This window comes from Pogonomyrmex barbatus, unplaced genomic scaffold, assembly GCF_055798465.1.
Source record: "Pogonomyrmex barbatus isolate J1 unplaced genomic scaffold, ASM5579846v1 scaffold19, whole genome shotgun sequence".
Lineage (NCBI taxonomy): Eukaryota > Metazoa > Arthropoda > Insecta > Hymenoptera > Formicidae > Pogonomyrmex > Pogonomyrmex barbatus.
This window is the reverse complement of record NW_028297115.1, coordinates 4,799,538-4,868,040: the sequence shown is the minus strand read 5'-3', so window position 1 is coordinate 4,868,040 and position 68,503 is coordinate 4,799,538. Positions and strand designations below refer to the sequence as shown.

Sequence of the window (68,503 nt, the reverse complement as noted above, 5' to 3'; positions counted from 1 at the left end):
TCGTCGCCCACCCCCCCTTCCACCGACAGAGGCCGGAGACGCCCCGCCTTCCTCACGGGGCGCCACGACGGACGCTAGTGCGCGTCGCCGAGCCATTACACCGCGGACATTCACGGGAGCACACGGATGTACGGCACTCACCTCATCTCCAGCACCGTCCCGGGTATCTCCCTCGCGCTCCGCCAGCGATGTCCCGCGATGAACTGCCGCCTCTCTTGTCGGTGTTGGAGACTTATGGGCCGTCCTCGCGTTGTTGTCTCCATCTACCGCCGGCGCTGGTGGCGGTGTGACTCTCGACTCACGCGGCCCCGATGTCGCCGGCGACACGGAGCCGACGGAACTGCCGCTCGAGCGGCGCCTCAACGCTCTTCTCCCCAGTTGCACCCTCCACTCGCCACCCAGCTGGTCCCCCTCGCTGGTCGCTGGTGGTGGCGTTGCGATGGCCGCACCCCGCTGCCGCCTCGCTGCTGCTGCCCCCTCGGCCGATGGTGGTTTTGGCGCAGATGGGGGCGTCCTTCTCAGGACCGCCGTGCACGGTGACGTTCCCCTCGCTGGCTGGGGAGGGGAGTGGCGTACGGCTGGTGTGTGCCACTCCCCGGCGGCGGAACCGGCGGACATCACCGGTCCGCCGCACACCGACGTCGTCACCGTGCATGTCGTCAGCGTTGCCGGTATGGACGTCGCGGGGTAGGCCGATGGCGTGGCCCACGGTGGGGTCCCCGTTGGACTGCCGCGGGTGTTCTGCGGCAGGCTGGGGACCCGCGCGGGGGGTCTCTCCGGGGGTGTTCGCTGTACAGGTCCCCCCGCGCTCCGCGACGTCACGCCGCCCATCTCCCGCCGCGCTATCTCCGCGATCTTCTCGGCTGAGACCGCGATCACCCGGCTGATCGCTGCTGCTGTTGTTGCCGCTACCTCTGCCACCGCCGCGGATGTAGTCGGCGGTGGCGTCCTCGTAACCACCGGTGGGGAAGTCCTGGCCACCGGTGGTGTTATGCCGGGTGATCGCTGCAGGCTCATGTTGCGTGGCCCCCCCTCACCGCCGAACGTGGGTGTTCCTCCGCTCAAGGGTGGCGAGTGAACCACCCTCTTGCGGAGGACAGGGGGGGATGGTCTCAGCCTAGGCGCGGAGCCGCTCTTCTCGGTCGACACGCCTGCCGCCCGTGCCTGTTGAGGTGGGCTGCGGGCCACGGGCGGCCTCTTCCTCGCTGCTCCCCTCCCAAACGCGAATAATTCGCCGCTGGAGTTGGCGTCGCTGGATGCTCCGGATGGTGATGGAGTTTGGGAGGGGACGCGCGTCGACCTTGCCGCGGGCGGCGGTTTGGCCACCACGCGCGTGCTCGCTCGCGGTGCCCCTCGCACCGCGGGCCGCGCTGTGGTTGGCTGGCCGCGCGCGGTCGACCGCGATGCACTGGGCACCGCGGGCGCCGCGCCGGTAGTGGTGGCCATACGGATGGGCGCGTCTACTTTATCTACCGACAACACTCGACACTTACTTGTTGAAGCGGCGGTCGTCGTCCTCGTCGTTCTCCTCGCAGCGGCTCCTCCTCCTCCGGACGTTGGTGATAGGCGGGGCGCGGCTTTCCTGATGGCGGCCGCTCCGCGGGCACCGCTGGTGACCGGCGACGACCTCTTCGTCACCGTTGTGCCCGCTGTTACGGCCGCGTATGAGGGGGACGTCTCATTGGCCGGTGGTGTTGGCACTGCTGTTGGCGATGGGGTGGCGGTGGAGCGCAATCTGGGTGGCCGCGGATCAGCGGCCCTGCGCCGCGTCAGTCCGTCGGCCGCCGCCGTCGATCGCGCAGTCGCGCTCGCCGCACTGGTTTCACGCGTCACACCGCTTTCACCGTCACTGCCACTATTCACATCGGTTCCGCGAGTGCTCGGACCCGGGGCGTCCACCCGCGGAGACTGGGCGTGCTCGGCCTCATAGTGCGCTTTCACCGTCCTCAGCGGGTAATGTCCCGTGCCCCTGAGGCCGCACACGCCACACGCGTACCACACCGTGTCTCCGGGGTGGCATTTCCGCAAATGTTTTAATAAGTGCCCCGAGTCGCAATACTCCCCCTTTACCCGCGACGGTGCCGACTCGCTTAGCCAGCACCGTGGGCATCTGTAGGTCGCGGGGAGCGGATAATTGATAAGGACTTCCCGCGGACTCGACATATTCGCTCGCAGGCGGCCCCGACAAAATTAAACTAAATAAAGGTAAGTATAAAAATTATTTGGGGCCGCCAACACCGTCCGCGAGAAGTCCAAAAACTATTGGTGGCACTCGCGGATACCGTCACTACCACTGCGCACGCGCGAACTAACTCGAAGTTGCGACGCGGTAAACAAAAACGCGAAATCGCTTCTCGGCCAATCGCGCACACGCACACTCGACTTATAAACTAAACCTAACTAATACCCCGAGCTAAGACTGTCCGGCTGGGGAGTAAAATTTCAGTGAAAATCCGCCCGCGAGCTCGAGATTTATCAATAAATTTAGATTCCGCGTGATTTGCTCACGCGGAATATGCGAAAACCTTAAGCCCCTCGCGCCTTTCAAAAAAGTTACTAAAAAGTAACTAGGTATTTAATATGGCGCGAGGGCGTTCAAAAATATGATATTATTGCTCGCGGGCCTCTAAATAACAGTAATATATAGTCCCCACGCCGGACTTTCACCGCCCGCCTTTATCACTATGTGACACGAGAACGCGGCTTAAGGCAGGCGGCGCCACGTGCGGCTTAAACTCGCACTGCGTGCTGCCACTCTAGCGAACCGCGCAGTACGCGTCGCAAGAAGTAAATACGCGCGAGTGACAGCGGTGCAGTGCGAGTGCAGTGAAAGATTGTTAATTAGTTAACAACGGCCGGCCACGGGTATCGTGGATAGTCGGCCGGCCGTATCAACCCGAGGAAGCGATAATTAAATGCCGCACGTGGAGTGTAGGCCCAACACTGACCGTCTCCGTGCGCTGCAGGTTGCACCCTCCGCACGCTGCGTGCACTACCTATTGTAATAAATAATTAATTAACAGGCAGCCGCTCCGTCCAGCTAAGTATTCTAATTGTTAAAATATTAATAATCAGTCTTATAAATGTGATCTCACCGTGACACTGCTTGCAGGTTATGCGAACGGATTAATATGTATACATGTGTCATGCCACTGCACCGTCAGATGTATAGAAATAATAAATAATAAATAATAATAAATAAATAAAGAGCTGTCAGATGAATAAGAGATGGTAAGTATAATATAATTATGTGTCCGTGCTATAATTGTCCGCTGTGTTGCGTCATACTAATAAAATTTTCCCATTACAGATGTCAGGCAGATAAAATAGTAGATAAATAAATAAAATAAATATAATAAATAAATAAATAGATAAATAGACCGACAACACAGTGATGGAACGACCAATGGATGAACAATGGGGCAAATAGCGAGAATCATTGCCAATAAGTCACATAGGCTACTGCATCGATGACAGCTGCGCTGTGTGTATATATGTATATAAAGTTTGTAATATTTATTGTAGTATCATGATATATTGTATATAGTTAGATTAAGGATTTTATATACCCGTGAATAGATTTAAAATAAATAACTCTTAGCAGAGACTCTCGCACATCCAAATCCACACTTGACACCTAACCTCTCACTTACTTTGACAGTACATATCTTTGAGTTCTATATATGCATAAAATTAATAGTAATTTAAGTTCTTATTGTGCAGTGGCCGTTCAAACAGAGACAACAGATATGGTGATGCCTGCCAATTATGTTTTTTATATGTATATTTTAGTTTATATAGTTAGAGTTATGCTATATAATATTCTTTCTCGACAGCTGCCACAGTGAGATGCTGGACAGTAATATGCAATCAGTCTGAAGTATAGTGCAATACGGAGCGACTGCAGCAGCCTATTCTACGCGCAGAGAGGAATGCAAACGCCTGCAGCACTTATTATATGGGCCCATGCATATGTGGCAGTACTGGTCATCGACTCACTCTACGCAGCCAAAGTGAGGTGCTCACTAGATGTGATATTTATTATAAAAACAGTGTATGGTTAGACAGTTGACTTAATAACAGTGGATTGAAGCTAGTGACGTGAATATTGTACTATAAATTTATTAAATTAAAATTAAAATGGATACGTATAACTGTCACTGCTGCTGTCTAACCTATATGTGTCACAGACTGTATCACACCGCAATCTAGTAATAAATAATTAAATAAATGAATAAATACATAGATAAATAAATAACGGATATAACAGAGAACACTGGACATGAATTCATTTAACGATCTCAATAAATTAAATTAAATTAAATTAGATTAACGGCACATTCTATATAACAATATCTAGCATGACTCATCAAGGTGGCAAGTACATTTGTGTTTTAATTTCAAAATTAACGAGTCTCACGTGCAATAGTTAAAATTAGTCCAATAGTCAATTATATAAAATAAGAATAAATAAATAAATTAAACGGGAGACAAGTCAAAGTGATAAAAATTATAAAATATGAGTCATGCGCGGCACTCAACGTATAACTCCCAGCACTTGCAACTATATAAAATTATGTCAAATATTATAAAATGAAATAAATAAATAAGTTAACAGTTAAAATATGGTCAATACGGTAAAATATAGACAAGAAACATATAAAACAGTTGCGTCAATACGTGCTAAGAGCGGCCGGAGAGTGATATACGCGAAATTGACTTTTGCCGTTTTTTCAGATAAGATTCTGCGATGCGACCAGTCATGCGATACTCTGAGTGAGCCGATGGACCAAGTACTTACCCGATGACGTGGAATAATCCGGCTTACCCACTGGATGACGCACCGAGGGCCCGGGAGACTCAGAACACGCGCACTTCACAGAAAACACCGATTTCGCGGATTTACCGATTATTGAGACCTGGCCCGTGCTCTGGGGTAATCGGATGCGATAGAAAAGAATAAAATGCTCTTTTCCCCGTGCACTGGGCCGAACTCCACGGTACTGCAATGCGGAGCCGACCCGCGGCAGGGTCGGAGCAAGCTCCGTGCACCCGCCAGGTCTCAAAAATCAGTTTAATATTCTGAGTCTCCTATGGAGACTGTATCAGATATTAAGCTGATAAGAACAGATTAGCACACTTTTATTTTAAAGAATGTTCCCCGGAGGGCATCTCACCCCCCGGGGTAGATACAGAGGAAAAGCGGCTAGGCCGCGCGCAAAACTAAAATACTATATTGGCGGGGGACAATAGCCCCCCCCGCCTTGTGGGCACTAAAACTAGTGGGGCTGACGGGGTCGCTCCCCGCCAGCATGCGCATATTAAAATTAAACTATCCCCCCAGCTCGCGTGCTGGGGGGATGACACAGGTGTCGGCGGCCCTCGGGGTGTATCACAGATAGGAAGGTTAAAAGATAAAAGACCCCGAGGGCGCGCGCGCGGCAATACTTAATAGATAAATAAAATAAATAAAGTCAACGCGACACATTCACACTCGCCTAAGATACAATATGATTCACGCGGCACGCACACTCGAACATTCATGGCCCCACAGAAAAGAAAATAAATAAATAAATGTAAATAAATAAAATAAAAATAAAGATAAAAATAAAAATAAAAAATAAAAAAATAAAATAATAAATAAGAATAAATAACAAAGAATAAATAAGATTACACAGGGAGATAAAAACATGCGGTCCGGGCAATAAAATATATACATAGAAAAATAAAAAGTGTCCGGATACTAACAAGAGGCGGGCAGGAGGCCCGTCCACATATCTCATGAATAAAAAGAAAATAAATAACAAGATAATTAAAATAATAAAAATAAAAAAGTAATAAAAATAGGAAAAATAAATACAAATAATAATAAGTTAAGCTTAACAAATTAGAAGATAAATTATAATATGGATATGTGGACATCGGCCGCTCCTGCCCGCTTGGATAAAAAGGGGGGCCAAGACGAGGACAAGAATAAGTTACGCGACATTCACACTCACAGCGATACGCGACGCGTCGCAACTTCTTCAGTGGCGGCCCAGCGCCGGCGGACGGCCCGAGGCGGCGTCGCGAGCACCCCATCACCAGCGGGGCGAGAGGGAGCTTGGTACTGGCGGACGCCGGACACGTGCTCCACATAAATGTCCCTCGACCAGCGGATGGTATCCGAGACGATCAACCGCCGCATCATAGAGGCATACGGACCGCCAATCCGCAGCACCCTCAGGACAGCCTCGTTTCTCGGATCCCACGACCCGAGAGCACCGACGACGAAGGCCGTCACGAGGACACGGTACCCCCGCCGCTGGAGCTCCTCAGCCAGGGGGGAGTACTTGGCGATTTTCCTCCCCCTGGCTTCCTCGAAAGACATCCAGCGGTTTTCGAAAGGCACCGTGACGTCGCATATGACGACACTCTTGGAGAGCTCGTGCCTGATCACGAGATCAGGCCGTAGCTCACCAAGTTCCCCGTCGATGCCCTCAATCCGCTGGTTGACCCGTTTGTCGCCCGGCAGACGGCAAGCCTTCCAGAGGCGGTGCAATACGGCATTGTGCCTCAGCTGTATTGCGGCAGCATGGACGCCGCAGTGACCGAGCACATGTGGTAAGGTCTCCGATACCTCCCCGCATCGCCGACAGCGCTTATCGCCGTCCCCCCAACGCCGCGCGCCGTTGAGGGGAAGGACATCGAGACGCGCTCGATGTATGAAGCGCCAGTCGGCGAAGCGGGTGAAGCTGCCGCCGCGAACGAAGTGATTGCTCACTGGCGCTCGCGACGACACCTCGAAGACCTTACCCTGGTCGGGTTTCCTGAGCAAACGCTCCGCGTAGTGCTCGGCTACAGCTGAGCGCAACCGATTCACCACCTGGTTACGCGCTCCAGGTGGGATCTTTACCGCGGCACCTCTGGGCCCTCGGCACTCCACGATCATCTCCTCGGTCTCCGGCACCCACCGCCACCGCAGAGACAACCGCTCGGACAGCCTTCGCGCGGCATTCCGCGCCCTCGACCAGAGGGATTTCTCCCCTCCGCCCCTCAGCCTTCCCTCCTGCGAGCCAGAAAGGAAGGCGGCGATCGTCTCGCAATCAGGGGCGTGGCCGGTCCTGCGCTGAACCACCCCCGTCAGTGATTCCCAGGCGAGACGCCTGACGGTGGCATCGCCAGCCGTAAGCATACGGAAGGCGTGTGCCACCGACAGGACGTCCGCCAGGTCAGCCAACGGAAGGAGTCCACACCCCCCCCATCGCGGGGGCATGTAGACCCCCTCCGCGCTGGCACGCTGGGGGAGATTCAGCCAGGACTTCGCGAATCTTCGAATCGCGAGATCCGCGGCCGTGAGGGGACGCTTCTCCACACTGGCTCCCCGCAGCAGAAAATCTAGGCGCGGTAGGATGAAGGTCCCGAGTATGTCACATTTCTGCCACGGGGCGAGGAGGGCGCGATCCACCGCGCGAACGTCCGAGAGGAGGTCCCCGATGGTGGCGTAGGGCGTCTGGTCGACCGAGAATCCCGTCGGAACACCGAGGTGGGTGTAAGGCTCACCCTCTGCCAGATGACGCACCGGTTGGCCCTGGATGCTGAACGACGTCGGCAGAACCCTGCCGCAACCACCCGTGCCGATGTGCAGGGTGGCGCATTTGGCAGGGTTGAACCGCAAACCCACCGACGCCGCTTCAGTCTCCACCGCGTTGAGCAGTCTCCTCATACTCTCCGGAGTCTCTGTCAGGAGTGCAATGTCGTCCGCGTAAGCCAACACACTAAACCTGTTATTAAACATATTGTACCCCGCGTCGACATCGGTGGCTGCACGCAGCACCGAGTCGATCGCGAGGTCAAAAATAATAGGGCTTAGCGGACAACCCTGGCGTACTCCGGAGCGTATGGGGATGGGCGCGGTGAATCCCTCGGCGGTGCGCACACGCGTAGTGCAGCCGTCGTACATCGAGCCCCATATGTTTATGAGGCCCTTAGGCACCGCCGCTCCAGCCAGAGCACGGCGGATCGTCGCGTGCGGGATCGATCCAAACGCGTTGGATAGGTCCAGCCACGCGACGACCGCCTGCCTCCGGCTCCTCCTCGCGTCAGTCAGGGCCTCCTGAAGGACGAAATTGTGCTCGAAGCATCCCTCGTCCCTCAGGAAGCCCTTCTGGGCGGGACTAAGTCGGCGGTTGGCGACCGCCCAGTCGGTCAGACGATCGGCGAGAATCGCGGCGAAGAGCTTGGGGACGGTGTCTCCCAAAGCGAGAGGGCGCCAGTTCTCCAGCATGCCCCGGTCTCCTTTCTTGTGCACAAGTATCGTGCTGGAGGTCTTCCAGGACGCGGGGACTGCCTCGAGCCGCAAGCAGCAATTACAAATTGCTGTGAGGAGCCGCGCACCCGGATCCGCCCCACGGAGGTCACGGTAGGTGACGCCGTCGGGACCCGGCGCAGAGTTGTTCATACGCCGGAGCCGACGGTCCACCTCTCGCTCCGTGAAGGGATCCAGGAGATACGCGAACTCCTCGCGCGAACCCGAGGGGTCAGTGCGCTCGGCTTCCACGCCGGAGCCCGCCAGGAACTCCTCGCCGCGGTACAGGCGCTCGAAGTACTCCCGGACCCGACGTCTCGGCACCTGGCACGAGTCGGCAGGCCCCTGGAGCACCTCTCGCACCGCCTTGCGGCGATTCGCCCTGTAGAGCGCCTGCAAGCGCTTGGCCTCACGCACCCAGTCCCCGCGTGCTTCTCCCGACGCAGAGGGGCCGGCCGGTACCGACCCCTCGCCACTGGCGCCCTCTCCCTCCGGACCGACACCCCCCCTCGCCCCCCGCCGCGACCCCGCCTCACGCGACCGAGCTGGACGTCCTTGAGAATCGGCGGCGGCGCCGCGAGCCCTGTCCGCGACGACCTCCCCGAAGAACGCCGCGACTTCCGTCGCGAACGCCTCCAGTTCGGCGCGCGTAGCGACCGCCGGCGCCCGGGCGGCCAGCTCGTCGCGCGCAGCCAACCGCTCACGCCTGACCCGCATCGCTGCGGGAACAGGCGCCGGTTGGCGGCGCGACGGCTGACCGCCCGCGACGCCGGCGAGTCGCGGCTCGCGACCTCGTCGCCCACCCCCCCTTCCACCGACAGAGGCCGGAGACGCCCCGCCTTCCTCACGGGGCGCCACGACGGACGCTAGTGCGCGTCGCCGAGCCATTACACCGCGGACATTCACGGGAGCACACGGATGTACGGCACTCACCTCATCTCCAGCACCGTCCCGGGTATCTCCCTCGCGCTCCGCCAGCGATGTCCCGCGATGAACTGCCGCCTCTCTTGTCGGTGTTGGAGACTTATGGGCCGTCCTCGCGTTGTTGTCTCCATCTACCGCCGGCGCTGGTGGCGGTGTGACTCTCGACTCACGCGGCCCCGATGTCGCCGGCGACACGGAGCCGACGGAACTGCCGCTCGAGCGGCGCCTCAACGCTCTTCTCCCCAGTTGCACCCTCCACTCGCCACCCAGCTGGTCCCCCTCGCTGGTCGCTGGTGGTGGCGTTGCGATGGCCGCACCCCGCTGCCGCCTCGCTGCTGCTGCCCCCTCGGCCGATGGTGGTTTTGGCGCAGATGGGGGCGTCCTTCTCAGGACCGCCGTGCACGGTGACGTTCCCCTCGCTGGCTGGGGAGGGGAGTGGCGTACGGCTGGTGTGTGCCACTCCCCGGCGGCGGAACCGGCGGACATCACCGGTCCGCCGCACACCGACGTCGTCACCGTGCATGTCGTCAGCGTTGCCGGTATGGACGTCGCGGGGTAGGCCGATGGCGTGGCCCACGGTGGGGTCCCCGTTGGACTGCCGCGGGTGTTCTGCGGCAGGCTGGGGACCCGCGCGGGGGGTCTCTCCGGGGGTGTTCGCTGTACAGGTCCCCCCGCGCTCCGCGACGTCACGCCGCCCATCTCCCGCCGCGCTATCTCCGCGATCTTCTCGGCTGAGACCGCGATCACCCGGCTGATCGCTGCTGCTGTTGTTGCCGCTACCTCTGCCACCGCCGCGGATGTAGTCGGCGGTGGCGTCCTCGTAACCACCGGTGGGGAAGTCCTGGCCACCGGTGGTGTTATGCCGGGTGATCGCTGCAGGCTCATGTTGCGTGGCCCCCCCTCACCGCCGAACGTGGGTGTTCCTCCGCTCAAGGGTGGCGAGTGAACCACCCTCTTGCGGAGGACAGGGGGGGATGGTCTCAGCCTAGGCGCGGAGCCGCTCTTCTCGGTCGACACGCCTGCCGCCCGTGCCTGTTGAGGTGGGCTGCGGGCCACGGGCGGCCTCTTCCTCGCTGCTCCCCTCCCAAACGCGAATAATTCGCCGCTGGAGTTGGCGTCGCTGGATGCTCCGGATGGTGATGGAGTTTGGGAGGGGACGCGCGTCGACCTTGCCGCGGGCGGCGGTTTGGCCACCACGCGCGTGCTCGCTCGCGGTGCCCCTCGCACCGCGGGCCGCGCTGTGGTTGGCTGGCCGCGCGCGGTCGACCGCGATGCACTGGGCACCGCGGGCGCCGCGCCGGTAGTGGTGGCCATACGGATGGGCGCGTCTACTTTATCTACCGACAACACTCGACACTTACTTGTTGAAGCGGCGGTCGTCGTCCTCGTCGTTCTCCTCGCAGCGGCTCCTCCTCCTCCGGACGTTGGTGATAGGCGGGGCGCGGCTTTCCTGATGGCGGCCGCTCCGCGGGCACCGCTGGTGACCGGCGACGACCTCTTCGTCACCGTTGTGCCCGCTGTTACGGCCGCGTATGAGGGGGACGTCTCATTGGCCGGTGGTGTTGGCACTGCTGTTGGCGATGGGGTGGCGGTGGAGCGCAATCTGGGTGGCCGCGGATCAGCGGCCCTGCGCCGCGTCAGTCCGTCGGCCGCCGCCGTCGATCGCGCAGTCGCGCTCGCCGCACTGGTTTCACGCGTCACACCGCTTTCACCGTCACTGCCACTATTCACATCGGTTCCGCGAGTGCTCGGACCCGGGGCGTCCACCCGCGGAGACTGGGCGTGCTCGGCCTCATAGTGCGCTTTCACCGTCCTCAGCGGGTAATGTCCCGTGCCCCTGAGGCCGCACACGCCACACGCGTACCACACCGTGTCTCCGGGGTGGCATTTCCGCAAATGTTTTAATAAGTGCCCCGAGTCGCAATACTCCCCCTTTACCCGCGACGGTGCCGACTCGCTTAGCCAGCACCGTGGGCATCTGTAGGTCGCGGGGAGCGGATAATTGATAAGGACTTCCCGCGGACTCGACATATTCGCTCGCAGGCGGCCCCGACAAAATTAAACTAAATAAAGGTAAGTATAAAAATTATTTGGGGCCGCCAACACCGTCCGCGAGAAGTCCAAAAACTATTGGTGGCACTCGCGGATACCGTCACTACCACTGCGCACGCGCGAACTAACTCGAAGTTGCGACGCGGTAAACAAAAACGCGAAATCGCTTCTCGGCCAATCGCGCACACGCACACTCGACTTATAAACTAAACCTAACTAATACCCCGAGCTAAGACTGTCCGGCTGGGGAGTAAAATTTCAGTGAAAATCCGCCCGCGAGCTCGAGATTTATCAATAAATTTAGATTCCGCGTGATTTGCTCACGCGGAATATGCGAAAACCTTAAGCCCCTCGCGCCTTTCAAAAAAGTTACTAAAAAGTAACTAGGTATTTAATATGGCGCGAGGGCGTTCAAAAATATGATATTATTGCTCGCGGGCCTCTAAATAACAGTAATATATAGTCCCCACGCCGGACTTTCACCGCCCGCCTTTATCACTATGTGACACGAGAACGCGGCTTAAGGCAGGCGGCGCCACGTGCGGCTTAAACTCGCACTGCGTGCTGCCACTCTAGCGAACCGCGCAGTACGCGTCGCAAGAAGTAAATACGCGCGAGTGACAGCGGTGCAGTGCGAGTGCAGTGAAAGATTGTTAATTAGTTAACAACGGCCGGCCACGGGTATCGTGGATAGTCGGCCGGCCGTATCAACCCGAGGAAGCGATAATTAAATGCCGCACGTGGAGTGTAGGCCCAACACTGACCGTCTCCGTGCGCTGCAGGTTGCACCCTCCGCACGCTGCGTGCACTACCTATTGTAATAAATAATTAATTAACAGGCAGCCGCTCCGTCCAGCTAAGTATTCTAATTGTTAAAATATTAATAATCAGTCTTATAAATGTGATCTCACCGTGACACTGCTTGCAGGTTATGCGAACGGATTAATATGTATACATGTGTCATGCCACTGCACCGTCAGATGTATAGAAATAATAAATAATAAATAATAATAAATAAATAAAGAGCTGTCAGATGAATAAGAGATGGTAAGTATAATATAATTATGTGTCCGTGCTATAATTGTCCGCTGTGTTGCGTCATACTAATAAAATTTTCCCATTACAGATGTCAGGCAGATAAAATAGTAGATAAATAAATAAAATAAATATAATAAATAAATAAATAGATAAATAGACCGACAACACAGTGATGGAACGACCAATGGATGAACAATGGGGCAAATAGCGAGAATCATTGCCAATAAGTCACATAGGCTACTGCATCGATGACAGCTGCGCTGTGTGTATATATGTATATAAAGTTTGTAATATTTATTGTAGTATCATGATATATTGTATATAGTTAGATTAAGGATTTTATATACCCGTGAATAGATTTAAAATAAATAACTCTTAGCAGAGACTCTCGCACATCCAAATCCACACTTGACACCTAACCTCTCACTTACTTTGACAGTACATATCTTTGAGTTCTATATATGCATAAAATTAATAGTAATTTAAGTTCTTATTGTGCAGTGGCCGTTCAAACAGAGACAACAGATATGGTGATGCCTGCCAATTATGTTTTTTATATGTATATTTTAGTTTATATAGTTAGAGTTATGCTATATAATATTCTTTCTCGACAGCTGCCACAGTGAGATGCTGGACAGTAATATGCAATCAGTCTGAAGTATAGTGCAATACGGAGCGACTGCAGCAGCCTATTCTACGCGCAGAGAGGAATGCAAACGCCTGCAGCACTTATTATATGGGCCCATGCATATGTGGCAGTACTGGTCATCGACTCACTCTACGCAGCCAAAGTGAGGTGCTCACTAGATGTGATATTTATTATAAAAACAGTGTATGGTTAGACAGTTGACTTAATAACAGTGGATTGAAGCTAGTGACGTGAATATTGTACTATAAATTTATTAAATTAAAATTAAAATGGATACGTATAACTGTCACTGCTGCTGTCTAACCTATATGTGTCACAGACTGTATCACACCGCAATCTAGTAATAAATAATTAAATAAATGAATAAATACATAGATAAATAAATAACGGATATAACAGAGAACACTGGACATGAATTCATTTAACGATCTCAATAAATTAAATTAAATTAAATTAGATTAACGGCACATTCTATATAACAATATCTAGCATGACTCATCAAGGTGGCAAGTACATTTGTGTTTTAATTTCAAAATTAACGAGTCTCACGTGCAATAGTTAAAATTAGTCCAATAGTCAATTATATAAAATAAGAATAAATAAATAAATTAAACGGGAGACAAGTCAAAGTGATAAAAATTATAAAATATGAGTCATGCGCGGCACTCAACGTATAACTCCCAGCACTTGCAACTATATAAAATTATGTCAAATATTATAAAATGAAATAAATAAATAAGTTAACAGTTAAAATATGGTCAATACGGTAAAATATAGACAAGAAACATATAAAACAGTTGCGTCAATACGTGCTAAGAGCGGCCGGAGAGTGATATACGCGAAATTGACTTTTGCCGTTTTTTCAGATAAGATTCTGCGATGCGACCAGTCATGCGATACTCTGAGTGAGCCGATGGACCAAGTACTTACCCGATGACGTGGAATAATCCGGCTTACCCACTGGATGACGCACCGAGGGCCCGGGAGACTCAGAACACGCGCACTTCACAGAAAACACCGATTTCGCGGATTTACCGATTATTGAGACCTGGCCCGTGCTCTGGGGTAATCGGATGCGATAGAAAAGAATAAAATGCTCTTTTCCCCGTGCACTGGGCCGAACTCCACGGTACTGCAATGCGGAGCCGACCCGCGGCAGGGTCGGAGCAAGCTCCGTGCACCCGCCAGGTCTCAAAAATCAGTTTAATATTCTGAGTCTCCTATGGAGACTGTATCAGATATTAAGCTGATAAGAACAGATACTACACTTTGATCTTAGCTCAGAGAGCCGAGAAGCGATGCCTGTTTCTCTCCTTTCATGATTTATATAATGTACTTTGTTGCTTTTTGATTACGAGTTAGTGTTCATCATTATGCGCTGCGCAGCGGTGACTTGTGGTACTATTTTCATATTCTATATTATGCGTAACGTGAACTATATTACACTTACTATATAGATTGGCAGAATACATCTGGATTGTGTACATCTGCGTAGCGTTGGTATTGTTTGTATGCATCTATAATCCTTTAATGTTTGATAAATTATAAGTAATTCGAAATTATAAGGAATTCGACCTTTACTTCTATCTAATGTACATACTTCTATCTATTCGTATCTAATGTACATACGCACATTATATTTGATAATTTTAACCTTTTCATTACATTTCTATGTATAATTTATGATATCCTTTGGCAATATTTATTTTGCAAATATTTGTTTGACCTAATTTATTATAATATGATTAATTTACTACTATCTGGTACTATCAATTTTATTATGAATTCTAATTGTCAAATTTTTTTGCAACATAACCTTAACCGAGTGTAGTATTTTTTAGTTTTTTGAATTCTATCTTATGTAACATGAAACATATATCTTCAGATATGGATAGTAAATTATCAAATATGTAAATGTGTACATCCTAGTCGACGAATCACATGTTATATTTTTATATATTTCATTTATCCTCAGTGGCATGTACTCTTACATATACAATCTGTTTATTTAAATGAAGTCTTGTCGCAAGAAAATTATCATTATCTGAATATCATTCATATGAAGATGTTGTTACGGTATGAATATAAGTAAGAATTCTTTTATCTATACAGAAAGGGAGCTAATTTTATAAAAAAATCAGACTTCGGTCACCATCAATTCCTTTTGAAGGTGCCACAAACTGTGTACCTTCAAATTCAAAGTCCGAAATATCTTCGACTAGTGAACATGAAAATACTCAATGCAAGACTCCTTTGATGAATATAAATGAAAATGCAAAATACGAGACTATTATGAATGTCGATCTACAAATTACAACGAAATCATTCTTTAAACTTGTTGTACTTGCCAAACATCAACTAATAGTTACAATAAACGTGTACAATTTATAATCGATGACAAAATGCATAATAAAACTATAATTCTAAAAGAATATTTGAAAGATTGATTTATCACAAATTGCTGTAAAAAAAGAAAAACAAAAGATGTTATAACATACATCGTTACATAGCTAGCAAATTGTCTTACAAAAGCGTTTAAAAAATGAAAGACGACACGTCGTAACTTTAAAAGAATTATATGACACGGAAGGAATTTTAATTGATTAATAATTCCTTATTATTCATTATATATTATTATTTTATACAATCTCAAATTAGAAGTGCTAATAGAAAGCTTCCTGGAATACATATTATATTTATGTTTAATTATGTTTAACAAATAACATTTATCTTTAATAACAATTAATAATATTTAAATACTTACTTTACTTAATCTATCTCCCAGCGTGGAGCACGCCAAAATTTTAATGCCTATTGTGCATATAATGCAGCTGTTCGCATCCTTCCAAGCCCATTCGTACTCCGTTTGTATTTTTTTTTTACTCTTAATTTTCAATTTTTAATTTACTCTGGGCTGGACTTAACACTTCTTTAAAGAAGATTAATAATATACAGAACTCTCCATATTTAAAAAGCCATACAGCACTGCAAATTAAAACATGACTGCACAATCAAACAAAATCTCGAATACAAAAATAAGCGAAAATTCATTGAAATTTTCATGTACTTTCTTTACATTCCAGTGAAGAATACAAATTAAAACAGCTTAAACTAGACTTGCTGCCCATAGAATAAGTCATGTATTACGCAGGAAGTTGGTGACAATAGCTAATTTATGAATATTTTATTATTTATTTCAATAAATAATAAAAAATTCTACCATTTTAAAGTATGTTAAAAATAAATATTTGATTGAAGTATATATCAATATTATAAATATTTTTTAATTAATATATTATATTTTATAAATATAAATATAATATATTAATTAAAATATATGTTACATTATATTTTATATATTATATATTATATATTATATTATATATTATATATATTATATATTATATATTATATATTATATGAATGTATTTCAATATTAATATAAATTTCTTTAAGCAAAAAGAATAAGATAATGAAAGTTTGCATGAAATATAAACTAATAAACTGAAACCAAAATATAAAAGAAAACTACTTGTCATAAAAGTAATTTTTATTTATAAAATTGCTATTACGTTTTGTAACTTATCTCGAAAAATGTTTTAAAGATAATAAAACGGCCCGCCTTTTCGCTGGCTCGTGATTTTGAAATTTTAATACAGTACGGATATGCTCGTCGGTTTGTCCAGATTCGGGATGAAAAAGCGGCAAGATGAATAAATTATCCTTGATTATTAGCTATTTTATTCAGCAAGGAATTTTAGATGACAAGTTAATCCGTAATAGCAATGATCGCAGCGTATTTCACAATTGATTAAAGAAATGGCGCAGTTTATTATCCAATAGAGTAGACACGGTTTTATACAGCAGTAATTTACAAATAATTAACAGGCGGCGCGGTTATTTACGGCGTACAACAAAGTTGTTGTACAACAAATTTTTTGAATGTTAATTAGTTATACAATAATGAAGTTTTTAAATCGTAAAGTTCTCTATCTTGTAACCAATCAACAAACTTAAAAATTTTGTCGTATAACAAATATAATATTAATTTAAGGAGTAACATCACCTTGACGTGCTTAAAATTTGAGAATTTTTCGTATGAAAATAAATAGAGTAAACAAGAATTTGCCTTTTGCTTTTTATTACATACATTTTAAAGTCTATGAAAACTTTTTTATTTTCTAATGGTACTTAATGTCCAGAATACTTAGTGCCCAGAAATCTAGAAATATACCGCCGAAGTTGAAAGGTCGCGTTGTAGTAGCAGACAGATAGCAGCTGCAAATTTTGAGCTAGAAAGAAAAGAAAAAAATTTTTGAAAATTACATTAAATTTGTCAGGAAAGTACGTAGGGAATTTTCGAAATTTTGATTCTTGTGAAAATAATAGAAAAGATTTTTAAAAAAACGTTCGACTTTAATGGAAAAAAAATCGTGATTTTTTTGTTTATAAAAAGAAAAGTTTTTAATTAATCAAAAAATCTCTACATAGTTCCCTGAGATATGTATTTTTGAAGATGCATATCAAATTTCAAGTTAATTGGTTAATATTTATTTGAGTTATGTATCCGCTAGTCCAGAAAAAAATCGTTTTGAGAAAAACGCGTTTAAAGTTTCAAGTAATCTTTTTTCGTTTATAAAAACAGTAAATTTAAATTTAACTCTAATCTGCTATTTCTACCTCTCCTCATCTCATTTTGACGAATGGCTAATCCATAATAGGGAGACAATTTGTCAATAAACTTGCCCGTTAATTTCTTTTTTCCGCCAAGTCCTTTCTTTGTCTTTTGTTAAATTTCTTATAACTTGTTAATTTTTTTTTTAAATTTCTTACAATTTGCCAAGTAACTGAAAACTTTATTTAAAGAGCTCCAAAACGTATGCTCCTGCTGCTTCGCCACTGCGCGCTTATTCGAGACACCGAGGACACCGCACGAAAGTTCAAAAAAAGAAAGGAAAAGAATTCCTTTTACATATAGGATTAATTGTATCTTATTTTTAAGACTCTAAACTTTTTAGCGCAAAAAAATATCGATTTTTTCGAAACCGTCAAAGTGATGTTATCCCTTAATAGTCGACATATTGAGTTTCTGGGAAGCTGTCAACCGGTATGAACGTGCTCTGTAATGCTCTACGTATTTCTCGGAATAATAAAGAAAGTGTGTTCTTTGAAAGGAGGTTTTACTTATTTCTGCGCGCGCGCGAGTGTTGCGATCGATTCTGTTCCCCGGGCGTAATAATATATATCTTATTTTATATATATAAAATAATATTTATAATAAGATTAAAGTTAACGTGTCAATTGTTACTCATGTAGAGCATTTCCAGATGACATCACGTAGAGGCCAATTGAAACATAACGTGGAATTCTTTCATAAAAATGATCATAATATTGGATTTACTAGTGATCTTTACATAAACTTGTGTAAAAAAAGAAATAAAATATTTTAATAAAAAAGAATTCCAAGTTTGTCTCTGCATTATAGCGCTTTTCGTTTCGTTCAAAGAGCCGCGAGTAATGTTTAAAATTTTTGCAGATCGTTTTGTTCAAAGAGCCGCGATCTTCTTATTTGATCCGCTATTTTTTAGAAAATATTCACTTTAAATATAAATTTATTTTCTAAAATTAAAATTAAAATTTTTTTATCTTGAAATGTAAATATTCTTTTACAATGACTTGAATATTAAACAATTAAAGAAAATTCAATATATTATAAAAATCAATAATATCATAATAGACTAATACAAAACTTTACCTGAATTTTTTTCTAATTTCAAAAGGGAAGGAAAAGAAAATAAATTTACTTAAAAGCAATTGTTTTATACATTAAAACTTTAGTTAACGTGAAATATAAAATATCTACTTAATAATCACAACTGTAAGAAGTAGACGTCTCTGCATTATAGCGCTTTTCGTTTCGTTCAAAGAGCCGCGAGTAATGTTTAAAATTTTTGCAGATCGTTTTGTTCAAAGAGCCGCGATCTTCTTATTTGATCCGCTATTTTTTAGAAAATATTCACTTTAAATATAAATTTATTTTCTAAAATTAAAGTTAAAATTTTTTTATCTTGAAATGTAAATATTCTTTTACAATGACTTGAATATTAAACAATTAAAGAAAATTCATAGACGACTGTAAGCGGTCATGAAGAAATTCGGATTATAAACAGTTAACAAAGAGGAACTGTCGCAGTCATGCAGACTAAATGTTTTGGTAGTAAGTGAGAGATCTCAAGTTCAAATCCAGTCAGTTTTTGTTTATTTTTCCAAATTTAATAAATATCTTTCACAACATTTATTTATATTTTTTCAATAATTTTATCTGTATATATTTTTAATTATTATTATTGAAATAATTATTTTTTCATAATTTTCATAATCATTTATCATCATTTCCATCATTATTTTTCACAATTATTACTAATTACTTTTTCATATTAAAAAATTAATATTATTTTATAATTATTCAAAAATTAATGTTATTATATAATTAAAGAAAAGATCCCACATGCTTTTGACCCTCTGTGAAATCAGCTGAAATTTTAGCATACTATTTAGCCTCCTCCCTCCCCACACAAATACACACACACATGCACAGGCAAACACATATATACATATACACATAAATCGCATATTATTATCTAAAATCTCTCGATTTATTATAAAAAAACCGATTTGGAAATCGTTACAAAAATAATGATAAAATACGACATTTCAAACGGCTGTAGCAAAAAAACTAACCATTTTTAACCAACTAACCATTTTTTAAGCTTTGTGCCTAAAAAAACTTGGTCAGTAAGTCAAATACTATAACATACTAAAATTTCAGCCAATTCCATAGAGAGTCAAAATCATGTGATTTTGTGCGAGGTCCTTAATGTTGTAAAAATTTTAATATTCTGAAAACTATTTTAAGTTTTTTATATGTATGATTATTTTCATAGTCCAACAGAAATATTTACAAATCAATACGTAGTCAAATATTTTCAAAATATTTTTACAAAATTTTTTCATATATATTATATTTTCAAAAATATAAAATATTTCTGTACATGAAATATCCTTTCTAAAAAGAGGTATGTTGAATCGATATTCGCATCTCTCAAAATTTTCTCCAAGTTTATTATTAACGCTTTTCCGCGATGCTGATTTGTTTTCTTGCTGCGTTTTCATGAGTGGCTATTATAACGTGTTAGCAAATAAAAGAAGAAGGTTATTAATGCGTTTATTAATGCATATTAATGTGTTTTGACAATTGTGTATTGAAGGATTAGTATTGCATACTTTTAATTTTTTAATCTTATCATATTTAAAAATCCGCATATTTCTATTTGTTTAATGTTAAATTATTTTTAATAATATACAAATATGTATGTAAACTTTCCACTCTCAATAATTTATTCAAGCAAAATAAACGTTATCCTCCCTTTATTATTCTCGATATAGTAAAGTTGTAGTAAATTCGTAAAAGGATAATCTAATATCGTATCTCGACAAACACTTTTTAAAAATATGTATATCCCTCAAAAAATAGTCAACTCAGTCATAAATGCGAATATAAATATAATTGAATATGTGAATATACAAATTGAATTCTATCTCTTTGTAATTCTATTTCTTTATAGCTGATAAAGGCCAATAGCGTTTTCAATTTGTTGATTTGACTCGATTTGACTCTAGTTCTTCTAGTTTCTTTTTATTTCATGCTTTTTCTCTATCATTATTTTCCTTATATCCGATGTGATTTCGAGATTTCTGAGCACATAAATAAAGAGTCTTCCTTCTCTGATTATGCTTACGTACACGCTTCTATCCGTGTGACTGTCTCGTCAGACAGAAACCAAGTGCAAGTAGAGGAGGAAAAGCGTTTGTGTTCTCGGTCGCGAGCCTTTTGAGTATGACTCGCTAGTTAGAAACAATAAAAACAATCAACAGTCAAACCAATGATGCGAATTCGAGTCCGAGCACGGTAGCACGGTAGTTTTCTCTCCTCCACTTACACGCTACGCGCACCACATAGATAGACGGAGCGTCTCTGTGTGTGTAAATGGAGGAGAGAAAATTTTTTCTTCTTCAGTAATTTTATCTTTGCATCAACATCTGTATGATATATTAAATTAATATATATGTATAATCTTAATATATATTACAATAAGTTGAGATATATTATAAAATAAGAACCTATAAACACAAACAAATGTAATCTCAATTAATCCTCTAGCTATAAAATCGAATAATTAATAAATACATAATATAAATTAAATAATATAAATTTTATAAATATAAATATCAAGTTAAATCAATTATTTCGAGATAACTAAATATATAGAATATTAACGTCCCGTGAACCTAAGTCTTTAAAGATCATACGAATTTTCTTAAAAAATTTGATTGATATAAAATTAATGTTTTATTCATTTGTTTAATTCGGAATATGTAAGTCAACTATTAATTTATATATATGCGTAGACTTCTATGCACTAATTTTAAGTTGTTCAACTCGCTACTATGTTTAAAGTTTATGAAAAAGTTGTGGTTTAGTGGTATACATAAATCAAATAGAATATTTTCATAGAATATAATCTTTTAATAGAATATTTTCATGTAGTACGGGGATATATTCAAATTAATAGTAACTCAAAGACAGTACATATATAGAAAGAATTTGAACTTTAATAATACATGCATCAAATAAATTATAATAATAAAAATATTTTATAAAAACATTCAGAAAAGTAAATATTAATTGTAAATTTTCTGCCAAATACATACTGAATATAATATGATCCATATAGAATATATATATATATATATATATATATATATAGAATATATATAGAATATATATATATATATATATATAGAAATATATAGAATATATATATATATATATATATATATAGATTACGCATTTGTAATATCTATAGACTACGTACAATGTCATTCAATAGATCTGTTCTTTTTAGCAGTCTGTCAGTGTAGGAAAGAAAGATAAACTGTGAATTAGTACAACCAGTTCAGTCAAAAAGAACAGGCCTAATGTCTAAATTAAGACATAATATATACGAATGTATGTATACATAATATACTTGCAATAAAATTGCGATTTTTACTACATTCTCAATAAAACAAGAAAATACTATTTATATTAGTATTTATATTAGTCAATAAAGGCAACGAAATAATTACCGATATTTTTCCAAAATGGGATATAATTATAATTTTTTCACATAATACGATGTCTAGTCATTCTATACATAAGAGGTAATCAACAAATTAATAGTTTATGAGAGATTTTATACTTTGATAATTTATTGTAATATATTTTGATATGAAATATAAAATAATTAAAGTATTTACGTGATACTCGTATTAACATTTTTGCACAGAGTAATAAGATATAAATAAATTATAAAGAAGACATAATTGTGTCAAAAAAATTATGTAATTTGCAACGTGTAAGTGCACAATTTTTTTAAAAGCATCTGCATATTTTTCTTACACACACACACACACACACACACACACACACACATACACACACACACACACACACACACACACATTCTTACACACATACACATACCTTTAGAAAAAATATATAATATTAGTAAAGCAGATATTTTTTCAATATATATATATATATATATATATATATATATATATATATATATATATACAGTGTTCTATTTTTAATCAACGATCTAAATATTTGAACAACTAAATAAAAAGTCAAGACTAGAAAGTTTTTCTGATTGATATAGTTTCAAGCAGAACATAATTTAATTTAAAAAATTCATATTGAATAGATGTGTCGAAATGATGTAAAAATTATCATTATTTCTTTAAATAAAATCACATAATTTTTCTTACATGATACAATTTCTAGTTAGTCTGATGTAAAAGTATAAAATAAGATTAAGGGTTATAGACAGTGCAAAATTTTGAAAAATTCGATTTTTTAATTTTATAATATTTTGAAAGATATACTTGAAATAAGATATACTTGAAAAATATATGTATCGAGAATGCATATAGCAAATTTTAAAGAGACACTCCGAAAATTGACGGAGATACAACAGTTTTCGTGGAGCAATGTTCATACGAGCACGGTGGAGGTATGAGAGCGCAAATATAATACGGCGCGTCAACTCGATCTTTTCCAAATTGCACGACGGCTCTTTATTCGTTGCCAGATCATTTTACTTTATTAAAATAGAGCTTAAGATAAGCACAATCTTTTATCATAGTGTAGAAGGGGGAAAAGTACACTCAGTTATATCTTGGCAGCTATACGGTGCATAACTTGATCAGGCGTTCTTGGATAAAATGTTATACATAGTCGGTTTGTATTAGTCACACGATTTGTGTTATATTGAACACTTTGTAAAGTTCTACTTTTATAAAGTGTTAGTGTCATGGATAAGAAAGGAAAAAGGCACGAAATTGGGAAATCAACGAAGAGAGCTGATAAGAAGAGAAAAAGATTTGGTCCTGCAAATCGCTACAAAGCAGAGAAGCCAGACTTGAATGTTAGCATTTCGTCGAAAAAACTAAGTAATTACAGTTCTGCTTAAGTGCAATCAAAATAACAATAAGAGTTTTCATCAAGTTATTTGGAAAATTGCACCTAAGTCAGTATTCATCGGTACCTCCATCCAAATTGCCGCTAATGTCGCTACGACATTATTCAACGATGGTCATGTCGCACTCCTGGATGTATTGGAGCTTCTACAAATTTAAATTGGCTAAGCACTATATGATTATTGTCACTACACAGACGAAAAACGCGTGCGTATCGCTGAGCGACAAGCCTATGCAACACACGAAGGTCGCTTATGCGCTGGAATTGCTTCTGACATTGATGAAGAAGTGCTTTTTAATGCAGAAGAGCTATTATATGGTTCAGAGATTAATAAGAGTAAACAACTTAAATTTTGAATTTAATGTGTAGTTAACATATAGTGAAGTGAAAAATGAAAGTAAAAAACATTCAAACGCGTTTTTCTCAAAATCATTTTTTTAAATCTGATTGACAGCAATTCAGAAAATCTAATCCACCTATTAACTTGGGACAAATTGCATTTTATTCAGAAACCTTATCTCTATCGCCGGATGTAGCCATTTTTTAATTAACAAAAATTTAACAATTTTATTCAGCTTTTTTATAACAAAACTAGAGCTAAATTTTTAAAAATATTCTAAATATACATGCTACATTATAAGATTAAAAGTTTGAGCCATTTTTTTATATCATATTTCTTGTAGAAATAGCGAAACGACTTTTCAAATAAAAATGAACTACAAAATAAAATGTATTTCACTAAAGTCCTTTTTATTTTATTAAATTAAAAGTTGGTGCCAATTCTTGATATCATATATTTTGTACTAATTTAAAATTTATTATTAAAAAGATTTTTGTAGACGGAAATTTTTGTATAAAATTCTTTCTTTTATATAAATAAGAAAAGGAGCGCGTGAACTTGGCGTTATTTTTTTACCTTTTTTAAAAAGTAATTTTGTTAAAATATCACTCATTTTTTAATAACTAATAATATCTATTATTTAACATATTTGAGACATTTTTATATTTTATATATACTAGAAAGAACATACAATTAGTAATTATTTTTTAATAATCTTTTGTAAAAAAATATATACACATTTTTTGCTTCTCTAGGTCATTTTTTCTTGTTAATTTGCGCATCATCAATGTCTATCCATCCATTAAATGTTTCATCTCTACATACTTGTATAATGATTATCTTCAATAGATGATTTATGATGAAAAATAGCATTCATTACTTTATAAAATTGTCCCCCTACTAATATTGTAGTTATTGATACTGCACGCAAGTTAAATTGATCTATTTTTATTAATTTACCATTTTATTCTGAAAATAATTTTAAATAAATGATATTTCGTGTCAATGTTAATTTATTTTTAAATGTACCTTTCCCTGTACAATTTTTACATATGTACAAATAATGAGAATGATACCACCTCGAAAAAGTAATATTTAATAAGTCATTAAAATAAGTAATTATTTTTCTTTAAATTAGTAATGGGAATTGAAATAAATATTATTAGTAATAACAATTGTATTATCACAAGTTTTGCATCGTGAAACATATTGATGCTTACTTATATTTTTTATATAATTATATTTTTCACAGATAACTATGAAAAATTCAGATGCATCTTATTTTACACAGCTGGAAAAATTACCTCCTAAACCTTATTGTACTACAAATGTATTCAAATCAGATATTCCATTTTCATATCGAGTCATTAATATACCTAAAACATTTATCACACTCAAAAAGTTGTTTTCTAATAACATTTAAATACAAAAAATATTGCAAAACTGCATTTGCGTAAGATGAAACTTTATCCTTATTTTGGAACTCATGTATGTACCCAAATAGTATTTTTCTAAATTGTTTCATGCGATTTTTGAATAGAAGAAATAACTTTTGGTAATGTCCATAAAGTATCTTTCATTTTAGTATATTTTTTAGTATATTTTTTTGAAATAGTATTCAATTTTGCTTCTGATTTTATTTTAATCTATTATTCAATAATTACATTTCACTAGTTTTTATAGATGAGGGATCATAATTAATTAAATACAAACCTTCTTTAGATGTTACTCATCAAAAACAAACAACACAAACTTGGCCTGCATTAAATACAGAATTACCAATGTTCATAATAGCATTTTGTAAACTTAATTCTTGGCTTTTATGAATAGTGATTCCATAACTTAATGATAATGAATTGTTTTCTGGTAACATAAGCTCTATCCATCACTTGAAATTTAACGCTGTCTCTTTCAATCAAGTATTCTAAATCTGTAGGTAATAAAAGTTTGATCTTTTCTACATATTCAGTATTTATATCTTGAAAAATTGATATTACTTTCGAGATTGTATCATTTACTAGTTCCAAACTGGCATTAATATTACGTCTTATTAATAATATTTCTTTTGAATCAATACGATTCAACATTGCAGTGTTTAACATATCACATATGACAAGTAGGAAGTAAATTCACAGTGTCAACTGATAAATTGATAATAAAATTACATATTTCATCCAATCTTGAATCAAAATAAATATTTCTAAAGGATATTTTTCTATTGTGAAGAAATAATCTATCATCGAATTTATCAATAAACCAATACGCAATAACAATTCACGATAAGCCATCTCTCCTTGCTGTCGCATATTAATTGTCAATTCATATTCAAATAATGTAGTCCACAAATAGTTCCTAATGCGCTAATATATTTATCAATCTTTTCTTTCAATAAATTAACAAAAACAAAATCATCGTATACAGGAGGTAATTGAAGAAGATCTTCAAATAAAAGAATATGTTTTCGATCAAACCAGCCATTATTATATTCAGTAGTATCATATATTTCGGATAATCGAAGATGTATATACATTAAAATTAAATTAGATATTTTATCTATCATAAAATTGATATTTTATCTATCATAAAAAGTATAACATCATTTAAATTTGCTTGTAGAACTTTTAATACATGATCAGATAATTGTTTATATTTAGGAGTATGACCATGTTCAACAGGTAATTGGAACAATCTGTGAATTGTCAAACCGTCTATTAAATGCAATACCTGTAGGTGCTGCAGTTTCTTTATTAAGATTTTGTTTTATCAGCAGTTTCTTTATTAAGATTTTGTTTTATCCAACATTTAATAATCTTAATTAGAAAACTTTTCCAGTACCACAGTCACCGCTAACATATAATTGTAATACTGATTTATCTAATTTAATAGTGCCAATAACTCTATCAAATACTCTTTTTTGATTCATGTTTAATTTTTTTATTATTTCAGAAACATCATCTTTTTCAATTTTAGCTCCAAGATTGTTAAAGTCCTTAAAGGACTTATCGTTAAAGACTTTACCCGCTTCTATGTTTTGCACACTTATTGCATTTTCTGAATCATCTTGAGATGCATTCTATTGTTTTTGCAATTCATTATTTAGATATTTCTGAATTAACTGTTTTGCAGTTTTAAATTTGTTTTGCAGTTTGAAAAGTTTGTTGATTTTTAAAATATTGAAACAATATAATGATTTCGTTTAAATTTTGTCTTAAACGTATAAAATTTTCTGATATTAAATAATAATTCTTAAAAATTTATTTTCACAACATTACATATTTTACTAAATGAATAATGAATTAATATCACTATAATATATATATCTTGTAAATCATGATTGTAGATAATAATACGATTAACATACATACATTATTAACATACATTTAAGTAAATATATTTATATAATTGGATACATTTTGACATAAATTAATTCAGTCAACATTTTCTTACAATTCAATGTAAAATTATTTATTTTGGTGGACCGATTTGACTATTTCTTCAATGTATTATATTACAGTATTACTTACTATGTGACACACGTTAAATCTTCTATTTTATTAATCAATATATACAACTTTATACGAAGGACATCTGTCAAAGACATATTAAATAAAACAAATGAGCGGTGCAAGAGCTATCATATAGAGACGTTCATTAGCGCCTCTTGCGATAGAAAAAAGAAAGCTACGGTCGACGATTAGGATGTTTCTTAAAATTTATCAATTTGAACTTTGCGTTGCGATATCTCAATTTGTAGAACATGAAGAAAAAAAATAAAAACATTTTTCTTATATAATTTGATACTCAGCTATCGATTAAGTGTAGTTAAAACTTAATCGATGCAGTCGTTGTTGAGATATGGAAATGTAAACCGAGTACATTCCGAGTCTCGCGTAAATAGAGCCACGGGCGTCTCGCCGCCGTTCTACGCGAACTTCGCTGCGCGTGAACTTGGCGTCGAGACACCATCCGTATCTCTTGATAAACACATTGTCTATAGTCCTTAAAGAAAAGTTAAACTTTGCAATCTCAAACTATTGACTTGTATTGATTAACTCTTATGTGTCGAATAAATAGATAAATAATATTATATGAAGACATTATATGCCCCATTTTGAAAAAATATTGGTAATTGCATCTATAAGATAAAATTTTTCCCATTAAAATGGAAAAATTATCTATTTCTCGAAATGGTACAACAAAAAAAATGTTAATCTCATTTACTTCTTGAGATACTTAAAATGGGGATTCACTTATTAAAAAAGTTCCCTTTGTGTGTTTTTGTATATATAGAAATACATTTATATTTACGCGCGCATACTAAATTCGTATATAATATATTTTTGACATATCAAATTGCATACAAATTTAGTTGTATAATAATGTATGTGTATACATATGTGTATGTACATATGTTTATTATAATTATATAATTATTATATAATTTAAGTCTCATAACTCAGAAAATACTTACTAAAGCAGTATTTATTAGCAGTAAGAGAGTTTTGAAAAGCTCTCGAGGTCAGCTACAAGAATATGTAATAAAAAGTGAGAGTTCCTGTTTAAAGAAACAAAGTTGAGCTCTATATAACCTTGGCAATGTCAGTCAAGATAAAACTGATGAGATCAGTAACAATATCATATCGAACTCAATAATGCCATCGCCAGTTCATGGTACCTCTGGCATTTCATTAAAACTAAAGATTTGTTTCTGGCATGTTATAAGACCTCCCAACGCACATTTAATGCTTATAGTGCGTTATTAATGCCAGCCAACACATGATTAACGCCTCTGGCACGGTAATAACATTATTCAGTGCACTGTTGATGCTTTTGAAATTTTATTAACAATAGGCAGCACATGGATGCCTCTGATTCGTTATTACTATCCACCAGCGAACGCTTAACGCCTCTGGCACGGTAATAATATCATCCAGTGCACGATTAATGCTTTTGGAATTTTATTAACAATAGGCAGTGCATGGATGCCTCTGATTCGTTATTACTACCCATCAGCGCTTAACGCTTCTGGCATGGTAATAATATCATTTAGTACATGATTGACCGATTGACGATTTCCATTTTCGCTCACAATATCAATATTTGCTTACTCTTTTCAATTCATACGCTATATGTCAACAATAATTAGCGGTAAGAATATAGAGACGCTCGAACATCGTATATCGTACAGCTCATTGAGGATGAGAAAGTACGATAGTTTCTCTATCCTCTTCTTGCAGCGAATAAAAATGAACTCGATCATTCGTTGTCCTGTTTGATAATTTTACAAATTTTACAAATTTTACAAATTTTAGAAATGTGGCAACAGTGCATTCAGAAATTGGCACTGTACATGTAAAGACCGAAAATGTGGAACAATGCAAAGCACCACACAAAACATGAGGTGCATGTACATATGCACCCAGCGTTTCGGCTTCAGACGGTAAAAGAGAATAGAGATAGACTAGCGTATTCTGTCGCCCTCGACGCGCCACAAGAAGAGAATAGAAATATTATCGTACTCTTTCGCTCTCGATGCGATGATTGAGCGTTTCGGACGTATCTTGGTTACCGCTGACAATTGTTGACATATAATGAATGAATGAAAAGAGTAAGCAGATATTGATAATATGAACCAAAAAGGGAAATCGTTACATATGATCATTGTACTTTACATGTAATATTTATTATAATAAGAGTTATATAATTGTATAAAATTAATAACATTAATTTATTTTTTACAGATTTTAGTATTATCTAAAAAATACATGTAATATTTTAAGTACTGCAATTTTTAAACAATGATTTTAATTACATTCTAATTATGTATAAAATTTTAACTACATTCTTATTATGTATAAAAATTTTAAATAATACAATGAGAATATATATAAAATTATTTTACAATATATCTTTTAAAATTCTCTTAAAAATTCAAAGTTTCCTATGTTCTGAGTAATTACAAATTCTACAAGTTTGTTATATATTTGTTGTAGCATATATTTTCGCTTGCAAATAAAAAAAGAGAGAAGAAGTAAGATATAAAATTGATTATTTTATTTCATAATCGTGCAATAAATTTATCGAATTTATAATTAATTACTTACTTAAAACATAGCAAACTTTGAATTTTTAAGAGAATAACGGAAAATATATTATAAAATAATTTTATACATTCTCACATATTATTTAAAATTTATATAGATAAAATTATATAACGGCTTATTATAATAAATATTATATGTAAAGTACAATAATTATATGTAACGGTTTCCGTTTTCGTTCACATTATCAATATCTGCTTACTGTTTTCAATTCATATGCTACATGTCAACAATAGTCAGCGGTAACCAAGAAACGTTGGAAATGCTCGACCAGCGAGGACAAGAGAGTACGATAGTATTTCTATTCTCTTCTTACGGCATTGAGCGCGAGAGAGTAGGGCAGTATTTCTATTCTTTTCTGACAGCGTGTCGAACGCGAGAGAGTAGGATAATATTTCTATTCTTTTCTTTTGTGTGTGTACATATTTTATGTATTTTGTGAATACATTTCTTGTGCGTCACGTTATAGTGCCCTTTACCGTATTATTTGACTAATCTTCTTCTTTTGACAGTCTACCATATCCATTTCGCACACACACACACACACACACACACACACACACATACACACACATACACACACGCACGCACGCACGCACGCACGCACGCACGCACGCACGCACGCACGCACGCACGCACGCACGCACGCACGCACGCACGCACGCACGCACGCACGCACGCACGCACGCACGCACACAAACGAATTTTTGTGATACTTCCCTATTCGCAATAAATGTCTAAACCTAATTATAAGAATACTACGTCGTCTCTTTCTATAAGCTAGTCTAGCAATAGTAACCATGTAAGTACAGACTGCAGAATTTTTATATTAGGCACATACTTTCATCAAGTGACAGCTCTCAATAGTAGAAAATGGTAAAGAAAATCTAAATTATTAAAATTTCTCTCGTATCTTCTTGGTATCAAATTCATATGCTATGCATGTATTAATGCATAAACCCCGAATCCCCTTATCGTGCATCAGAGTCACAATGCATGCTCAGTTCGCATGCTTATGTCGCTATGACAAATTTCCTAACCAAAAAAGTGATCACCTTTAACGCTTAATATCTCGGTTCGCGAGGCAGACCGCCGCGTTTTTTGCCAGATACTTTTATCTATTTATCTCTTTGACTATCATGCGTCCATTTTCTACTGTCCGATTAGTACTGTATCCGATTGCCACTGTGTCCGTTTCCTTATTGTGTTATCCGTTTGGACCTGTGTCCGATCTATCACGAAATTCGGAGGTCCCTGCTGTCCGATTTATTCTGTGCGCAACTAGGACTCACTCTGATAGAAGAGGTTGACGGTAACGGTTCGATAGATTGTTTCGTTGGTCGATGGTTTCGTTTCGCTTTTTTGTTTCTGACTCTAAATGCCCGCCGGGCTCCATCATTATAACGACAATGGGGTCGTTTCAGTAAACGATTAGATTGTCGAATTTTAGAAGGCGGCATTTCTGATTGATTCACTAAAAAGAAAAGAAAAAAATGAATAAAAAGAAATTTGGTACATGGTAAAGACAGAAAAAGAAAATTAGGAGAAACAGAGGGAGAGAAATGCGTAGATAAACGCATCCAGGAGCCTTCGACGAAATTCGGAGGTCCCTGACAGTAAGAGGAGGTCCTCTCACCGGTAAGAGAGGAAGAGAAAAAGAAAGATAAGAGAAAAGAAGATAAAGCAAAGAGAGATATAACTTTAAACAAGGTGGAATGAAAATTCGAAAATTGCAGTGAAATTATACCATAATCAACAAAAGATTTACTGATAGTTGATTAAAATCGAGATTGCCGAAGAATAAATCTGGATATTCTGAAAAGTTGACTTGTGTTCACTGTTTTTAAAAATTAGTTTGAAAGAATAATGAATGCTGGAGAGATAGTGCTGAATTAAATTGTGACGATCAAGTTCTATTATAAAAGTGAAGAATAGCGAAACAAAAATGATGACTATAAAGAATAAATAAAGAATGAATCGCAAAGAATAAATAGCCCGTACTGAATAAAAATTGAAAAAATAATGGCTGATAAATGCTAACCCACACTGAATGAGAATTTGAAAAATAGTAGTTATGCGCTCCAGAAGAGCCTCGTTTTTATAGGCTGGGCATAGGCAGAGTTTGATTCTTGTAGAGGAGGAATGTTGGTTCTAGGAATCTGGGATAACTAGGCGGGGTAAGACAGGATGCGAGCTAGACAGGATGTTTACGTTAAATATCGTGTCTCGCTCGTGCCCGTCGTATACTTATGCTTGATATACAGACTTGCAACAAATCCAATCTGAGGATTTATAATATTTAATAATATTCTTTTCACATTAAAAAAAAAAGCTCGTTCTAATATACTTAAATAATTGGATTACAATTCTTTTTCTCTTGTTTCATATCTACTTATCTTATTCATAAAAGATCGAAACCAATATTCTTATATGAAAGAAAATATTATTAATAACGCTTTTGGAAAAAGAAAAGAATCGTGGGGTCCACTAGATGTAACAGAAGATAATTTTGCATTATTAAAATATGTGGCAAATATCGACAAAACAGTATTTTTTTTTCTTCATTCCAACGAATTCACTTTGTGGGACCATAGGGAAATGCTACAAATTTAAAAAAATTTTTTTTAAATTTATATTATTGCAAATATTCGAAAGAAAATAATGAACAAACAGAAGAAAATAAATAAAATAAAAAATATTATTTTTTATAAGTCGCCTATTTACATAATGAATATCAATGCTGCTATCAATGTAGTATTTTAAATTTAAGTACTAATGTGTTATTTTAAAATAGAATATAGATATAATAAGTAAAATTAATGAAATATAACATAAAATGGTCTCACTTTCGCGCGCGGATAGATATTCAGACGAATAGTTAGGTGTGGAAGTGAGAGCAACAGAGTTTTGGGTAACAATAATATTTATTAACAATTCTTGTTGATAACAATTAATTTATTCACGATGTCTTGTGAAAATTATGACCGATAGATCGATTCGTGCACTTGTATTCTTTGTGCCGCTGTATATATTTCTAAGCGTGTGTCGCGATGCGGGACATGTGACGTGCTGGTCGATGTGTTTTTCTATCGGCGTATCGTCGGTCGGCGCGATCAGTTGTGTTTCTCAGAACACACGGCGTGCGCATGACAGGTTCACGCAATCTGTCTCGGAACAATTGATTTTGACGCGATGCGGATATTTGTCTCAGGGATGCCATCAATCTGACTGTCGGATATCGAGAGTTCCTCATTCACTTTTATCCCGTCGACTAGTGGAAAATGACGAGACCAGGGAGTATCCTAATACTCGGAGAACACCGTCAAGAGTGTTCGACGCTATCAGGGAGACCCTTTTTGACTGTCGTCAGGGAGAGCCCTGACGAGTTTATCGGCCGTGATGAAGTGCTCCTCGACAACGTTTTGGAAGGTATTAGGAACGGAGGATCTTTATGATCGAGCGTAGACGGCCGTGCTGGGATGTGCCCCAATCTTTCACGATTTTCCCAGGAAGTAGATGGGATGATAAGTGGAAAGTGAGCTCCTTTTATCCGAGATGGGTCGCGGTATTTCGGTACGGAACAAATTGGCCGATCTTGGGAGAGAACTCCCCTTCCACAGGATGATAGGAAAGTCGGAAGTAGGAATAGGAATTAGAATAGGAAATGTGTTTTGCTCGGTGGCGCGGTGCTTGGCGCGGTACGGGGAGCACAATGATTTCATGGCGCGATGTTCCACATGACGCGGGGACACGCTCGCTCCGAGGCGCGGTATTCGGCACGGCGCGAGAAGTGTGCGAAAATAAACATGTGTTCGCTGAATGCGCTGTAAATTCTCCGAGAAAACTCGAAGAATCTTTCGTTATAATGATTTAAAAATAGGCGCAAAGCGTTAGTTTGCAATGGCAAGTCGCACTCCGCCCGGTGATCGGCGGTTCTTGACAATTGGTCGGTAAAGGGAAATTAATTAAGACGAAGCGAAGAGAGTCGCTTCGTTACAAATAAATAAAATATAATAAAGAAAAAATGTATAAAAGAGAGGAATATTAATATTATCATAACATAAATTGCAGCATAGATGATATTGAGACGGTGACGTGGCAGCAAATATTGGATTTATCTATAGACAACAAATCATAAAAAATTGTAAGATAATTTGTTAATTATAACAGAAAATAAATAATATATTAAGAATAACACGTAAAGAATATATGAAAGAAATGTATTTATTTAAAGGTGAAATACAGAAACTTTTCTAAATTAATATATAAATATAGAAATGAAAAGTTAAAATATTCAGAAAACTATTTTTCATGCTTGTTGTTTCATTCTAAAAAGATGTTACAACATAATAGAATAGAAAATAGAAAAAAGATTGTAAAAAGAGTACATTACAAAGAGTAATACAGATTAAGCGAAATTAGAGTAACGCATATATAATATATATTGTTGTAGCCAGATCTACAACTAATAATAAAGTAGTCCGCATGGCAACAAAAGTAGTCCGCATGAATTTCGGAAGAAGTCTTTCGAAAGATGGCACAAATATGTGATCGCCAAAATTGCGGTCAATCTTTCGAAAAATCGCAGAAATACATCGCTCGAGAATATTGCAAAAAGCCTATCAGCAAATTTCTAAATTTGCTGATCGAACCGAACGTGATATTGATCAATCAATATCGCGCGATCAATCGACGCAATTGATCAGAATGCTGATCGGGCATCGATCAGTCTATATAATAGGTTACACAACGCGGAGTCAAAGGAGAGTCGAAATTATAAGTCGTGCGGAATCAATATTATAAAAGTCGCGCAAGATATTACGGAATCCCGTCACGAAGTTTACGCGAGCCGTATTATCAGCAACTCAGGTGTCATACTCGATCGTCGGCCGCCAGAGTAACGCGAGACGCGCCGAGCCGTCCGACGTTCAATCGTGTGTGTAAAATATAATCGTTATAAAACCAAGTATTTGTGCTCTTGTTAAAATAAATCAATTTTAAGTAAAGGCAGTGTGTGTTAGTGATTTCAAGAGGACCCCTACGTTCCTTTGATCCTGCTCGGAGTTCCAACTCTTTAGGTTTGGCGAATCCGACTATCCCAAATATTAATGTTGTAGCCCATCCGGAATACAATATTTTGGTGGCAGCGGTGGGATAGTCAAAACCATCTCCTAAGAACAGCAACTTGAGAGGATCATTGCTGATCAAGCCAGCAGAATCGAAAAAGTAAGCCCCGATGCACTGCATTACGGGCAGAAGAAGGGAGGAAAAATTGTGCAAAACAAAATAAGACCTGCAGTAATAGATTACAAGCTGCAGACAGAAGAATCAAATTTCCTATAAGCCGAAAATATAAGACCTGTAGAAAATAGGCGGACGGAAAAGACCCCGTCAAAAAATAAGCCGCCCACGAAATTGTGTCAGTATAGTGTAAAGTCAGTAGAGTGCCGACCTACGACAAGGAGTGTCCAGTGGCAATAGAGCAACGACCGAAGAATTTACGAGCACTGAGAGCCAGCCAGCGTCGACCGTGTACACCGACACTAGATAGCAAGGACGCTTCACTGATACTACTACCAGCGCAGCCAACTGACACGCCAGCACAAGCAGCGATCATGCGAAAGTATTCGAGTGTTCTGTTTTCTAATGTAAGTCAGAAAAACCACATTTTTGTAAAGCGAATGTCCGCAGCGAAGGACAGCCTAGCGTATGCTTGGCCAAAATCGCGGCCAACAAACAATCCCGTAGAATTTCCGCACACTATCTCCGCGATAAATATCTCGCGAGAAATGCGTTAAAATAAATATGCGATAACGTGCGCCGTGCATTAAGATACGAAGATGTTCACATTATAACCGAATGCGAATTTCCGTACGACGAAAAAGATTATAGCTTGCTCGCATTAAACGACACCCACATTGACACACACAAAGGCACGCAACACACACAAACAAATTTACGAGACGGAAGCATATTTAGCTTTTTTAACATATACCAATCACTGATAAACGAAATGGCCCATGCACCCGTCAAACAATAGAACGAAATCGACAACGAAATCTTGCAACTACGGCATTCAGTCGATCGACACGGACCACAAGAAAGTAGAACAAATCACCGCGTCACGAATGACGCACAGCCTGAAAATATCATGCTTCGTGAATTAATGGATGAAATACGTGATCTCCGTGTACAAGTGAACGGATTAAGTCGGCAGGCATAATTACTTATGGGCGAACGAACGAGAGTATCGCAAGATTTTCTGCCGCACCCGTTAGATTTAACTTATGGACGTTTGTATCAGGACATACGAAACCAACTGAGAAACGCATTGGCATTTCTAACATTGAAAGACGCGCGTACTAACATGATCCGAGAGATCGACGGCACATCACGAGGACGCGTATACGAATTTCTAAACGCAAGCACGTACGCGATAAAAAATATACATCCTGCGGATGAACTCTTTATTAGAAGCCATCCTTTGCACCAAATTCAAAGGCAAGGCCATGATGAATTTCCGTACGCGAGATATAGTAAACTTCAAGCAATTAAAACGAGAATTTGAAAAGGAATATTTGAGCAAATGAAGCACTGTGCATTTGCAACTCGAGTTTAACTTGCTCAAACAAAAACGAGAGCGCGCAAGAATTTGGTAAGCGAACAGACAATATAGACATGGAATTATACGAATCTATGGAAGAAGGCAAAAGCCATACGATCGAGCAGCAACGCGCAATCTTAGAAAATATAAAAGAACAGGCGCTTTACAATTACCAGAACAGGTTACACGAAGAGATTAAATTGATTGTACGATCGCAGCGATACTAAACAATACAGGAAGCGATCGCAGGAGCAACCGCGGAAGAAGAAACGCGAGGACCTAGCATTCGAACGCAAACCTATCGAAACCGGCAAATATTTAAAGCCATCAAGTCCACGTTGCGAGAAATGCGGAAAAATCAGTCATTATGAACGCGATTGCAGGACTAACCGTTTCACAAATACCATAGATACACCCTGCCTAAGCCGGAAGGACAACCACGAATAAACAGTGCAATCGAAAAATAGTGTAACTATTGCAAAAAGATAGAACATTTGCGCCAAAAATATTGGACACTGAACGAAAAACCAGAAAACAGTAAAAATTCCGAAAAAATTTTTTCGAATTCGCGAAGAGAAAATCCCGCGAAGAACTTTAAAAATAAAAAGAGCGAAGCCGGCGAAAGTAAACCGACCTTCCCGCGTCAGAGTATCGCGTGGAACACGTCAAAGAGACATTGCTCATCAACACCGGACTAAATGCGATCACATTACCGATTGCAGAAGCCAAGGTAGAAAAATAAATTTCTTGTTTGATACGGGCGCATCAACAACAATAATAAAATTAAAACATTTGTTAGATCATGTCCTAATCTACGAGAGAAAAACAGCTAATAGGCATAACATGAGATAATACGCCAATGGAATACGATGCGATCCTAGGAGCAGATTTTATTTGGCAATATATATTAGGTGTACAAAAAAGTTCTGAGCTTTAGATTTCATACAACCGAAATAACCATTTAAATTTTATATATCTTCCCGCCCTTTTGCAGTTTTAAAGCGTTGACATTTGGCCTTCTAAAATGCCATACGGTTTGGCGTTTGATGTACATAACCTCAAAAATCAGTAGTGTTCACGATAGCAATTACAAAAGAGCATATTCGATTTTCCATCCACTTCGCGTTTCATCTGAAAAAAAATGCTACTGAAGCTACTGCAATAATTTGTGCTGCATATGGAGAGAACGCTGTAAATCATACTACATGTAAAAGATGGTATCAAAAATTTCGCCAAGGAGATTTCAATCTTGAAGATGAATCGCATGCTGGATGCCCTCAAAAGATTAAAACGAACGGACGAATTGCAAGCACTGCTGAATATAAACTCTGCGCAAACTGAAAAGCTTGCAGAACAGCTTGGCGTTACGCAGCAAACCATTTCCGTATGTTTACATACGATGGGAAAGGTTTAGAAGGAAGGCAGATGGGTTCCACATGAATTGTCCGAAGACAACAAAACTCGTCGGCGTGACACTGCACTTTGCTTTCAAAGTTCCAAAAAAAAGATTTTCTGCACAAAATCATTACAGGCGATGAAAAATGGATTCTTTATAATAACCCTAACCGTAGAAAATCATGGGTTGACCCTGGTCAACTTTCAACATCGACGACAAAGTCCAATATCCACGCCAAGAAGGTTTTGCTCTGTATCTGGTGGGATTGGAAAGGTGTGTTGTATGACGAGTTGTTACAACCGAGTGAAACAATCACAGCAGACCGCTACCAACAACAATTGACTAATTTGAGTGATGCATTAGAAGAAAAGAGGCCCTTTACTGGCCATTTACTGCCAAGGACGTCGTAAAATGATCTTGCTTCATGACAATGCTCGACCACATGTTGCGAAAGCGACTCAGGACCATATCTTTGCGTTAAGCTGGGAACTTCTCCCGCACGCGGCGTGTAGCCCAGACATGGCGCCTTCCGATTACTACCTATTCCGATCGCTGCAGCATCATTTGGCTGATACACATTTCGTGAGATTTGAAGAGATACGAAAATGCATTGATGACTTTATCGCTTCGAAGCCGGTGAGCTTCTATCGTCAAGGAATTCGCAAGCTACCCGAAAGATGGCAAAAGGTCGTTGATGCAAACGGGGAATATTTCGCTGATTAATATTTTTTTGTTTGTTATTGAATAAAGATTGAATTTTACAAAAAAAGCTCAGAACTTTTTTGTACACCTAATAACTGCATTTAATCCAAAAACAAATTCTGTGCAATTTAAAAATACAAACTTCAAACTTTACCCATACCGGCACGTAACTTTAGGACCGCGTAGTGAAACAATCGTGCAAGTCACGACTATCAAAACATAATCGGATTGGCAAAACCAGAGGAAATGATACCTGGAATTTTTATTAGCTGCCTAGTCGAACTGCGAAATTACACATGCCCAATCAGTATACTAAATATTACTGAAGAAGAAAAAATCATTCAGGTACCGCAAATAACATTAGAAGAGATAGATACAAGAAAAAATAACAGAATTGTGAACGCAATACAAACAAAAAATAAAAATACAAAATTAATCTCTCGAGAAGAGCAAACAATTCCTTACACACAGAACATTTAAATACAGAAGAACGAAAATCGGTACTAGAATTATGTGACGAGTATAATGACGTGTTTGTTGTTTCACCTAGAAGGAGACACGTTCACAACAAAAATTAAGCATGAAGTAACGATACGAACAGATTCGTCACCAGTCACCAGTCACCGTACAACCCTACCGTTTACTTGAAAAGCATAAAGACGAGGTAAACAAACAAATTCAAGAAATGCTAATGCAGGAAATTATAAAACCGAGCGTCAGCCAATGGAACGCACCACTATTAGTCGTGCCGAAAAAGACAGACACTCCAGGAAAAACAAAATTACGAATTGTAGTAGATTTCAAAAAATTAAATGATCTCATAATCGGAGATTCATTTCCGTTGTCCAACAAATATTGACCAGCTGGGCAACGCGAAATACTTTACGACATCTCGCATCAGGTTACCACCAGATACCAATGGTGGAGCAAGATAAAAATAAAACTGCTTTCTCTATGCCGTATGGTCATTACGAATTTAACAGAATGCCATTTGGTTTAAAAAACGCACCTGCAACCTTCTAACGATTAATGAATTCAATTTTAATGGGTTTGCAAAGATTAAATGTCTAGTATATTTCGATGACATTGGAATATACGGTCCTAGTCTTACAGAACATAACAAAAAATTAAAATTAGTTCTTCAAAGACTAAGAACAATCTAAAGCTCCAACCGAAGTGCGAATTTTTACGAAAAGAAGTAATCTATTTAGGACATATAATTACTGAAAATGAAATTTCGCTAGATCTATCAAAATTGCACGCTGTAAAAAACTTTCATACGCCCAAAAAAGTAAAAGACGTGCAATCATTCATTGGATTAGTCAGATACTACAGAAAAGTTATCGAAGATTTTTCATGTTAAATTGATCTATTTTTATTAATTTACCATTTTATTCTGAAAATAATTTTAAATAAATGATATTTCGTGTCAATGTTAATTTATTTTTAAATGTACCTTTCCCTGTACAATTTTTACATATGTACAAATAATGAGAATGATACCACCTCGAAAAAATAATATTTAATAAGTCATTAAAATAAGTAATTATTTTTCTTTAAATTAGTAATGGGAATTGAAATAAATATTATTAGTAATAACAATTGTATTATCACAAGTTTTGCATCGTGAAACATATTGATGCTTACTTATATTTTTTATATAATTATATTTTTCACAGATAACTATGAAAAATTCAGATGCATCTTATTTTACACAGCTGGAAAAATTACCTCCTAAACCTTATTGTACTACAAATGTATTCAAATCAGATATTCCATTTTCATATCGAGTCATTAATATACCTAAAACATTTATCACACTCAAAAAGTTGTTTTCTAATAACATTTAAATACAAAAAATATTGCAAAACTGCATTTGCGTAAGATGAAACTTTATCCTTATTTTGGAACTCATGTATGTACCCAAATAGTATTTTTCTAAATTGTTTCATGCGATTTTTGAATAGAAGAAATAACTTTTGGTAATGTCCATAAAGTATCTTTCATTTTAGTATATTTTTTAGTATATTTTTTTGAAATAGTATTCAATTTTGCTTCTGATTTTATTTTAATCTATTATTCAATAATTACATTTCACTAGTTTTTATAGATGAGGGATCATAATTAATTAAATACAAACCTTCTTTAGATGTTACTCATCAAAAACAAACAACACAAACTTGGCCTGCATTAAATACAGAATTACCAATGTTCATAATAGCATTTTGTAAACTTAATTCTTGGCTTTTATGAATAGTGATTCCATAACTTAATGATAATGAATTGTTTTCTGGTAACATAAGCTCTATCCATCACTTGAAATTTAACGCTGTCTCTTTCAATCAAGTATTCTAAATCTGTAGGTAATAAAAGTTTGATCTTTTCTACATATTCAGTATTTATATCTTGAAAAATTGATATTACTTTCGAGATTGTATCATTTACTAGTTCCAAACTGGCATTAATATTACGTCTTATTAATAATATTTCTTTTGAATCAATACGATTCAACATTGCAGTGTTTAACATATCACATATGACAAGTAGGAAGTAAATTCACAGTGTCAACTGATAAATTGATAATAAAATTACATATTTCATCCAATCTTGAATCAAAATAAATATTTCTAAAGGATATTTTTCTATTGTGAAGAAATAATCTATCATCGAATTTATCAATAAACCAATACGCAATAACAATTCACGATAAGCCATCTCTCCTTGCTGTCGCATATTAATTGTCAATTCATATTCAAATAATGTAGTCCACAAATAGTTCCTAATGCGCTAATATATTTATCAATCTTTTCTTTCAATAAATTAACAAAAACAAAATCATCGTATACAGGAGGTAATTGAAGAAGATCTTCAAATAAAAGAATATGTTTTCGATCAAACCAGCCATTATTATATTCAGTAGTATCATATATTTCGGATAATCGAAGATGTATATACATTAAAATTAAATTAGATATTTTATCTATCATAAAATTGATATTTTATCTATCATAAAAAGTATAACATCATTTAAATTTGCTTGTAGAACTTTTAATACATGATCAGATAATTGTTTATATTTAGGAGTATGACCATGTTCAACAGGTAATTGGAACAATCTGTGAATTGTCAAACCGTCTATTAAATGCAATACCTGTAGGTGCTGCAGTTTCTTTATTAAGATTTTGTTTTATCAGCAGTTTCTTTATTAAGATTTTGTTTTATCCAACATTTAATAATCTTAATTAGAAAACTTTTCCAGTACCACAGTCACCGCTAACATATAATTGTAATACTGATTTATCTAATTTAATAGTGCCAATAACTCTATCAAATACTCTTTTTTGATTCATGTTTAATTTTTTTATTATTTCAGAAACATCATCTTTTTCAATTTTAGCTCCAAGATTGTTAAAGTCCTTAAAGGACTTATCGTTAAAGACTTTACCCGCTTCTATGTTTTGCACACTTATTGCATTTTCTGAATCATCTTGAGATGCATTCTATTGTTTTTGCAATTCATTATTTAGATATTTCTGAATTAACTGTTTTGCAGTTTTAAATTTGTTTTGCAGTTTGAAAAGTTTGTTGATTTTTAAAATATTGAAACAATATAATGATTTCGTTTAAATTTTGTCTTAAACGTATAAAATTTTCTGATATTAAATAATAATTCTTAAAAATTTATTTTCACAACATTACATATTTTACTAAATGAATAATGAATTAATATCACTATAATATATATATCTTGTAAATCATGATTGTAGATAATAATACGATTAACATACATACATTATTAACATACATTTAAGTAAATATATTTATATAATTGGATACATTTTGACATAAATTAATTCAGTCAACATTTTCTTACAATTCAATGTAAAATTATTTATTTTGGTGGACCGATTTGACTATTTCTTCAATGTATTATATTACAGTATTACTTACTATGTGACACACGTTAAATCTTCTATTTTATTAATCAATATATACAACTTTATACGAAGGACATCTGTCAAAGACATATTAAATAAAACAAATGAGCGGTGCAAGAGCTATCATATAGAGACGTTCATTAGCGCCTCTTGCGATAGAAAAAAGAAAGCTACGGTCGACGATTAGGATGTTTCTTAAAATTTATCAATTTGAACTTTGCGTTGCGATATCTCAATTTGTAGAACATGAAGAAAAAAAATAAAAACATTTTTCTTATATAATTTGATACTCAGCTATCGATTAAGTGTAGTTAAAACTTAATCGATGCAGTCGTTGTTGAGATATGGAAATGTAAACCGAGTACATTCCGAGTCTCGCGTAAATAGAGCCACGGGCGTCTCGCCGCCGTTCTACGCGAACTTCGCTGCGCGTGAACTTGGCGTCGAGACACCATCCGTATCTCTTGATAAACACATTGTCTATAGTCCTTAAAGAAAAGTTAAACTTTGCAATCTCAAACTATTGACTTGTATTGATTAACTCTTATGTGTCGAATAAATAGATAAATAATATTATATGAAGACATTATATGCCCCATTTTGAAAAAATATTGGTAATTGCATCTATAAGATAAAATTTTTCCCATTAAAATGGAAAAATTATCTATTTCTCGAAATGGTGGAAACAACAAAAAAAATGTTAATCTCATTTACTTCTTGAGATACTTAAAATGGGGATTCACTTATTAAAAAAGTTCCCTTTGTGTGTTTTTGTATATATAGAAATACATTTATATTTACGCGCGCATACTAAATTCGTATATAATATATTTTTGACATATCAAATTGCATACAAATTTAGTTGTATAATAATGTATGTGTATACATATGTGTATGTACATATGTTTATTATAATTATATAATTATTATATAATTTAAGTCTCATAACTCAGAAAATACTTACTAAAGCAGTATTTATTAGCAGTAAGAGAGTTTTGAAAAGCTCTCGAGGTCAGCTACAAGAATATGTAATAAAAAGTGAGAGTTCCTGTTTAAAGAAACAAAGTTGAGCTCTATATAACCTTGGCAATGTCAGTCAAGATAAAACTGATGAGATCAGTAACAATATCATATCGAACTCAATAATGCCATCGCCAGTTCATGGTACCTCTGGCATTTCATTAAAACTAAAGATTTGTTTCTGGCATGTTATAAGACCTCCCAACGCACATTTAATGCTTATAGTGCGTTATTAATGCCAGCCAACACATGATTAACGCCTCTGGCACGGTAATAACATTATTCAGTGCACTGTTGATGCTTTTGAAATTTTATTAACAATAGGCAGCACATGGATGCCTCTGATTCGTTATTACTATCCACCAGCGAACGCTTAACGCCTCTGGCACGGTAATAATATCATCCAGTGCACGATTAATGCTTTTGGAATTTTATTAACAATAGGCAGTGCATGGATGCCTCTGATTCGTTATTACTACCCATCAGCGCTTAACGCTTCTGGCATGGTAATAATATCATTTAGTACATGATTGACCGATTGACGATTTCCATTTTCGCTCACAATATCAATATTTGCTTACTCTTTTCAATTCATACGCTATATGTCAACAATAATTAGCGGTAAGAATATAGAGACGCTCGAACATCGTATATCGTACAGCTCATTGAGGATGAGAAAGTACGATAGTTTCTCTATCCTCTTCTTGCAGCGAATAAAAATGAACTCGATCATTCGTTGTCCTGTTTGATAATTTTACAAATTTTACAAATTTTACAAATTTTAGAAATGTGGCAACAGTGCATTCAGAAATTGGCACTGTACATGTAAAGACCGAAAATGTGGAACAATGCAAAGCACCACACAAAACATGAGGTGCATGTACATATGCACCCAGCGTTTCGGCTTCAGACGGTAAAAGAGAATAGAGATAGACTAGCGTATTCTGTCGCCCTCGACGCGCCACAAGAAGAGAATAGAAATATTATCGTACTCTTTCGCTCTCGATGCGATGATTGAGCGTTTCGGACGTATCTTGGTTACCGCTGACAATTGTTGACATATAATGAATGAATGAAAAGAGTAAGCAGATATTGATAATATGAACCAAAAAGGGAAATCGTTACATATGATCATTGTACTTTACATGTAATATTTATTATAATAAGAGTTATATAATTGTATAAAATTAATAACATTAATTTATTTTTTACAGATTTTAGTATTATCTAAAAAATACATGTAATATTTTAAGTACTGCAATTTTTAAACAATGATTTTAATTACATTCTAATTATGTATAAAATTTTAACTACATTCTTATTATGTATAAAAATTTTAAATAATACAATGAGAATATATATAAAATTATTTTACAATATATCTTTTAAAATTCTCTTAAAAATTCAAAGTTTCCTATGTTCTGAGTAATTACAAATTCTACAAGTTTGTTATATATTTGTTGTAGCATATATTTTCGCTTGCAAATAAAAAAAGAGAGAAGAAGTAAGATATAAAATTGATTATTTTATTTCATAATCGTGCAATAAATTTATCGAATTTATAATTAATTACTTACTTAAAACATAGCAAACTTTGAATTTTTAAGAGAATAACGGAAAATATATTATAAAATAATTTTATACATTCTCACATATTATTTAAAATTTATATAGATAAAATTATATAACGGCTTATTATAATAAATATTATATGTAAAGTACAATAATTATATGTAACGGTTTCCGTTTTCGTTCACATTATCAATATCTGCTTACTGTTTTCAATTCATATGCTACATGTCAACAATAGTCAGCGGTAACCAAGAAACGTTGGAAATGCTCGACCAGCGAGGACAAGAGAGTACGATAGTATTTCTATTCTCTTCTTACGGCATTGAGCGCGAGAGAGTAGGGCAGTATTTCTATTCTTTTCTGACAGCGTGTCGAACGCGAGAGAGTAGGATAATATTTCTATTCTTTTCTTTTGTGTGTGTACATATTTTATGTATTTTGTGAATACATTTCTTGTGCGTCACGTTATAGTGCCCTTTACCGTATTATTTGACTAATCTTCTTCTTTTGACAGTCTACCATATCCATTTCGCACACACACACACACACACACACACACACACATACACACACATACACACACGCACGCACGCACGCACGCACGCACGCACGCACGCACGCACGCACGCACGCACGCACGCACGCACGCACGCACGCACGCACGCACGCACGCACGCACGCACGCACGCACGCACGCACGCACGCACGCACGCACGCACGCACGCACGCACGCACGCACGCACGCACGCACGCACGCACGCACGCACGCACGCACGCACGCACGCACGCACGCACGCACGCACGCACGCACGCACACAAACGAATTTTTGTGATACTTCCCTATTCGCAATAAATGTCTAAACCTAATTATAAGAATACTACGTCGTCTCTTTCTATAAGCTAGTCTAGCAATAGTAACCATGTAAGTACAGACTGCAGAATTTTTATATTAGGCACATACTTTCATCAAGTGACAGCTCTCAATAGTAGAAAATGGTAAAGAAAATCTAAATTATTAAAATTTCTCTCGTATCTTCTTGGTATCAAATTCATATGCTATGCATGTATTAATGCATAAACCCCGAATCTCCTTATCGTGCATCAGAGTCACAATGCATGCTCAGTTCGCATGCTTATGTCGCTATGACAAATTTCCTAACCAAAAAAGTGATCACCTTTAACGCTTAATATCTCGGTTCGCGAGGCAGACCGCCGCGTTTTTTGCCAGATACTTTTATCTATTTATCTCTTTGACTATCATGCGTCCATTTTCTACTGTCCGATTAGTACTGTATCCGATTGCCACTGTGTCCGTTTCCTTATTGTGTTATCCGTTTGGACCTGTGTCCGATCTATCACGAAATTCGGAGGTCCCTGCTGTCCGATTTATTCTGTGCGCAACTAGGACTCACTCTGATAGAAGAGGTTGACGGTAACGGTTCGATAGATTGTTTCGTTGGTCGATGGTTTCGTTTCGCTTTTTTGTTTCTGACTCTAAATGCCCGCCGGGCTCCATCATTATAACGACAATGGGGTCGTTTCAGTAAACGATTAGATTGTCGAATTTTAGAAGGCGGCATTTCTGATTGATTCACTAAAAAGAAAAGAAAAAAATGAATAAAAAGAAATTTGGTACATGGTAAAGACAGAAAAAGAAAATTAGGAGAAACAGAGGGAGAGAAATGCGTAGATAAACGCATCCAGGAGCCTTCGACGAAATTCGGAGGTCCCTGACAGTAAGAGGAGGTCCTCTCACCGGTAAGAGAGGAAGAGAAAAAGAAAGATAAGAGAAAAGAAGATAAAGCAAAGAGAGATATAACTTTAAACAAGGTGGAATGAAAATTCGAAAATTGCAGTGAAATTATACCATAATCAACAAAAGATTTACTGATAGTTGATTAAAATCGAGATTGCCGAAGAATAAATCTGGATATTCTGAAAAGTTGACTTGTGTTCACTGTTTTTAAAAATTAGTTTGAAAGAATAATGAATGCTGGAGAGATAGTGCTGAATTAAATTGTGACGATCAAGTTCTATTATAAAAGTGAAGAATAGCGAAACAAAAATGATGACTATAAAGAATAAATAAAGAATGAATCGCAAAGAATAAATAGCCCGTACTGAATAAAAATTGAAAAAATAATGGCTGATAAATGCTAACCCACACTGAATGAGAATTTGAAAAATAGTAGTTATGCGCTCCAGAAGAGCCTCGTTTTTATAGGCTGGGCATAGGCAGAGTTTGATTCTTGTAGAGGAGGAATGTTGGTTCTAGGAATCTGGGATAACTAGGCGGGGTAAGACAGGATGCGAGCTAGACAGGATGTTTACGTTAAATATCGTGTCTCGCTCGTGCCCGTCGTATACTTATGCTTGATATACAGACTTGCAACAAATCCAATCTGAGGATTTATAATATTTAATAATATTCTTTTCACATTAAAAAAAAAAGCTCGTTCTAATATACTTAAATAATTGGATTACAATTCTTTTTCTCTTGTTTCATATCTACTTATCTTATTCATAAAAGATCGAAACCAATATTCTTATATGAAAGAAAATATTATTAATAACGCTTTTGGAAAAAGAAAAGAATCGTGGGGTCCACTAGATGTAACAGAAGATAATTTTGCATTATTAAAATATGTGGCAAATATCGACAAAACAGTATTTTTTTTTCTTCATTCCAACGAATTCACTTTGTGGGACCATAGGGAAATGCTACAAATTTAAAAAAATTTTTTTTAAATTTATATTATTGCAAATATTCGAAAGAAAATAATGAACAAACAGAAGAAAATAAATAAAATAAAAAATATTATTTTTTATAAGTCGCCTATTTACATAATGAATATCAATGCTGCTATCAATGTAGTATTTTAAATTTAAGTACTAATGTGTTATTTTAAAATAGAATATAGATATAATAAGTAAAATTAATGAAATATAACATAAAATGGTCTCACTTTCGCGCGCGGATAGATATTCAGACGAATAGTTAGGTGTGGAAGTGAGAGCAACAGAGTTTTGGGTAACAATAATATTTATTAACAATTCTTGTTGATAACAATTAATTTATTCACGATGTCTTGTGAAAATTATGACCGATAGATCGATTCGTGCACTTGTATTCTTTGTGCCGCTGTATATATTTCTAAGCGTGTGTCGCGATGCGGGACATGTGACGTGCTGGTCGATGTGTTTTTCTATCGGCGTATCGTCGGTCGGCGCGATCAGTTGTGTTTCTCAGAACACACGGCGTGCGCATGACAGGTTCACGCAATCTGTCTCGGAACAATTGATTTTGACGCGATGCGGATATTTGTCTCAGGGATGCCATCAATCTGACTGTCGGATATCGAGAGTTCCTCATTCACTTTTATCCCGTCGACTAGTGGAAAATGACGAGACCAGGGAGTATCCTAATACTCGGAGAACACCGTCAAGAGTGTTCGACGCTATCAGGGAGACCCTTTTTGACTGTCGTCAGGGAGAGCCCTGACGAGTTTATCGGCCGTGATGAAGTGCTCCTCGACAACGTTTTGGAAGGTATTAGGAACGGAGGATCTTTATGATCGAGCGTAGACGGCCGTGCTGGGATGTGCCCCAATCTTTCACGATTTTCCCAGGAAGTAGATGGGATGATAAGTGGAAAGTGAGCTCCTTTTATCCGAGATGGGTCGCGGTATTTCGGTACGGAACAAATTGGCCGATCTTGGGAGAGAACTCCCCTTCCACAGGATGATAGGAAAGTCGGAAGTAGGAATAGGAATTAGAATAGGAAATGTGTTTTGCTCGGTGGCGCGGTGCTTGGCGCGGTACGGGGAGCACAATGATTTCATGGCGCGATGTTCCACATGACGCGGGGACACGCTCGCTCCGAGGCGCGGTATTCGGCACGGCGCGAGAAGTGTGCGAAAATAAACATGTGTTCGCTGAATGCGCTGTAAATTCTCCGAGAAAACTCGAAGAATCTTTCGTTATAATGATTTAAAAATAGGCGCAAAGCGTTAGTTTGCAATGGCAAGTCGCACTCCGCCCGGTGATCGGCGGTTCTTGACAATTGGTCGGTAAAGGGAAATTAATTAAGACGAAGCGAAGAGAGTCGCTTCGTTACAAATAAATAAAATATAATAAAGAAAAAATGTATAAAAGAGAGGAATATTAATATTATCATAACATAAATTGCAGCATAGATGATATTGAGACGGTGACGTGGCAGCAAATATTGGATTTATCTATAGACAACAAATCATAAAAAATTGTAAGATAATTTGTTAATTATAACAGAAAATAAATAATATATTAAGAATAACACGTAAAGAATATATGAAAGAAATGTATTTATTTAAAGGTGAAATACAGAAACTTTTCTAAATTAATATATAAATATAGAAATGAAAAGTTAAAATATTCAGAAAACTATTTTTCATGCTTGTTGTTTCATTCTAAAAAGATGTTACAACATAATAGAATAGAAAATAGAAAAAAGATTGTAAAAAGAGTACATTACAAAGAGTAATACAGATTAAGCGAAATTAGAGTAACGCATATATAATATATATTGTTGTAGCCAGATCTACAACTAATAATAAAGTAGTCCGCATGGCAACAAAAGTAGTCCGCATGAATTTCGGAAGAAGTCTTTCGAAAGATGGCACAAATATGTGATCGCCAAAATTGCGGTCAATCTTTCGAAAAATCGCAGAAATACATCGCTCGAGAATATTGCAAAAAGCCTATCAGCAAATTTCTAAATTTGCTGATCGAACCGAACGTGATATTGATCAATCAATATCGCGCGATCAATCGACGCAATTGATCAGAATGCTGATCGGGCATCGATCAGTCTATATAATAGGTTACACAACGCGGAGTCAAAGGAGAGTCGAAATTATAAGTCGTGCGGAATCAATATTATAAAAGTCGCGCAAGATATTACGGAATCCCGTCACGAAGTTTACGCGAGCCGTATTATCAGCAACTCAGGTGTCATACTCGATCGTCGGCCGCCAGAGTAACGCGAGACGCGCCGAGCCGTCCGACGTTCAATCGTGTGTGTAAAATATAATCGTTATAAAACCAAGTATTTGTGCTCTTGTTAAAATAAATCAATTTTAAGTAAAGGCAGTGTGTGTTAGTGATTTCAAGAGGACCCCTACGTTCCTTTGATCCTGCTCGGAGTGCCAACTCTTTAGGTTTGGCGAATCCGACTATCCCAAATATTAATGTTGTAGCCCATCCGGAATACAATATTTTGGTGGCAGCGGTGGGATAGTCAAAACCATCTCCTAAGAACAGCAACTTGAGAGGATCATTGCTGATCAAGCCAGCAGAATCGAAAAAGTAAGCCCCGATGCACTGCATTACGGGCAGAAGAAGGGAGGAAAAATTGTGCAAAACAAAATAAGACCTGCAGTAATAGATTACAAGCTGCAGACAGAAGAATCAAATTTCCTATAAGCCGAAAATATAAGACCTGTAGAAAATAGGCGGACGGAAAAGACCCCGTCAAAAAATAAGCCGCCCACGAAATTGTGTCAGTATAGTGTAAAGTCAGTAGAGTGCCGACCTACGACAAGGAGTGTCCAGTGGCAATAGAGCAACGACCGAAGAATTTACGAGCACTGAGAGCCAGCCAGCGTCGACCGTGTACACCGACACTAGATAGCAAGGACGCTTCACTGATACTACTACCAGCGCAGCCAACTGACACGCCAGCACAAGCAGCGATCATGCGAAAGTATTCGAGTGTTCTGTTTTCTAATGTAAGTCAGAAAAACCACATTTTTGTAAAGCGAATGTCCGCAGCGAAGGACAGCCTAGCGTATGCTTGGCCAAAATCGCGGCCAACAAACAATCCCGTAGAATTTCCGCACACTATCTCCGCGATAAATATCTCGCGAGAAATGCGTTAAAATAAATATGCGATAACGTGCGCCGTGCATTAAGATACGAAGATGTTCACATTATAACCGAATGCGAATTTCCGTACGACGAAAAAGATTATAGCTTGCTCGCATTAAACGACACCCACATTGACACACACAAAGGCACGCAACACACACAAACAAATTTACGAGACGGAAGCATATTTAGCTTTTTTAACATATACCAATCACTGATAAACGAAATGGCCCATGCACCCGTCAAATAATAGAACGAAATCGACAACGAAATCTTGCAACTACGGCATTCAGTCGATCGACACGGACCACAAGAAAGTAGAACAAATCACCGCGTCACGAATGACGCACAGCCTGAAAATATCATGCTTCGTGAATTAATGGATGAAATACGTGATCTCCGTGTACAAGTGAACGGATTAAGTCGGCAGGCATAATTACTTATGGGCGAACGAACGAGAGTATCGCAAGATTTTCTGCCGCACCCGTTAGATTTAACTTATGGACGTTTGTATCAGGACATACGAAACCAACTGAGAAACGCATTGGCATTTCTAACATTGAAAGACGCGCGTACTAACATGATCCGAGAGATCGACGGCACATCACGAGGACGCGTATACGAATTTCTAAACGCAAGCACGTACGCGATAAAAAATATACATCCTGCGGATGAACTCTTTATTAGAAGCCATCCTTTGCACCAAATTCAAAGGCAAGGCCATGATGAATTTCTGTACGCGAGATATAGTAAACTTCAAGCAATTAAAACGAGAATTTGAAAAGGAATATTTGAGCAAATGAAGCACTGTGCATTTGCAACTCGAGTTTAACTTGCTCAAACAAAAACGAGAGCGCGCAAGAATTTGGTAAGCGAACAGACAATATAGACATGGAATTATACGAATCTATGGAAGAAGGCAAAAGCCATACGATCGAGCAGCAACGCGCAATCTTAGAAAATATAAAAGAACAGGCGCTTTACAATTACCAGAACAGGTTACACGAAGAGATTAAATTGATTGTACGATCGCAGCGATACTAAACAATACAGGAAGCGATCGCAGGAGCAACCGCGGAAGAAGAAACGCGAGGACCTAGCATTCGAACGCAAACCTATCGAAACCGGCAAATATTTAAAGCCATCAAGTCCACGTTGCGAGAAATGCGGAAAAATCAGTCATTATGAACGCGATTGCAGGACTAACCGTTTCACAAATACCATAGATACACCCTGCCTAAGCCGGAAGGACAACCACGAATAAACAGTGCAATCGAAAAATAGTGTAACTATTGCAAAAAGATAGAACATTTGCGCCAAAAATATTGGACACTGAACGAAAAACCAGAAAACAGTAAAAATTCCGAAAAAATTTTTTCGAATTCGCGAAGAGAAAATCCCGCGAAGAACTTTAAAAATAAAAAGAGCGAAGCCGGCGAAAGTAAACCGACCTTCCCGCGTCAGAGTATCGCGTGGAACACGTCAAAGAGACATTGCTCATCAACACCGGACTAAATGCGATCACATTACCGATTGCAGAAGCCAAGGTAGAAAAATAAATTTCTTGTTTGATACGGGCGCATCAACAACAATAATAAAATTAAAACATTTGTTAGATCATGTCCTAATCTACGAGAGAAAAACAGCTAATAGGCATAACATGAGATAATACGCCAATGGAATACGATGCGATCCTAGGAGCAGATTTTATTTGGCAATATATATTAGGTGTACAAAAAAGTTCTGAGCTTTAGATTTCATACAACCGAAATAACCATTTAAATTTTATATATCTTCCCGCCCTTTTGCAGTTTTAAAGCGTTGACATTTGGCCTTCTAAAATGCCATACGGTTTGGCGTTTGATGTACATAACCTCAAAAATCAGTAGTGTTCACGATAGCAATTACAAAAGAGCATATTCGATTTTCCATCCACTTCGCGTTTCATCTGAAAAAAAATGCTACTGAAGCTACTGCAATAATTTGTGCTGCATATGGAGAGAACGCTGTAAATCATACTACATGTAAAAGATGGTATCAAAAATTTCGCCAAGGAGATTTCAATCTTGAAGATGAATCGCATGCTGGATGCCCTCAAAAGATTAAAACGAACGGACGAATTGCAAGCACTGCTGAATATAAACTCTGCGCAAACTGAAAAGCTTGCAGAACAGCTTGGCGTTACGCAGCAAACCATTTCCGTATGTTTACATACGATGGGAAAGGTTTAGAAGGAAGGCAGATGGGTTCCACATGAATTGTCCGAAGACAACAAAACTCGTCGGCGTGACACTGCACTTTGCTTTCAAAGTTCCAAAAAAAAGATTTTCTGCACAAAATCATTACAGGCGATGAAAAATGGATTCTTTATAATAACCCTAACCGTAGAAAATCATGGGTTGACCCTGGTCAACTTTCAACATCGACGACAAAGTCCAATATCCACGCCAAGAAGGTTTTGCTCTGTATCTGGTGGGATTGGAAAGGTGTGTTGTATGACGAGTTGTTACAACCGAGTGAAACAATCACAGCAGACCGCTACCAACAACAATTGACTAATTTGAGTGATGCATTAGAAGAAAAGAGGCCCTTTACTGGCCATTTACTGCCAAGGACGTCGTAAAATGATCTTGCTTCATGACAATGCTCGACCACATGTTGCGAAAGCGACTCAGGACCATATCTTTGCGTTAAGCTGGGAACTTCTCCCGCACGCGGCGTGTAGCCCAGACATGGCGCCTTCCGATTACTACCTATTCCGATCGCTGCAGCATCATTTGGCTGATACACATTTCGTGAGATTTGAAGAGATACGAAAATGCATTGATGACTTTATCGCTTCGAAGCCGGTGAGCTTCTATCGTCAAGGAATTCGCAAGCTACCCGAAAGATGGCAAAAGGTCGTTGATGCAAACGGGGAATATTTCGCTGATTAATATTTTTTTGTTTGTTATTGAATAAAGATTGAATTTTACAAAAAAAGCTCAGAACTTTTTTGTACACCTAATAACTGCATTTAATCCAAAAACAAATTCTGTGCAATTTAAAAATACAAACTTCAAACTTTACCCATACCGGCACGTAACTTTAGGACCGCGTAGTGAAACAATCGTGCAAGTCACGACTATCAAAACATAATCGGATTGACAAAACCAGAGGAAATGATACCTGGAATTTTTATTAGCTGCCTAGTCGAACTGCGAAATTACACATGCCCAATCAGTATACTAAATATTACTGAAGAAGAAAAAATCATTCAGGTACCGCAAATAACATTAGAAGAGATAGATACAAGAAAAAATAACAGAATTGTGAACGCAATACAAACAAAAAATAAAAATACAAAATTAATCTCTCGAGAAGAGCAAACAATTCCTTACGCACAGAACATTTAAATACAGAAGAACGAAAATCGGTACTAGAATTATGTGACGAGTATAATGACGTGTTTGTTGTTTCACCTAGAAGGAGACACGTTCACAACAAAAATTAAGCATGAAGTAACGATACGAACAGATTCGTCACCAGTCACCAGTCACCGTACAACCCTACCGTTTACTTGAAAAGCATAAAGACGAGGTAAACAAACAAATTCAAGAAATGCTAATGCAGGAAATTATAAAACCGAGCGTCAGCCAATGGAACGCACCACTATTAGTCGTGCCGAAAAAGACAGACACTCCAGGAAAAACAAAATTACGAATTGTAGTAGATTTCAAAAAATTAAATGATCTCATAATCGGAGATTCATTTCCGTTGTCCAACAAATATTGACCAGCTGGGCAACGCGAAATACTTTACGACATCTCGCATCAGGTTACCACCAGATACCAATGGTGGAGCAAGATAAAAATAAAACTGCTTTCTCTATGCCGTATGGTCATTACGAATTTAACAGAATGCCATTTGGTTTAAAAAACGCACCTGCAACCTTCTAACGATTAATGAATTCAATTTTAATGGGTTTGCAAAGATTAAATGTCTAGTATATTTCGATGACATTGGAATATACGGTCCTAGTCTTACAGAACATAACAAAAAATTAAAATTAGTTCTTCAAAGACTAAGAACAATCTAAAGCTCCAACCGAAGTGCGAATTTTTACGAAAAGAAGTAATCTATTTAGGACATATAATTACTGAAAATGAAATTTCGCTAGATCTATCAAAATTGCACGCTGTAAAAAACTTTCATACGCCCAAAAAAGTAAAAGACGTGCAATCATTCATTGGATTAGTCAGATACTACAGAAAAGTTATCGAAGATTTTTCATGAATTGCAAAACTATTAACAAAACTCACAAAAAAGGGAGAAAAATTTGAGTGGACACGGCAAAATGCATTCGACACGCTAAAGAATAAATTAACGACGGCACCGATATCGAAATATCCGGACTTTACGAGAGAATTCCTTCTAACCACGGATCGGACTATGCAGGAGCCGTCTTACCGTAAGGCGAGGTAGGTCAAGACCGACCCGTCGCGTATGCTAGCCATATATTATCACGAGCGGAACAAAATTATAATACGACTGAAAAAGAATTATCGCAATAGTATGGGCAGTAAAACATTTCCCTTATTTATACGGAACAAAATTCAAAATAATTACTGACTATAAACCGTTAATATGGTTATTCAATGTAACAGATCCCGGATCACGTTTAATCAGATGGAGATTAAAGCTGGAAGAATACGACTACAAAATAATACACAAAACTGGGAAAGCCAACGCTGACGCATTAAGTCATAACGTGACGGCAATAACAGAAGAACAACAAACTGACGACGCCGCATCAGAAAAACAATACGAAGAAGATGATAAAAAACAAATATTATATGAGTACCATGACGCACCTGGGAGGACACCAGGGCGTTGAACGGACAATAAATAGAATACGATTACACCACAACAGGATTAAAACGAGATGTTGAACAATACATCTCAAAATGCGAACATTGTCAGAAAAATAAATTGCGACGACGCGCTAAAGTACTGTTAATGCTAACAGATATGACAAACAAAAACCATTTGAAAAATGCACATTAGATATCGTAGGACCATTGCCTATAATGCCTATGATGAGAAACAAATACATATTGACATTTCAGGACAGCTTAACAAAATTTAGCAAAGGAATACCGGTACAAAACCGACAACAATAGGCGACAATAGCAAAAGAGTTTGTAAACAAAAATCATATTAGAATATGGCCAGATAAAATTCTGACCGATCAAGGAACTTTACCAGCGAATTATTTAAAAATACATGTAAACTATTAAAAATACAAAAATTAAAAATACAAAAAGTAAAACTACAAAAATTGCAATGGCCTACTATCCGAAAACAAACGGAGCATTTGAAAGATCACACCGGATATAAACCGAATATTTATAACACTATATTAACGATCAGACAGATTGGGATGAATGGATACCGTATGCGATGTTTGCGTATAACACGACATCGCACACAACGGGTTTCACGCCGTTCGAACTGGTTTACGGGCACCAAGCACCGCTACCTACGGGTCTAACCAGCTCACCTAAATCATCATACTATGCCCAGGAACTCCGCAAAAGGATACGAGCCGTGAATCAAATAGCGAAAGAAAGCGTCAAAGAGGAAAAACAAAAAACAAAGGAAAACTACGACAGAAAAACAAAAATACGCACATTCGAAGTAGGAGATAAAATCCTATTAGTAGGTATACTAGGCCGGTTCTAACTCAGGTCCTCCGAGGGGGGTGCGGGTGTGCGGGGGGAACGGAAGGCGCGGGGAAGAGGGGAGGGGGAAGTCCGAGGCGGCGATCCTTTGAACTGAGCCGCGGGGGGGGGGGGGGATAGATAAGATAGTAGGTGAAGGGGATATAAACAAATAGATAAACAAATAGATAAACAAGAAGATAAATATATAGATAAATAAATTGTGACTCGAAGGACATGACGTCACGAGGGGGGGGGGGTAGTGAAGAAAGACGAGGTGAGATAAACAAATAGGATAAGATAGCAAGACGATATAAACAAAATGGGCGGCGAAGATGATATAAAAAATTGACATGACGTCAGAGGGGGAGGGGGCCGCCGCCGCCGCCGCCGCCGCCGCCGCCGCCGCCGCCGCCGAGTAAAAAATAAATATCTCTCTCTCTCGTATTATCTCTTCCGTTGCGGCTCCCTCTCTCTTATGGCGAATGTTATTTTTTCTAATTATTTTATGGTGGGGGAGAAAGAAATGAAAGAAATATATGTTTTTTGCATATTATATATGTTTATAGTTTTAAACAAATTGAATACATTTTTAAGTGTGAAATTTTTTTATTCACATGTGTTTTTCTTATACACTAAAAACTAAAGCTAACAGCTCGCAATCGACGAGTTGGCGTCTATCGAATGTATCACAATCGCGTATCGCGTTCGGCACTTCCTCGGGATCTGTTACAACAGACGCGATGTTGGAGAATCGCGTATACTTGGTATCGATCGTATCGATGAATCTGACGAGTCGATCGAACGTCACATCGATACATTCGTCCAGATCAAACATACGGCGCAGGGTCGATTCGATCATCGTTACGCGTACGTTCAAAGATTCAACGTATGAGTGTAACGTCGTTCATCTGGTAAACTCTGACGGTTAACGGTCCGACGCTTATAAAATTATCTTTGTAATCATTTCGCAGCAATTTGTAGATATTCTATCGCTGCTCGTAGAGTCCCTTCCATGTTTCGAGAGACAATATCAATTCCTGTCCCCGATGATCTCCCAGAGCGATCTCCACGTAGCTCGGTGGACCAACGTTGATTCCAATTTCCAAATATTTGTAACACGTGGCCAACAGAGTGTAACGTTTGCTCAGTAAGCGCATGCGACGTTCCACCGAAATACTGTGGAAATTAAATATATAATATTGCACAATATTGGAAAAAAAGAGAAAAAAAATTTAAAAAATGCAGTTGAAACTTACGCGTTACATTCTTTCTTTTGTTTTTCGCCATTGTACGGTGCGCTGCTTCCTTTGGCGGAATACATTACGTGTTGTTCGAATGATGGAGGAGCGGAGTACCTTTTTTATCGTGCAGATCGTTCGATGGAGGACTGATCGCATAAATTTTTTGGCAAACCGTTAATCCCTCCCTCCTTACTCTCCCCCTTTTTTCTAGGAATTTCATTGTTGCAATCAAACATGTAGCGACATGTTCGCAAAGGAGCGCGATGACGTTCAAATTTTTTTCTAGGAAGAGAAAAGATCCGCGAAAAGATAGCTCTTCGTAGAAATCGACGTACGTATCGCGGCGTGTTAAGAGAAGCGCCGATACTCTGGCTGCTATAACAAATTGGGGAGACCTGTGATGATGTTCCGACAAAGGGACAAAGAAATTGTCGATGATATATAATGAGTCATGGGGCGTGCAGGATCACAGTAGATGGAAGTCTATGTGTGAAAAAAATAGTTATAGACGGTAAAAATGGATAATGTGTTAAATATAAAAAATGTATTTAATATGGATAAGGAAGACTTTGTGAATATAGTGGACGAAGTGTTTGGAAATGAAGAAGAAATGGAGATTGACAATATTGACAATATTGACATTGATATTGAAGACGAAGAGCACGCATTGTCTGATGATATCAATTACGTAAGTGATCAAAGTGATGACCTTACGGATTACGCAGAAAAAATTGTTACTCGTTCGGAACTCCTTGCGTTGAATAATAATAAAAAGTATTGTTCAATACAATTTTATTATTCAACGGGTGGTGCACTAATTCTATGTGCCGAATGCATGGTTCGTCTGGCGAGCACTGACATTGGAGTATTGTATGCCGTTAGGAAGCACGAGATAGATACTCTCAATGCGCTAAACAGCCGATTTTGTTCCAATTGCCAACAGTCCGTCTGTGTGATAATGCTATGCAACATGTGCCCAATTTGCACAAATTGAAAAAAGACAGCATTGTGAACGAGTCATATGCAAGTGCTCCGTGGAAGAGTGTGATGTGATATAAAAACAATATGGAAAGGTCATTGGAAGAATTAACAAGTTCTCCGTTATGGGACTCAATCTCTCATCTATCAGTGAACGTGGCGGTGTATTTTATAAAGAGACACTATATCCCAACTCCCCATTTCCCGATTCCTCGTCCAAGAGTTAAGGGACGCTACAATTCGACTCTCTGCTTCTCCGCTCCTTCTGAGGAGCGGAAATAATTCTGGAGACGTGCACATATTATCATTATAGAGGACACGCATACAATATATTACTACTCCTCTCGCGGCAAAAAGTAGCAGAGATAATTCCAAGAAGCGAGAATAATCATATATGGTTGTTCTATTCCCATCAATCTCCGGACATGTCGGAAATACAACGCTTTATATACTGGCTTCGAGTTAAAGCAGCTATAGAGAAAAGAAAAAAAGAAAGTAAAAAAATGTAAAATTGTTTTGATAAGACAGTACAACAATTTAAAAGAATCAAGATTTCGCAATATGGAACACCTAGAGCGAGTGGAACGCAAGCTGCTGGAGCAATGCAGCAAATCGCTACCTTGGTGGAATGTTTCGCGTAGTTGCAACGATGTGACGAGTGCGTTGAACAACTCGAGGAATTTAGCTGTGTTAAACGTTCTCGACTCACCGTTGCAAATAGATAATCTGTGGTGGTGAGGATCGCGTGACTCGCGAGTGCAAAAGTACAACTAGAAAGACGTTTCGTGTACGTTGGTGATGAGTACGCGAGCACTGGTTAGAGACAATGGATCTCTCGTTTGGGGCGAGATTGATACGGCATTTGAAAGCCGTATATTGACTGATGCGGTGATCAATGTGGACTATATCGAGCCGCGACAATTTTTAGAAGACGCTGGTGATGTAGTACTCGAGCGAGTGCGAGACATTGTACAAAGACATGATAGTGTGAAAGTGAACACTGCATTTAACGGCGAGTTTGTGATGGGCGATAAACGCGCGAACAAAAGTATAAACACTAAAAATAGTGAACTCGAGTGTCAAATTTAGACGAGTAGTACGAGCAGTACGTTATCGAACCCACGTTGGCGTCGCTCGAATTCCAAGAACGCGACAATGGATGGACGTTGTCGCGAATTCTAAATTTGACTGTAAACGTGAATAAATATAATCCAATGCACGCGGGATGTTACATCGAATTGCCGCGGGAAATTATGTTAAAGCGAGCGGTGATCAACGTACGATCCAAGAACAATGCGTGTTTCGCGTGGTCGGTGGTCGCGGTTCTGCAGCCGGTCGAAAGGCATACGGATCGAATTGTCGCACCCGCATTATACGACAGTGTTAGATCTCCAAGACATTACGTTTCCAATGACATTAAATCAAATAAAGAAGTTTGAACGAATCAATGACATTTCAATCAACGGCTTCGAGGGAGAAAAGGAGATTCTCCCGATACGGTTAACAGATAAGAAGATGGAGAAACACGCAAATCTATTGTACGTGCAGGATCCGTGCCATGACAACGCGGGACACTTCGCGTACATCAAAGATCTGTCCCGTCTTGTGAGCTCGCAACTGAGTAAAAAAGAACACAAGAAATACTTTTGCGACCGGTATGTATTTTAACAAATTTTATTATTTCTCTTATAAAATTGTTTATTAAAAAATCATATTTTCGTTTGCAGATGTCTACATTACTTCAGTTCGTCTGAAAAATTGCAGTCACATACAACGGACTGCGAAAAAATAAACAATTGCGCCATTCGACTGCGAGGACGACAAGTGGCTTGAATTCAAGAACCACACGAATAAAGAACGACTTCCATTCATCGTTTACGCGGACTTGGAGTGCGTACTACGGCGAATGGAACCGGCAGATAAGGAAGACGCATCGTATACTTATCAGCAGCACGAGGTATTTAGCATCGGATACTACGTGCGATGCTCGTACGACGACGCGTTATCGGTATATCGATTTCGTCGCGGCGAAAACTGCGTTGCGTGGTTCGTTCGGCAACTCGAAGATTTGGCGCATCAAGTAAAAATTCTGTTATCCGCGAATGTCCCCATGGAAACGTTATCGAGAGAGCAGTGGGAGGCATATCGTAGCGCGACGCGTTGTCATATTTGTGAAAAACCATTTGCGTCGGATGACACACGGATACGCGATCATTGCCATCTTACTGGTCGTTACCGTGGTCTCGCGCACTCAAATTGTAATTTAAATTATAAAGATTCATATTGCATTCCCATAGTATTTTACAATTTATCCGGTTATGACGCGCACTTTATCACGGAAATAGCTACGGAAATAGCTACGGTGTTCGAAGGCAGGGTCGACGTGCTGCCGATAACAAAAGAAAAATATATTTCGTTTACAAAACATGTTCAAGATACCACCGAGAGATCAGATTCACGAAATTGCGTACGCCTGCGGTTCATAGATTCGTACAAATTTTTAAATACCAGCCTCGATAAATTGGCATCTTTTCTAACGAAAGAAAAATTGAAAATTTTACATTCCGAATTTTCCACGGTATCAAACGAAGATTTTGACTTGTTGACACGCAAAGGTGTCTTTCCGTACGAATACGTGGATCGCGCGGACCAGCTGCAGGACACGCGTTTACCATCGCACGAATCATTCTATAGCTCGTTGACCGGTGACACGGTGTCGGAGAACGATTACGCGCACGCCGCGAACGTTTGGCAACGGTTTTCCATCCGAACTCTCGGCGAATACAGTGATTTATATCTCAAGACCGATGTCTTGTTATTAGCCGACGTTTTCGAAAATTTTCGCGAAAGTTGCGTCACGAATTATGGACTCGATCCCCCTCATTACTACACATTGCCAGGTTTCACGTGGGACGCCATGCTGAAACATACGCGCGTAAAATTTGAGTTGCTCACCGATATGGTTATATTTATCGAGCGCGGTATATGCGGCGGTCTCAGTCAATGTTCCGGCAGATACGCGCAGGCCAATAACAAGTACATGCGTTCGTACGACCCATCGAAATCGTCGTCATACCTTATATACTTTGACGTGAACAATCTGTACGGATGGGCGATGTATTAACCGCTGCCCTATGCCGAATTTCGATGGGTTGAGAACTTTGACGCGAGCGCGATCGCTCCGGATTCGCCTACGGGTTATATTTTCGAGGTCGATCTCGAGTATCCGCATCATTTGCATGATCGACACACTGACTTACCTTTCTGTCCGACGCGCGATAAACCACCCGGCACGCGGCAGGATAAACTTCTCGCGACGATATATGATAAGAAGCGGTATGTCATCCACTATCGCAACCTGCAGCAATGTACACGCCACGGTCTTCGTATCACAAAGATACATCGCGTACTACAATTTGCTCAATCCGCCTGGCTGCGCGATTATATCGAACTCAATACACACTTTAGAACGTGCGCGAAAAATGATTTTGAGAAAAATTTGTACAAATTAATGAACAACGCGGTATTCGGTAAAACAATGGAAAATGTGCGCAATCACGTCGACGTTAAACTTTTGACCAAATGGGACGATATGGCGCGAAAGCAATAATCGCGAAACCAAATTTCCACAGCCGCAGCGTCTTTGCGGAAAACTTAATCGCCGTCGAACTGCGTAAACTCGAAGTGAAATTTGACAAACCGATTTACGTGGGTATATGTATACTCGACATATCGAAAATCTGCTTGTACGAATTTCATCACGAATACATGTCACCGCTGTATCGCGAGAAACGTAAAGTAATGAACATCGACACGGACAGTCTCGTATACCACATCCAGTGCGACGATGTGTACGAGATGATGAAATGCGATATCGCTAAATTCGATACGAGCGATTATCCACCGGACAACGCGTACGGGATGCCTCTCGTGAATAAAAAAGTACCCGGTCTAATGAAGGATGAGAATAACGGTGCGATAATGACAGAATTCGTCGGACTCAGAGCGAAGATGTACGCGGTGAGGGTGGACGACAGAAAAGACATTAAAAAGGCGAAAAGTGTAAAAAATAACATCGTAGCGCGAACAATAACGTTCGACGATTACACGCGGTGCTTGAATGAAGAGATCGAAATGACTCGTCGCCAGTCATATATAAGATCCAAGCTACATCAAGTATATACGTGCCGAGTCGAAAATCGCTCTGCATCCGTACGATGACAAACGATAATCATACATCGTATCGGATTCGAGACGTTATCGTGGGGACATTGGCGGATTCCATTGTAATATATATATATATATATATATATATATATACATGTTTATACAATGTATATATATTTTATATATTTGTATATGTAGTTTATATGTATGCATATATGCACGTATATATGTATGTACGTACCTATGTATCATATCTATGTACGTATGTATGAACGTATGTATTCTTATAGTTTTATACGATACTGTTATATAATATAGATGTATGTATTTTTTGTAATTTTTATTTTTTTTAGTTTTACAATAAAATTTAGCTGTTCAAATTTATTTTATATATAAAATTTATAATAACAATCAAGATCCTGCTTGCTGAGGAATTAGCTTTAATTTTCTCTTCGATTTATTTAATGTATACTTGGCTTAATACATATATTGTTTATAATGTAGTTTTACATGTGTTCTCGTAAGTTGCATACATGTATAGTTTAAAAAAATGTAATGGAAGAAAAAAAATAACAAATAAATAAAAACTCTTTGTATACATGTATACAGTGTATATTTATTTTTTAATACATTGTAAAATAAAAAAATGAATTAAATCACACTGCTTTTGTTTATCCATGAGTTATGCGATCTATCGAATCCCAACTACTTGACGTAAACCTTGTCTTCCTTCCTGCGTAGTACTTTCTCTACGAGATACACGTCCGGATGAGTCGCGCGATGCAATTCGTGCTTGTAGAACGCGCCCGCGACCGATAGTCCTCGAGCAGATAAGTTACGGGATTAGTACGCTGCACTTTAACAATCTTAAACAATCTTAAACCTCGGTGGTCCAATTTGGCGTGTAACCTTTTTCGAAAACTGTCTTGTACTTGCTCACGCGTACCGATTCGCCTACTTTGAACTTTGCTGGACCTGCGATCTTTATCGCGCTGTATACCGTATCCAAGAGTCTTTTGATGATTGCGGGAGTTACGTCAGCGAGTCGCATGCCGATAGTGCGATGCTTGCGCACGTTGTAATCTGACACGAGACGCGGTAGCGCGTCGACCCACTTGTAAGTGCCGTTGAGCGTAAACATCTCCCACATGTCGTTCTTAAGCGTGTGATTGAATCGTTCGACGATCGATACCTTCAACACCGTATACGTGGTGTGGCGGTCACCGCCACTCCGGCCCTGCAACGAGCGCGCCGGCGCGCGCCACCGCGCTGCCACGCCCTGACACCGTGGGCCCGCGCACGGGAGTGACACACGCTCGCCACGAGATGGCCAGCCGTCCGACCGTCCGCTCGTGCGCTCGTGAAAAGCCGTAAGGCCCGCCCGCGTACGAGAGTGATACTCGCGCTCGCCGCGAGATGGCCACCCGGACAATCAGCAACTCGTGCGCGGAAGACCACACGGCCGCTATATAAGAGCGGCCAGCACCAGCAACCGGCACTACCCCTAAGTGCGCTCTGGGGCCCGTACACGGCTAAGGAGACACTGAGGTCCGACCGCTTGCGGTCAGCTATACGGCTCTTTTTGCCGGCGTTACCGACCCTACACAGGTCGTACTCTCCCCTCGGTGGCCGTTCACGCCATAGAGGGGCTCCTTACCTCTCGACGCGGCCGTTCACGCCGTGCCTCCTCTCGCCGAACTCTTCTCAGCGGCCGTTCACGCCGTTGAGTGGACTCTAGGCATTCCTGCCGAGAGGCACCTGAACGAGCCACCATCGCAAGCATCGGAGGAAGACCACGCCGCAGAGACGACTCCAGATCCCGCCACCACGTCGCAGCCACCGCTACACAGCCGCCGACCTCGCAGCCGCATCCGCCCGTGCCCCAGCGGCCTGCTGGCCGCCATCTCAGCGGGGAGGACTACCCCCGCCACCAGCGCAGAGCGGACCACGTGGCTGGGAGGACGACGAGACGGCCGGACACCGACACCGGGAACACCACGTCGATCAGAGCCCGCGCCGCCAGCGCGGAGGAGCGAACATCGCCCCACGGCCTCTGAGCGAGACCGTCTGGTCGACCTATTTGGCGCCCTCTCGACTTCCTCCTCGTCGGCCGACAGCCACACATCCGGCCCAACGTCGCGAACGCCACCGCGGCCGCACGCAGCAGCTCCGCGGACTTGTCCGCCTACGCCGGGCCGCAATTCATTTTCCGGCCCGCAGGGACGCACGTGGCGAACCAGTCACCCCGCAACGGGCGAGGTTTCCGCCGCAGATCGCAGCACACCACCGTCCATCCGTCCCGAGCTTCACAGGACTACGACTGGAGCTCTCCATCGCTCCGTGGCGCCTAGTACCCCTCGACTTGGGGAGCATCACGCGGGGAACGCCCCGCCGAGACCACCGGCAATCTACGTTCCACGCCGCCTCGCAGACCGAGGCCTCGACTTCCATCGAAGCCGCTCTGGCCACACGAGCCCGGACGCCTCATCACGGCGGAGCCGGTGCCCGTGAGCGACGCACGCAACGTTTCGCAGAGGAATCACGCTCCCCGGCCAACACCGGCGACTCCTCTTATACGCGAGGAACTCAAACGCCCGCGCCGCGCCGTTAATGTACACGACGTTTTCTTGTCTCTATTAAATATGCCTAAAATGTACGCATGAGATTCATCTATTTCTGGGAACCAGCACGACAACCTTCCATTCCCCGTCGCCCATTCCGCCTCGTAATTAAACAGCGGACTACCAGCGTCGGAGACTCAACAGATCGACAACATTTTTGGTGGTGGATAAACGAACCACCACATTGGTGTACCACAAACCCCATAGTGGAATAATGATTAACGTTGTATTTTTTCAAGAGTTTTTGCACATCGGCGTTATAAAATTCCTTTCCCGTTTGCAAGTTTCTCGGGCAACTTCCGCTCTCTCGAATTATCTTAGCGATAGCGTTAGCCGTCTCTCGCTTCCGACCTTGCTCTTGAGCGGTACGACCCAGGCGTACTTGCTCAACGCATCGATAACGGTGAATATGTAGTGATGGCCTCTGTTGAACCTCGAGTACGGACGCATCTCGACGATGTCAGCCTGCCACAGATGTCGTATCCTCGAATTATGACACGTCTTCGCGGAAAATTTCTCCTCGCCGGAGTGTGCAATTCCTCAACGAGTCGTCGCCTCTCGGAGCTAACATTTTTTTCACGTCCATCGGATCGCATGTTTCGACAATGTTTAATAGTAAATAAGATATACAATTTAAAATTGTTTTTTTCCTCACTGACGTTAATCGACTGGCTCGTTTCGTCGATACGCGATTAATTTATAATAATGCCGGCTTCGCGAAGTTCCTCGATGATCGACAGCATCTCGTTGTCGTGAGCGTTGTTACCAGCTCGGTGCGAAGCATCGAGCAATCGGAGTCAATTCACCAGCTCGTTGGGATCGTCCCAATGCATGTAATCGATCTTGTTGTCGTTTAATTTCATGGCGGTTGGTATATTGCTCACGCCTGCACTCTTTTTATCGCTACTTCCATATGTAGATACGATCGGAGCAATGATAATATACTTGGATCCCTTATTGCCCTTGATGGAATTATGGGCGCTGTGACCACGTCTATGAGCATTTGTTGTTAACAATATACTTTTATACGTTTGTTTGTCATTCTCGGTAAAAACTGCGTCATCGGGAAGTCTCTTGAAGATCAATTCGTACAATCCTAGTGTACCATTGTATCTCACATTGTCTATGATTATGGAGTCATTTTTGTCAACGTCAAATTTCTTGTCACTAAGCATCGCACCATTATTTTTATCGAAATAAACACCGTATACGCGATCAAATGTATCGTTTTTTCCATTATCATCGAGGAGACGGCTTACGTACTTTTGCCCCAATGGTCCCAGCTGGCTGATTATGCAACGCCTCTCGACTTTGTTGCGTTTGCAGAGTCTGTCTGATGATTGTTTCGAATGACGGTTCATTGACGTCTTTTGTTTCGAAAACATCTTCCTTTTGCAGGAACAGCGGTGGTTCTTTCGGTGGGTCTTTCGATGGTTGTATCGGTGTAGACTCGAACACGAATGAATCTGACGCGGCTTTCAATTCTTTCGTTGTACGTCGTTTTTTAGACTGCGGCATTAATTTCAATCATCCAATATCCGTTCAATGAATCCATGAATCCTTGTTAGTAGTAGTAATATCGTTATCGCTGTCTTCACGTTTTTGTTTTTTCTTAATACCGAGATCCTTTGCTTCTTTTTCAATCGATTGAGATTCCTCGGTTTTTTCAACAATCTGTTTCAGAAGTTCGACGATGGGCTTGAAGCGTTTCTCTAACGCTGTATCTTCAGCTATTTTACCAATTTTTAAAGCGCGATATTTTTTGCGAATCGAATCGCTCGTTTTCGCAATCTGTTTTGCTATTTTCTTGCGATCTTTGGTGTTATCCATGTTGCCTGCTTGACGTATCGACATCGATTAACCACGTTACGGTACTGCAAACGTATGAAATTCCTTTCTGTATCGCATTGATAAGCGGACTGTCCTTATCTATCACTAGAAATCCATACTCACGTTGCCAACAATCGCGGCATAACGCACAGAATTCATCGTATGACATGTCGGTATTCACGTGATCGTTGTAAACATGTTTCAAGTTGGTACCATCCTGTTTGAACAGAATCAGCAGGTTCGCATTGTCACGTATCAGATGTTTAGGTATCCTCACGTACGTCTGACAGAGATAGAAGCAATCGACGTTCGAATGGCGGCTCATCGAAAAGTATTCTCTCACAGCATCTTGTTTATCGCACGCAACGTCGTCGAAGACGAAGATCGAATTGGGACGTGCCTCGCTCGGTGGAATGACGTCACTGTTGTTGGAGAACATAAAGTAGCCGATTTCTTCTATCGATGTCAACAAAGTTTCGAGATATCGATATTTCGATTGTTGCAACGATTTCGAGTATACGTACACGTTCTCGAAACGTATACGTATGAACTCTCGAGCAAGCTTATGAGAACGTTGGTTTTACCACAATTCGACGGCCCGCAAATGATGGCGCGTATAGTAACATTTCACCATGCTTGCGCTCCGTCGCGATGTCTCCCATCATTCGCGCTTTCTCGTCACAGTACAGCAGTCGCGACGCGTATCATCAGCGGCTGCCGTACAAATTTCATGTTCGCACTGCGTTATCTAGACTTCGATCGAACGCCTATTTATAGGCGCGTGAAATCGCGAATCGCTCAGTAGCAAAAGTGTATCTCTCGCTGTCGCATCCCTCCGATATTCGG

At 39.5% G+C, this 68,503-nt stretch overlaps 1 protein-coding gene, 2 long non-coding RNA genes, 1 other non-coding gene and 2 pseudogenes across 5 annotated transcripts in view; 3 read left to right on the top strand and 3 right to left on the bottom strand.

Moving 5' to 3' along the window:
- Positions 1-4,978: 4,978 nt before the first annotated feature.
- LOC148936967 (U2 spliceosomal RNA) lies at positions 4,979-5,156 on the bottom strand (annotated as a pseudogene).
- An 8,901-nt stretch (positions 5,157-14,057) lies between these two features.
- LOC112552305 (U2 spliceosomal RNA) lies at positions 14,058-14,250 on the bottom strand. The gene has a single exon (XR_003096554.1). It is a non-coding gene; the product is annotated as a U2 spliceosomal RNA (small nuclear RNA).
- Positions 14,251-16,482: 2,232 nt separating this feature from the next.
- Positions 16,483-18,113, bottom strand: LOC148936966 (uncharacterized). The gene is made up of 2 exons (XR_016138882.1): positions 17,697-18,113; positions 16,483-17,242 (listed from the first exon to the last, which is right to left on the bottom strand). It is a non-coding gene; the product is annotated as an uncharacterized LOC148936966 (long non-coding RNA).
- Positions 18,114-22,717: 4,604 nt separating this feature from the next.
- Positions 22,718-39,975, top strand: LOC148936965 (uncharacterized). The gene is made up of 2 exons (XR_016138907.1): positions 22,718-23,295; positions 23,359-39,975. It is a non-coding gene; the product is annotated as an uncharacterized LOC148936965 (long non-coding RNA).
- Positions 39,976-56,957: 16,982 nt separating this feature from the next.
- Positions 56,958-62,163, top strand: LOC148936964 (uncharacterized). The gene is made up of 2 exons (XM_089075509.1): positions 56,958-60,694; positions 60,767-62,163. The coding sequence occupies exon 2, from the start codon at positions 60,946-60,948 to the stop codon at positions 62,161-62,163; it is 1,218 nt and encodes a 405-aa protein (XP_088931635.1). The 5' UTR covers positions 56,958-60,694; positions 60,767-60,945.
- Positions 62,164-67,740: 5,577 nt separating this feature from the next.
- LOC148936963 (uncharacterized) overlaps positions 67,741-68,503 on the top strand; it is a 7,038-nt pseudogene continuing 6,275 nt past the window's right edge. The window contains exon 1 of the transcript XR_016138905.1: positions 67,741-68,503. This exon is cut by the window's right edge and continues 5,601 nt beyond it. The product of XR_016138905.1 is annotated as an uncharacterized LOC148936963 (transcript).

Bases quoted from the DNA above. Each gene is read 5' to 3' on its own strand.
- LOC148936964 (XM_089075509.1), top strand. From the start codon at position 60,946: ATGGAACCGGCAGATAAGGAAGACGCATCGTATACTTATCAGCAGCAC.